The following is a 65,467-nucleotide window of genomic DNA, read 5'->3' on the forward strand; positions in this document are numbered from 1 at the left end:
CAAAATTCAATAGACTCACTCTGTTGAGAGAATGAATCTAGTAACTGTTTTTGTGCCTTTTCAGCCATTACATCTTTTTGAGAAGATGTATGGGGGCTAGCAGTTGTCTCGGTTTAAATACTACTCATCTATGTAGGAGACAGAGCTACTGGGTTGACTACAGAACCTTCCTTATGTGGTGCACTAGGCACTATCTCCCTCACGCTCATTCATACTACATTTAGTGGTAAGAGAGTGTTGGTTGGTTCTGTTTTTGTGTTTGTCTTTACAGTCTGGGATAGACGTTGTGGGTTTTCAACCTCATGACTGTCAATGAAAGAAAGTCATTGGAGACTGAACCTGTAACACAGAACATATGGTAATAGAGAGAAAATGATTTACAATAGTGATTTCAAAAGATTTTACATGAAATAAGAAATCACTAATGTAGAAAGAAGTTTGATTTTGTTTTTCAATATGATTGAGTTTTTGATAAAACATTGATCACTTAGGGTAAAGTCTAAGTAATTCTCATTCATGTCAAAAGCTTACAAATATCTGCAACATAAGGTTAACAAGATATCATTGACCGATACTTGTCAAGTACTTTATATACTAATTGTTATGTTGCATAATCAATATACCACTACACATATAAAACAATATGATTGTGCCTAGTGATAAAATAGTTATAAATATGACGACTCTACTAGTTCATATAAAATTACAACTTCTGTTAGAGTGCCATACCATGTCCTTGACGATTGCTTGAGCAGTATACTAGTTCATACCAACCTAAAGTGAGATTGTGAAGAAGAGATTGCATAGTCCAATAGATCTGCAGCTGCAAAGTCCATGAACTGTGGTGCACTGACTTCCTCTTTTGACTCACCAAACAGGAGTACACTTGTACACATCTTACTAGAGTACAATTCCAAGTGTAATGTGCAGCAGGTGTCTGATATGTCGTAATATTCTCAAGTCTCGTCACTGGTGCTATATGTTAGATACTGCTTCCTGATAATAACCTAGAACAATATACAAAATTACAATGATAACATTCCCAGCTTGCAAACAGCCATATCCCTCAGATAAACCTTTGCTGTTATCTCCAAAGGTAACCATGGGGCCAGCTTTCTCAATCCACATTTGATAGCAGGGCTCTATCTCCGGTCATATGTCTTGATGATCCACTGTCAAGAATCCACACTACCGGTTACACCTGTTTAATGCCCTGCACTACAAATGGATTAGACCTTCTTCGGAACCCAAACTTGGTTGGGCCCGGCATACTTGTAGAACTGTCCTTTGTCAGGCAAAACAACATTTTTAATTTTAATTGCCTCAACTTTCTCAATGACTGAACATTTGACCTTGTAAACAGCGTTAACAAATTTCTGTTTAAGCTTAGGCACAAATGTCTCCTTTCTAGCCTTAGAAGGACTAGCAGTCTTAGACCTATCATGCTTCTTGTTATTCACATGCTGACGAGGAGTAGTCTTATCATTAGACACATGCTTACCATTAAAATAAGCATACATCATATTAAAAGCACAAGACATACAATTAGCAACACCACATGCTTTATGAGAGTGATTAACAGCAGGCAATTTATGTATGGTAGACATGACATTATTGTTATCCAACTCATGTGTGTCTGAGTTAGTCTCAGTTGCTTTCACAACTTTGACTGGAACTTTCGACTCACTTGACTTGGAAACAATCTTCTCATTAGCATGATCCTCAGCACGTATTTCTTCTTGAATAACAGAAGAGGTCGCATCAAATGGTTCAGCAATTGATGCTTTATAGAGGGGTTCATCAACACCCTTAAGCACATGTGGTACTTCCCTCCCTTTAGCACATACATGAGGAGGGGAGTTTATGCCTAATTCTCCAATAGCAGCATTGTAATCATAACCTATTCCAGATGTTTGATTAACAGCTTGCTTACTGTAGAACTCTTTAGCCTTCGAACAAGAATTGAAGTAGGCTCTAACCTTAGTCTCAAGACCGGTGATCTTGTCTTTGAGAATAGTTTCGAGTTTTCTATAACAGTCAACTCTATTCTCTAGAAAAGATACCTGTTCTTTTAATTTGTCTTGATTAATGTGCACAAGTCTTAATTCATTGACCTCTTTCTCAAGGTCTGTGATCTGTAAACTTAACAGTTCATTATCACGACGTGCACAATCTAAGTTACCTCTTAGATGATAAACCATTTCAGCATCAGAAAGTTTTACCTCTATTCTTGACGATGAAGCTTTTCCATCAACAACCATAAGAGCAAGATTTCCTTCTTCTTCATCTTCACTGTCAGTATCATCCCAGCTTCTTCCCTTTGCCAGATAAGCCCTTTCAGAGTTCTTTCTTATTTGCTTTGGCTTCCTACATTCTGTGGCAAAGTGTCCCAACTCATTGCAGTTATAGCATCTAATGGTGCTCCGATCAACCATCCCTGTTTTGTATCCACCACTGCTGGTGTTAGAGGATGAAGATCCACCTTTCTGGAATTTGTTGTAGTTGGACTTGTACTTAAGCTTGGGATTCCTCTTGAATCTGACATGGGAGAATCTCTTGACAATTTGGGCCATTGACTCGTCTTCCAATTGCTCCAGCTCTTCCAAGGAATAAAAATCATCACTTGATTGATTTGTAGTAGGAGGATCATATTCTGCTACTAACTCATTTTCCTCACCCTTGGAAAACTGTACCATTCTTTCTAACTGTTGAGATTGTTGTTGTTGTTGACCTTCAGCTACAAGTGCATTAGATGTGCTGACCATTCTATCCTTCCCGTAGACTTCCTTCTGTTGAATCTGCTCCAACTCATAAGTTTTTAACACTCCATAGAGCCTGTCCAAAGAAATCTCACTCAGATCTCTAGCTTCTCTAATGGCAGTGATTCTATGTTCAAGATGAGCTGGCAGTGTTAAAAGGAACTTTTTGTTGACCTCCCTGATTGAATAATACTTTCCATTGATGTTCAGGTTGTTGATCAACGCATTGTACCTCTCAAACACTTCAGTAATTCCTTCTCCTGGATTTGATTTGAAATGTTCATATTCAGAGGTTAGGATTTCCAACTTGTTCTCCCTAACTTCCTCTGTGCCTTCATTAATTACCTCAATAGTTTCCCACATGTGTTTAGAATTTTTACAGTTCATCACATGTCTGTTCATCAAGGGATCAAGGGAATCAATTAATATTAATTGAAGGCTGGCATCCAAGGAGGCTTCTTCCTTCTCAGCAGGAGTAAAATCTTCGGGCTCTTTTGGATAGGTTCTAGCTTTAGTAGTCACCACACCATCTATTATTACCTCCGGTTCAATAACCATCGGAGTTTTTATACCCTTATTTAACAAGTTTGAATATTTGGGATTTGCAACTTGTAAAAATAATAGCATCTTCTTCTTCCACATGATATAATTCTCTTTATCAAATTGTGGAATTTTAACGGTTCCAACTTTATGTGAAGTCATTATGAATTTTTGAATAAATAAAAATTCAAGGAGTTGAAAAATCACAAAAGTCTAGGATCTTGATTTGTTCGTTAATCAGAAGGCTCTGATACCAATTGTTAGGTCCCAATGTGTTTGTAGAAGGGGGGGTTGAATACAAACAGTACCGAATAATCGAATTAAATGCGGAATAAAAAATGTGAAACAAAATTCAAGTTAAATAAAAATATTATTAAACTTGAAAGGTGTTACAACAACTGTATCGATTACAAGGTATTAATCTTAAATCAATTATCACAAATCTAGAATAAATTCGACATGAACTTTTTCTATTTTTGCAATAATTAGAATCAAATGCTAAACGCGATTTGAGATTAAGTTCTAGGGATTTTGATCCGCTAGATTGTTACACAAGAATAAGATAAAGGTTTCTAGTTGATTGGATTTAACTTTGCAATCTAGAAATTGATCTTTGAATTTCAGCAGAGAACAATGAAATATTTCTTAGGCGGCTGCTGTGTTCTTGTATTTTTCAGTTGGATGATTGAGTTGTAGTAAACTGCTGCTTGTCTGCTTCTTTTTAATCAACAGAATAGAATTGACCTGGCAAGACAATCCTGAGCTCAGCAAGACAATCGGTAGGACTATCCTTAGAACTAGCAAGACAATCAGAATGAACTAGCAAGACTTTCGGTATGACAATCAATTGTCATACCGATTGTCATAGTAGTTCAAGCAGATTGTTTTTGCTGAATTAATAAGTGATTTTAATCTAATAATAATTCTGGTAAGACAATCAACTGAATTAGCATGACTTTCGGTATGACTATTGATTGTCATACCGATTGTCATACTAATACAATCAGTTGTCTTTTTGGAATTAAAACAGATTTTAACCAATTAAAAATTCTGAAAAACCTTAATATTAATTCTGAATTAATTAATCAATTAATTTAATTAATCAAATAAATTAATCTTTGTAGATATAATTTATTTTCTTAATTAAATTATATGACTTAATTAATTAATAGAGAATTAATACTAACCCTGAGCAGCAACCAATCTTCTGAATATCTTCTAAAAATCACTGAGAATTATGAATCAATTCCACCACTTCAACGTTGACACTCGATGTACTGTCTGGTTCATGAGTGACTAACTTCCGTGACGTTTCTTCATGTGTTGACTTTGATACTCTGATTTTCTTCTGATTTTCTTCAGATTAAATCCTTGTAATTAATGATACTCTGACGAGATCTCTGTCACTTGATTAAATCCACGATCTTGATTTATATCACTGAGGCATGATCAACTTCTTGAACTTCTTCCAGTGAATTAACTCCTCAAGTCTGTAGATGAACCTTGTTTATGAATCCTTTGACAGATATTACTTTGCGAGATCTCTCTGACGGTCGATCCACTATTTACTTATTACATTCTTATTTGAGTTGAGTTGAATCCTCGAATATACAAATAGGCTATGACATATGACTTACAATAGATGTGTTGGAACTTGGACTAAAGGAGAAGGGTCTAAGAAGACTTAATTGTAATAATTATATAACATTTGTGTAAAATCCCAATGAGCCCATTTTGTAAAAGAAAAGCCCCTTTGGGTCTTACGATAAATATAGAGCCACTAGCTCATTTGTAAAGGTTGGACAATTGAATAAAGAACGAATTTCCTTAAATAATAGTCTCGTATATTCGATAAATATTTAGGCACATCATTTGGTGCTAGAAGGAGCTTTGTTCTTTAAATCCAATGAAACGATGATTGTAGAAGAGATCGATCCGACAGAAGCAGGACCAACTCAGGTAAAGAAGCGGGTGGCATAAATTTCCACCGTTCCTAAAGGCCACGACGACCAAGCGCCTTCCAAACAACCGGCGTTACAGCCAAAATGCCTGTTTCCTCCGCCTGAAGGAGCCTCTCATGATCAGCCACTAGATCCAACCAGCACAGAGCCGCAAGCCAAGAAGCGAAAATTCAAATCAGACCGGCGGTTATGAATTCAGACGTCAAAAGGTAAACAAGTGATTTTCAACTATATGCGATTTCAGCTCGAAAAGATTGAACGGTTAAAAACACAAAAAACACAAGAGCTGGAGGATTTATCTTACTTTGATGAAGAACTCGAACTTCTGGAGCGCGAGACTCGACTCCTTCAAGCTAATCTGGAGCGACAGCACAAAATTCACCGATTGCGTCGAGAACTCCAGCAAACAACGATAGAAAATCAGGCGCCAGGAGATCATTATTATGACGAGGATGATGACACCGAATATGAATATGAACCGTCTTCAGAGTCGACGTACTGCCAACCACGCGAATGCCGACAACACACAATGTCATCTACCGACGCCTCCCAAAGAATTGAGTCCACAGAATCCATCTCTCACCAGAAATTCACGAAAATGCAAGAGGAAATAGCACATATGCGTACTCTAATGCACAATCAATTAGGGTTCGAGACCGTCAGTGAAAGCCCCCTCTCACTAGTTCTTGAGAAAGCGCGTATCGACATAACATTGAAAACACCAGTCCTCGACCACTTTGACGGGTCGTCTGATCCTCTAGAATTCCCTCAACACCTTCGACGGTCACATGGCCTTCTTTGGTCACTCTGAAATCGCTCGATATCGATTCTTTTCCACTAGTCTGCAAGGAACTGCACTCCGATGGTACAATAACTCACCCCCATGTTCTATTGATTCCTGGACAACTTTAAAATCAAATTTCAAGCTCGTTTCTCAAGTAAATATAAGGGCATCAAAGTCACCGCCTCTCTTATGATTATGCAACAAAGGTCCAATAAAAGTCTCCGAAGCTTCTTCACTCACTTTCGAGAATAGATTACAGAAATTCCTGACCTTATAGAACAGATGGCGGTAAATTTCCTCACAGAAGGCATCGATGAATCGAGGCATGGCATCCTTTTGGAAGAAATATGCGATAAAAGACCAAAAACTCTCCAAGCCAGTTCCGAATCATCGAACATCGCATGATGCTACAGGAGGCAATTAGTTGTATTCAATCTCCGCGACGTTCGATGAGATATGAACGCCGCCGAAACTATAGCCCTCGATCGCCAAGAAATGATAGACATCGTGAATATCTCCGTCCCCCGAGGCAAAGCGAAAGTGACATTCGAAGAGATAATGACATTCCACCACGCAAAAGACGCGAAAGAGACTGGCAACCCCATTCCAAGAACGGAAGAGAATTCACTAAACTCAATGCTGATAAAACAACCATTCTAGCTGTATTGAAGACTGAGCCGAAATATCGACCACCGAGGCCAATGAAACCCGGCCGACCTCCAAGCTCACAGTATTGTGATTACTATGAGGACACATGCCGTACAACATAGCAATGTTTCCAGCTGAGCAACCTTATTGGAAACAAGATTCGTCGAGGACAACTTCTCCATTACGTCCAAAATGAAGACGCGCATCGACGAGATCATAGACGATCGGGTTATCGACGTCATCTTTGGCGGTGTAGCGGCAGGTGACACCTCCAATAACTCCCACAAAAGCTATGCAAAAGAAGTATTCAATATTAACCCATCGACTGAGAAATGACCTCGGGAAAATGCCTCTCCAGTTATATCCTTCTCAGACGATGAATACCATCCTGTCCTTCTCGAGGTTCACCAAGACGCCCTGGTAGTTACCACGCGGGTAGGCAATAACACCGTCAAGAAAATACCGGTTGACAACGGAAGTTCGGTCGACGTTCTCCATCACCACGCTTTTGCAAGAATGGACATCGGTGATTGAAGGATGGAAAATTCTCGTACACTGTTATATGGCTTCATCGGTAACGAGGTCCACGTGGCAGGGACAGTCGACATGCCGATACTTTTTGGCCACCTCCATGCCAAATTTGGAAAATGGTAAAATTCCACGTAATTAGTGCTTCATCCAGCTTCAACTCTATATTGGGTAGAACCACGATCTCCGCCCTACGGGAAATCACCTCAATTTCTCACCTCAAAGTGAAGTTCCCTACAGACTTAGGAATAGGAGAGATGACAGGCGATCAGGCAACAACAATACAATGCTATCTCACCACAGTTTCACGAAATAAAAAAGAGGACGAGCTGGAGGTAAACCAAGTCCTCGATGTCGACCCTAGAGAAATAACATACACTCCAAAAAAAATTCATGTTCTTCCAAAGGGGTATCGAAGTAGACCCAGCACAGACAAAAGCAATTCTGGAAATGGAAAGGCCAATATCTATCAAGGATTTACAAACACTAACATGTTGTATTGCCGCTTTCCGAAGATTTATTCCCCGGTCATCCAAACGATGCATCCCATTCTTTTCCGTGATGAAAAAAGCCTCAAAATCCTCGCGTTTTGAGTGGAACGATGACTGTGAGAAAAGTTTCTCTGAATTAAAACCCTTCTTAACAAATCCACCCATTCTCACTCGACCCATACCTGGCGAGCCATTGCGTGTATACCTATCAGCTATCGATGAGACAATCGCAGAAACCAGCTATCAGCTATGAAGGGAAAGAAATCCCGGTGTACTACATCAGCCACTTATTATGTGACGCAGAAACTAGATATCCGCAGGTCGAGAAGCTGGTGTATGCCTTGGTTGTCGCCAGCCGAAAGTTGCGGCACTACTTTCAAGAAAGGGAAATTCAAGTACTCACGAATCAACCCCTCAAGAGAATCCTGTATAAACCTGATATGACAGGCAGACTCGCCGCTTGGACCATCGAGCTAAGCCAGTTCTTCATTGATTATAAACCTCAAACGGCGATCAAAGCCCAAGTTCTCTCAGACTTTGTAGCAGAGTGTCAATTCAAAGCCAAAACCCTAGATCCGATGAAGGTCAGTCGAGACCATGGCTATTGTTCATTGTTGGATCTTCCACCACTGATTCAGGAGGAGCCGAAATAATCCTGATTAGCCCAGAAGGCTTCAAGATCCAACACGCTCTCAAATTTGAGTTCCCAGCCACGAATAACGTGGCTGAATATGAGGCGTTGATTGCAGGCTTGAAATTGGAAGCGGATCTCGAGGCAGAGATTATTGATATATTCGGAGATTCTTAGTTGTAGCCAAACAGACAAGCGGAGAGTTCAAAATACACAATGAAAAAAATGGCTTTGTACCTTGCACGGGAACAAGACTTGCTTAAAAGATTCCCTTCGTGGAAGCTCTCGAATGTCGACCGAGAGGAAAATCAGTGGGTAGATTCTTTAGCCAAACTGGCATCCTCCAACCTCCCAATCAACCTCGAACCTATATATATTGATATTCTGACATCTTCGGCCATCGATGAGTTATCTGTAAATCAGATACAAATCAACTATGATTGGTGAACACCATTACTCGAATACATATTAGAAAACAAACTCCCTGAGATAAAAAATGAAGCTTGTTCGCTCATGTTTAAGGCAAGGCAAGAAATTACCGTGTCATTGGCACATCATTGTATCAGCGAGCCTTATCTGAACCACTGCTGTGATGCTTGAGCCCGGATGAGGCTTATCAGGCGATGGTCGAGGTACCCACCGGAATCTTTGGGGAACACCTGGAGGAAAGAATCTATCTCTTAAAATCATCAGACAAGGACTATACTGGCACGGTCTGCAAAGACTGCGAGGATTATGTCAAAAAATGCCAATCGTGCCAGTTACATGGTAATGTCAGCCGTAGACCCACTACTGAACTCAACTCGATACTTGCTCCATGCCCCTTCTATTAATGGGGAATAAACATCATGGATCCCTTCCCAAAACCAGAAATGAGTGCCAATATGTAGTAGTCATGATGGATTATGCAACCAAATGGGTAGAAGCAAAGCCTCTTTCCAAAATTAGAGAGAAAGATATGATTGAATTCTTCATGGAACACGTCGTGTTTCGATTTGGAGTCCCAAGGATTCTTATTTCTGACAATAGCACATAATTTGTGGGGGCTCAATTTGAGAAAGCCTTAGAGGAATTAAAAATCCAGCACATCAAAGCCTCGTTCGCATACCCACAATCCAATGGGAAAGCAGAAGTGATAAATAGAACTATCCTGCAAGGCTTAAAGAAAAGGATTGAAGAAATCCCATGATGTTGGGTCGATAAACTCCCGAATGTGCTATGGTCCTACAGGATGACACCCTGACCCGCAACTGGCTAAACACCGTTCCGTTTGGCATACGGCGTCGATGCAGTCCTACCCATCGAAGTAAGCTTAATCTCCCCACGGGTTGAGATTTTCGATCCTTCACTAGCCCTCGAGGGCCTACATTTTCACAATGACTTGCTCGAGGAAATAAGAGAGGAATCACGGCTCCGAACTTTTGCACAACAGGAGAAGACGGCCAAATACTTCAACAGGAAAGTCAAGGCCAAGAAGCTTAAAGTCGATGACCTGGTACTTCGTGATTCCGCAGCATCACAGCCCATAAAATCGGGTAAGTTCAAACCGACTTGGGAAGGTCCATATCGGGTATCTAAAGTGGTCAGTGCAAGGACCTATAAACTAGCACACCTCAACGGTCAACCAATTAAAAATGTCCGGAATGGCATTCACCTTAAGAAATTCTATCAATAATTTGCTTTTATGTGTAACATTCGAAACTTATGAGACGTTATTTGCCAAAGTCAAAAATCAACCCACGATGCAATGAGTGTCGTTATATGACCCCCATCGAGGGGTCGTTAATTTATGGAAATGTAAGCTTTTAGAATGCCTTCTTCCCTTAACAACAGCAATAATCAGTAATTCGATAATACTCCTTATGTTATCGAACAATCTTACGTATTTAATATACATAGAGTCCCCTAAATTATTCAAGTAAAGGCTTAGCTATTATGAAAGGTTTCACCTCATGGTGATATTAAAATTAGCAGAGCTACTATAACACTCGCGTCACAATATGACACATTTCTCTACAAATTGCGAAAACATCAGTTACGGATACAATAAGTCAAACAAATTAAAACTATTACAAGGTCACAATGGAACATGCAACCTAACAGAGATAAACGAGCAATACCATATACTCATCAAAAATCATCAAGTGAAAATAAGTAAAGCAAAAATGAATAAACCACAAAACAATTCAACAAGAACATTATTTCCAAATTTTTGCAAATATTAGAACAAACCAACAAGTAAATAAAGCCAAAGCCAAGAAAAATCATATTACAGTTAGAGAAAATCAATGTCACAAAAATGAACACTTAAGTCAAATTGCAACGCACATTTCGAAACAAGCTGGAAATCAAGAATTCATAAGTAAATAATCCAACTAGAATAAAGACAAAGTAGCAACATGATAAGTTCAAACCATAAAAACATAAGAGATACATCAGCAACGGGGCATTCCCCGCCTTCAGGGACCATCTCCATCAGTAGGACCATCGCCACCCGAGGTTGCGAAGGTGGTCCTCAAAATTGTGGCCATCGACGTTGAACCCTGCCTCGGCCATCCGACGGACACATCGGCCAAAACCATTACTCAACGCCGCTGCGATATCCTCAACTCCTTTCTGCATTTCTAACTTTAGCTGTGTGTTCTCTTCGATAATCAGTTTATAAGAAGTAAGAACCATTAAGCCCATCACTATGACGGTCTAAACCGACAGACTTAATCCTCTCATCATCACGCTCTGTCTCCACCTCACGAAGCCGAGCCTCGAGATCCATCACCTTATTAGCCAGCGGCTGCTCAGAAACCTCCATCTCCCCAACGCGCTTCGACAAGGCTGAATTTGCACTAGCCATATCACTAACCAACTTCTGCACCTTGGCGTAGCTCGAACTTAGCCTCTTTTTTTCCTCCTTAAGGGTCGAGACTTCGGCCTCCAACTTGGATCGAGCCTCGATGTTGACATTAGATTTGAATTCCTCCAACATATGTGTAAAATCTGCAAGGAACTGCAAAAATAAAAAATGAAGTCTCAGACTACACACACTATAGCATACGTAATTATACAAACAATGAGTCCAAGTGCAAATAACCACCAAACCATCAAATCTTGGAAATATATACGACACACGATCCTCTAATTGGAACACAACTAACATGAAATGACTTACGATACATAGGTACACATATATTAAAAGCGAGATATAACCAAATAGATCAATTAAGACAATTAAACCTAAACATAAAAGATATAACTCGATGCAGATGTCCATGGATGCAGTAAAAAGTGGATGCAAAAATGACAAAGTCATACCCGACCAGCTCTCCCTTTGCATCGATCAACAAGCTCATCTCGACGCCTACCTTCATAGGACACATCATCTTGAGGAAGGTGGAAAAACTTAAAAGCTCTCAGTGGCATAGTGGAGCCGCTCGTCCAACGCTCTAAGGGCTAAATCTCGACCCTGACCACTTCTCTCCGTGCCCGCGGATCGACGGTATTAGTCATCAGCACTCAATTACCAACCAACATCAGAGTCTTGTTCACCTCTCTGACTGCCGCGTCAGATCCACCAATAGCATCAGCCCCACCAACATCTTCCCCGTCCACTTTGCATCGATGCTGTTTCTGAGGATTGGCACCAATATGATCGATATCCGACACAACCTTTCATTGGTCTTCCACAACTTCATTCCCTTGTTCATCTAGCAGCTCTATCGAGACAGAATGGTTAGCACCCGGCGGACCGGGTTTGGTTACATCAGCAGTCTTCCTCGATGCTTGCTGCACTAGAAGTATCATCGCTTTGTCTATATCTCCCCGAACACCACTATTCAAGACCCTCTTCAAAGAAGCTCCAGCCACTGAGACACCAAAAAGAAACAAAAGGAAAAGAAGAGGTCAGTCAAACTGTAAAAAAAACAAAAAGAGAAGAAATCCCGCAGCAAATCATCTTGTCCACAATAAGCAGTAAACATAAAATAAGTAAAATAAAACCATCAAAATCATCCCCCTTACAATCATGCATCTCCAAGTACCTAAAGTCTTTCAACTGTAAATGGGTATACACCAACCTCGACCCATGGAATTCATCCAAATAGTTCGTGTCATATTTCTCCAAATAATTTAACTAATCTATCGTGCCCTGGCTAATCTTCCTACTGAGCTTCACAAACTCCAAATCAGGCCCCCCTAACATACAACCACTTGGCGTGATACCCGGAATTCGAGGACCTCACACTGACAATCTTCATCCTCTTATGACGAGAATCAAAGTAAACCTGATCATCATGATATCGGACCCCGTATATCGATAAGAATAATTTCAACGAAAGGACTCGATTCCTATTACAACATAAAATGACAAACCCACTAAGTTGGGCGATGGAGTTAGGCGTCAATTGGCCAGCCCCACATCCAATCGCCTCGTACATCGCCAAGAAGAAAGGATGCATCGGCAACCGAAGCCCATAGTGGAATAAAATCATCGGTATTCCGTGCATCCCGAATTCAGGCGTCATCCAAAGACGCTCATCTTCTGTCGGCACACGATATCGATACCCATTGGCCAAATCAATATATGCCTTTAACTTACTCATCGGCGGATCTTTGGTGATATAATAACTTAGATAATTGAGACTCGACTAATTTGAAAACTCCTCCCTACCCAACTGGAGACTCTCCTCTACAACCAAATTCCTAAAATATAATGTACGAGGACTCAACGGGGGTGAGGGAAGAGGACCCTCGGGAACACCCCTCAAAAAATCATCTTCTTCCAAAAAGTCGAAAGAACCACATTGAGCCAAATCTGGGATCTCCAAATTATCTAAATTCAGTGTTGATTCTTGATCAATTTCCTCGAGAGGCCTCTTCCCAGGATCACGATGGGAAACAGTGTGTATGGATGAGGAAGAACTCATCCCAGCCATGGCGATTCAAAGAATAGAACAAGTACACAAGATTATACACAGAGCACACACCCAACATGAAGAAAGAAGAAGTAGAAAAGGAAATAAAAACTTACATGAGTGGTAGCAGACGGAGAATGAAGAGATTTGGGGGCGCCTTTTGTTAAGCCTGGTGGAAACCGAACGGTCAAGCGCGCCAATCTTCAAACAGGCTCCAAAATGAAAAAAAGCAGTTATATACGTCTCCTAAAAAATAAAATAAAAAAATATATACAGCCATATCCTCATTCTCAATTTTGGGCTTTATTTTTATCCTTATCTTATTTTTTACCTTTTTTATCTTCTTATCTTCTTATCTTCTTATCTTCTTATTTCTTTATATATAATCATCCCCATTTATACACTAACCTCGATCATGTTCTCGTATTATCTCTAATATCCAAGTTTTAGGATCCAAAATACCCAAAAAGCAAATCTAATGCTGTTACTCCAACTAGGGGAGGGACAAATGTTGGACCTTGGACTAATGGAGAAGGGTCCAACAAGACTTAATTGTAATAATTATATAACATTTGTGTAAAATCCCAATGAGCCCATTTTGTAAAGGAAAAGCCCATTTGAGACTTCCTATAAATATAGAGCCACTAGCTCATTTGTAAAGGTTGGACAATTGAATAAAGAACTAATTTCCATAAATAATAGTCTTGTATATTCGATAAATATTCGAGCACATCAAGATGAAACAAACTTCAGCCGAAACTCTTTCATTCCATCCACATTTCTTTAAACAAACCCAACTTTTTATCAATACATAATGCGTAGCATATATGATACGCAACTGAAAAGACTCATAATTCATAAAATTTACAAAAGAAACATATCTCATAACAAATGCTTGTTCATGTGGGATGATTGTGCATAAAAAATTTGGCTCATTCTAGATTACCTCTGCTACTGCTACTAGTGCCTCGTCATGAAAAACAAGTACTTCAAACCCCGCCTACTGCTCTTCTAGTGTCTCCGTAGATCTGTGCATTAGTTAACAAGGTTAGTGCAAAGTAACTTACTTTAGATAGAATCTCTATCATTTCTCTCATCTACTTAATCTCTTTCTCTAGATACTTAACAGACTAATCTCTTTTGCATCTTCTTCTCTAACTTTCTCAAATCTCATCCATCTGCTACATTATAATCATCAACCCCGCGTCTCTCTCTTCTCTACATCTCCTTCTCTATCTCTCTCTATACAATTGTGTTGAGACTTTTAGTTAAGTTCAGTGGAGATTATCATTGTAATATCCAAGGATTTTAGATAATAATAATTAATAATAATAATTAATAATAATAATAAAATAATAATTATAATAAAGTGGTTTTTTAAACAATACGCTCTATTAATTTTTTTACAAAATACGATTTTTTAATTTTTTTTTTGAAAAAATATGGTTTTACAAACCGCTGCAAGCTCAAATGCAACCCGATCCAACCTCAGTTGCAATCAATTTTTTTTCAGAACTTCCTCACACAAGTTGCACATGTGGTTGTTTTTGGTTGCAAACCGTTTTTTGCAACTTTTTTTCAAAAGATCGTAAAACTTTAAACAATTTTAAAAAAAATTAGTGTTAGATATATTTGATAATGTCATGTCTGATATGTTTCATATTTAGTTTCCAGATCTTAACAAACAGGAAATATCAGTACTTAACTGAAATCAACATTTACTGGAAGTCAGAACTTAAGGATGTCAGTACTTAAATTATCAGGAGATAATTATCAGAAGATGGATATCAGAACTTAAGTGCGGGAGGACGAACAGTTAAGGAAAGGCTGATTGAAAGGAAAGAAGATCAAGACAAACATATGAAGAGATATGCATGAAGAAGGAATTCTATGAAGAATAGAATACTTGGAAGAAAAGATATCTGATTGATATATTTTAGGAAGCAGAATTATATTCCATATCAATTAGAACTTATCTTGAAACTGTGTAATATATAAACACAGACATAGGGTTTACACTATATGTGTTATCATTATCGAGAATAATATTCTTTGTAACCCTAGCAGCTCTCGTGATAATTTATTCATCACTGAGAGAGGACAGTTCCATATTGTAACAGAGTTAATAAAGTTTATTTTCTGTTACTTGTGTTCTTTAATTCGATTTGATTGGGCTAAACACTGTATTCAACCCCCTTCTATAGTGTGTGTGACCTAACAAGTGATATCAGAGCTTTCTGTTAACACACAAATAGTTTAAGATCTAAAAACAATCATGTCTGAAGCAGAAACTCCAACCAAGCCCACCAAAACTGAAGAACCTCCAAAGACTCAAATCTATAGTCGATATGAGGCTATTAGAGTTCCTATACTGAAACTATATGAATATCCCATATGGAAGGTGAGGATGACTATGTTTCTGGAAGCTACAGATCCTGAATATCTTGACAGAATCAATGAAGGACCTCACAAGCCAACCAAACTCGCAGTTGCAGTTGCAGGTGAAGCATCAAAGTATGTACCAAAGGAGAAGAGTGATTACACTGCTGAAGATATCGCATCAATTGCTAAGGATGCTAAGGTACGACACTTGTTGCATAGTGCCATTGATAATGTAATGTCAAACAGGGTAATAAACTGTAAAACTGCAAAGGAGATATGAGATGCCTTGAAGACAAGATATCAGGGAACCGATTCGATTAAAAAGAACAGGAAGACTATACTCACTCAAGAGTATGAACACTTTGACTCTAAGACTAATGAGTATTTTGGGCTTGTAGTTGAAGTTTTTTATTGGTCGGGAATCCCAGGAAGAAGTGTTTACTGATTTATATGACAGATTTGTCAAACTCTTGAATGATTTGTCACTAGTTGATAAGGAGTATGATCTTGAAGATTCAAACCTTAAATTCCTGTTAGCTCTTCCTGAAAGTTGGGATTTGAAAGCCACAATCATAAGAGATAACTATAATCTTGAAGAAACAACTCTTGATGAAATTTATGGGATGCTCAAGACTCATGAACTTGAGATGGAACAAAGAAGCAAGAGGAAAGGAGGAAAGTCAAGGACAGTTGCTCTTAAGGTTGCGAAAGAATCTCCCAAAGCAGCTACCTCAAGGAAAGGCAAGGAAAAAGTGCTCATCACAAAGTCTGATACTGAGTCATCAAGTTCTGATAGTGATGATGACTCAGAAACTGAAAGCTTGCCTGAGATGGATGCTGATGAAGAGATGATGAAGCTGTGTGCTCTTATGGTGAAAGGAATCACAAGGATTGCATACAGGAAAATCAGGAAGGGAAAGAAGTTTTCCAGGAAAGGTGCAAGTTCTGATAAGAAGAGTTTCAGAAAATCTGAAGGTAAAGGAGGAAAGTCTGACAGAGGAGATTACTCAAATGTCAAATGCTGCAACTGTGGTGAGAAAGGCCACATATCTCCTGATTGCAAGAAAGTGAAGAGTGACACAGGCAAGGCACTGGTCACAGAGCAGAAAAACTGGATAGACACTTCAGATTCTGAAAGTGAGGAGAACTATGCCTTGATGGCAAATGCTGATAGCAGTTCTGATGCTGCTGAGTTAGAGGTACCTCAAACTACTTATGCCTTTCATACTGATGATATTAATGAGTTGAGAAGATATCTTAAAACCATGTTTATTAGTTATAGATATCAAACTTTAACATATGAAAGATTAACTTCTGAAAATCTTGCTTGTAAAAAGAGGAATGATTATTTAGAAAAAGAGTTAGTCATATTCCATCAAACTCAGAAAGATAGAGATGATGCTTTTTATGTTAGGGATGAAGTACTTAAAATGAATGAATCTCTAAAAACTGAGTTAGAAAAGGAAAGAGAGATTATCAGGACTTGGACTAACTCTGGCAGAACAACTCAGAATTTGTTAAGTAGTGGAAACTGGAAAGAGGGCTTAGGTTATGGAGATGATAAGAATGATGAGGGAACTGTAGAAATTGAGTCTATAGTTGTTAAACAAAAGCCAAAGATAAAACCTGTTAAGTTTGTAGCTGTAAAGTCTGAAGCTGAGAAATCAGAAGTTAAAGAGGAATTAACTTCTGACAAACTAAAACAGGAAAAGTCGACTGAAGTTAACATAGGCTTAATGACTAAGAAGCAGCTTAAGTACAAGCTGAAAGATGTTATGAATGTAAACAAGGTAAAGTCACCTAGGAAAAACAGGAATGGAAAGGAAGGTGTAAATAAAAGCAATGATTATAAGTCTGTTTCTAATGCTCCTAGAAAAACATGTCATAACTGATAACAGATTTTAAGCAAAGTTCTTAGTTATGCCTTATTTCTAAGATATACTGAAGTGAATCAGACTTTAATCTTTATATGATATTTAGCTGACTGCACAAACATACACTCCATATGAATGATGAAAATTACTGTGGTAATAAATGTTGTTTTAGATGAATAGTTTAAGTGTCAGTTGCATAAATTCTGAGGACAACTTATGATGGAAGTTCTGATGATTAAGTTCTGAAGAAACGAAATCAGAATTTGTGTGAAGCATTATAGGAATAAAACATTCACTTTTCGAGTTAAGATGTCATGTTCTGATGACTGTTAAGTTCTGATATAAGTCTAAGTTCTGATATTTAAATCCTGATTCTTTACTTGACTTATTTTTTTGTAGTTAAATCTGAAACAGTCATTTCTAAAATCAGAATATGTTTGGGTAAGATATAAACAGTCACATAATTTGGGTTAGTGGTACTCGTATATGCACAATAATCTTTACTTGTTTCGTGTGCTCATTAACTCCTGTTTTAAGCTTTCAATGGCTGTCATAATTACTCATCAGTCTAGGGAGATGAGGTATAATTACTTTTACCCATGACTTTTCAATATCCCTTGCGTCTCTTGGTCTTCCATTGGTTATTTAAACAAACACCTAATTCCAGTCACTACATCTTTCATTTTTCTCACAAACTCACTCTTTTTACATACTCATCAAAAACATGGTTCGTTTCAACATGTTCTTGAACTACGAAACTTTCACTATTGAGTTGAGTTGTGCTGAATGGCAGCAGGAGTGGCATGTCACCGCCATTCCTGAAGAACTCTGGAATTCAGTTCCGCAAGAGGTTCACGCAGACCTCTTGTTCCTTTCGATGGAGTATCACCTCCATCTTGATCGTTTGAAGGAGGAAAGGAGAGAAGCTCTCCGTCAGCAAGAACGGATCATCCGTCTTGCAGTGCTTTTCGTCAGTAGCAGAAGGAGTTAGTCGTTAGGCTTCGTAGCTTAGGACTAAGGCTGTTGATGTTAAGATTTGTAGCTTAGGACTGTCTTGCAACTTTTTAATGTAATAGCTAAATTTCATCGAATGTATGCGCTTGATATGTTAATGAAATTTTATCTGTTTTGCAAGATTTTGTCTCTGAGTCGTTTCGTATTCTGATGAACTTTTAAATCCTGATATTAACCATATTTTGATGACCTTTTAAATTCTGATAATAATCAAGTTCTGATGCTGACGTGACAGTTTTTTTTCTTGGTTTATTTTTGGTCATTACTTGAACGGTTATATTTTATCAGAATATTGGGTTAAGTGAGATAAAGACAGCTGTAATCATTTATTTAGTGGGAACAGTTTTTTTAACCTGAACGTGCATAGTAATCATTACTTATATACCGTGCCCATTAACTGCTGTCTTAACCACTGGATGGCTGACAGGTGTAAAGTCTGTTCCACTTCTCAAAAACTGCTGTCACGTGGGTTGTTTAAGTAAAAGAGATAAAAGATTTTTAAATCTTTTATTCACCTATCTATCTTATTCTCTCTCTCTTTTTCTTATTCTCTCATATCTACTGACGGTTTACCATACAGACATTTCATCAAATACTTTTCAGGCACTCTAAATTCTCTCTTATCTTTCAAATGGCACCAAAGGATATTATCTTTAATGGAGCAAAGTTTGTTCCAAACAACTACACAGCCATTCTAAGCAAGAGTGAAGCCCCATCAGATCTTCATTTCGTTCAAGACCTTCTCGCTAATTCTGAGATAGGTTATACACTGACTCAACCAGACACATTCTCAGGAGCTCAAGTGCTGGAGTTCTGGAGGTCAGGTGTGTATGATGATGGTGGTGCCAATGGGTCCCTAAGTATTGTCTTTACTACAGAGGAGGATGCCCATGTGGTGACTTTGGCCACAGTGCGACAAGCACTTCATTTGCCAGAAAATTGTTCATATTCAACATTTGAAGAGCCAGTTCTTCAACAGCTAATGGCTAATCTGGGCTATGAGCAAACTCTAGCGAAGCTGGGACAGTTGAAGAGACCCCACATAAGGAGGGAATGGAGTTTCTTTTTCGACTGTATCACCAGGGCATTTGCAAATAAGTGTTCCAATTTTGATGCAATCCCAATTTTAAGTCAACAAATCGGGTATGCAATCATAAATCAAACTCATTTTGATTATGCAAATGCTTATTTAGGATTTATTGGGGATAGGATGACAGAAGATAGAAATATTGTATATTTTGCTAGATTCTGTCAGCTTATTTATAGTTCTTGTTGTTCTAATAAAACCCAATTGGCAAGTGAGTTAATTGACCCATTTAAGCTTGCTAAGAGAGCATTCACTAACTTATTATTTGATGATAATAAGAAAACTATTTTGAGATCCCTCCAAATTCCACATTTAGTCAAACAGTTTTTGGTAAACTCTGATCCATCAACCTACACTGCTCTATATCCTGATGTCCAACCCACCAACTCATCACAACCATCTGAACCTCCATCAGCACATCCAACCACTTCACAACCTCAACCGACTCAACCCACTATCAGGACATCTCAAACAACACATACTGCTAAGCAGCCTTCTTCTTCAAGAGCAACAACATCAAGATCTAAGAAAGTTTCACAGCAGAAAAGAAGGAGGATCATCTTGCGAGATGAATCAGATGATGAGGAACAGGTTCCCCCTACAGAACCTGTTGTTACTGCAGCTGAGAAAGTATCTTCTCAGAAAGATACAGAGACTGGGAGTTCCAGGTCCCTAAAAAGGTCTAGAAGAATTAATTCTAATAATGCAGCTCCTATAGACTCCTCAAAAGCTAAAAGATTCAAAGCATTGGCAAAAAGGCCTAAAGCTTCTGGTAAAGGAATGGAAGCAGCAGCTAAGGAAGGGGGTCAGGAATCTCTGATCTCATAAGACCCTGTTGAAGCTCACAATTCTCCAAGTGCTGATCCAGATCTTCATGCAACTCATCACTCTCCACTTCATGAGCCTGAAACAACTCATATTCCCACACCTCCAGTATCTTCAGTACATGTTGATAACCAGGGGCCAAGTGATGAAATTGATATCCATAACTTGGAAGTGCCTCAGGTTTTGTATATGAAAGCTCCACCAACTACACAACCTTCTCAACATACTTCTCCAACCACTCCAGTGCTACATTTTGATACTGATCTTGGAGATGGATCTCCAATTGCTTCTCATACAGTCATTTTATCAGAAGATAATGTTAGTGAAGATTCTGCCACTTTTGTTGCACTGCCTGATGCAAACTCTGTTGAAGCTGATGTTAATGTAGATGCTGATGCAGCTGGTCCTTTTGGACATACTCCTCTACCACCAGCTTCTAAGGTTGCTTTTGTCAAGAAGTTTGTAGAAAGGGCTCCTCCAGTTCCTTGGAGTGAGACTCAAAGAGGGCAAGAGTGGATTAAAGACTGGAATAATGTTAAATTTGTCCCTAATGCTGCTGTTCTTTCTGAACATTTGACAAAGGCTGGTGAGATGTTTGACAATGATGATTTCAAGACACATCTTAGAGTTACAGCACTGAGTACAAGGCATCTTCAAGGTCTACACTCAGAAACTCACGATCAGCTGGACAAAATTCGAAATAAATTGCAAGAGGATTCAGAGAAGCTTAAAGTCGAAAAGCAGAAGTTTTTCAAGCCTAACTTTGAACGTTTAGCCAATATTGAAAAGTCTCAAGCCAGGCAGCAAGCTCAAATTTCTAATCTTTTACAAAATCAAGTTGCTCAACAAGTTCAGCTTAATGAACTTCAAAATTTTGTGGAATTGCTTGTCTCCTTGCTTCTTCCTGATGATGCCAAAAAGGGGGAGAAAGTAATTAAGTACAAATGCAAGTCTACTAAATCACAGAAAGAAAAAGATGATGAAAATGAAGATCAGGGAAACTCAGGAAATGGTGGAGGTCAAAGAACAAGCAAAGGCTCTTCATTACAGAAAGACAGAACTACAAGTCAAAGGCTAAATTCTGATGCTGGCAAGAAATCAAGCTCAGGTAAACAAGTTCTAGTCAATCCTGAAGATCTTGATAAAGAGATCTCAAAGAAGCTGTTTCTTAAAGAAAATCCCGGGATGGATCTTGAAATGTTGGAAGAAGAAGAAGCTAGACTGAAAGCTGCAATTGATAAGTCACAATCTAAGTCTAAAGCTTCTGCAACAGCAAAGAAACCTCCACAGGCTAAAGGCATTGTGATTAAAGAAAGAACAAGTGCTGAGGCATCTAAAGCCAAATCACAAGTGGAGTATGATCCAAAGTTTAAGGGCAAAGGTAAAGTTGATGAACCTGTAAGGGTTTACATGCCAACTATGGATGAACAAATAGATGTTGATGAAGATACTGATCTGATTTTGAGGAACAAGAAAGATTCTCAAACAACCTCTGACAGAGCTCAAGTTGTTCAAAATCAAGATATGGTAAGTTCTGATATGATAGTGAAGCAAGCAACCTCTGATATAGCTCAAGTTGGCTTGATATCAGATGATGAATTGAAAGGTAAATTAACCTCTGACATTTCTCATGTTAAACCTACTACAAGTCTCCTATCAGGATTCACTAAAGCCAAACAAACTCAACCTTTGAAAATTGCAACACGTGGTTTTGAAGCAAGGGTTGTTACAGGAAAGGAAGCTAAAGACAAATCTGGGTTGGGTAGTTCAAGAGAGAAAAGAGTAAGCAACACTACCAATGATCCAACTTCCTTGAGTGAACCAGGTGTTGGAGCAACTCCTGAAAGATTGAACCTATTGGAATCTGTACAAATAGTTTACCATACATTCTTGAAAGAATATATCATGTTATATTTTATGACATATGGAAGAGTATACCATATTAGGCAGATAGATATACCACTGAAGTATTATGAGGAACTAGAACATGTATTATTCTTACTTTAGGTGAAGGATAGATTTACAGATAGTGCTGCAGGTTATTTGAAGTCTCAAATTTAAAGGCAGAAGAACCTCTACTCTGTAAAGTCTGACAGCTTATATTGTCCTAAGTACAGAGATCACAAGGGTAATATTGTCGAGATGAAGCCTAATATTGCAGAAATTAAAACATATCTTGGTATTAAGGGGCTTGAGTTCAATCTAGAGTTTGACAAAGCATAAGTCATCAGACTAGATCAGGAGATAAGAAAAGCAAAAATTAATGATCTCAGATATGCTATCTTTCAAAGTGGTGAAGATACTGCAGAGCTTAAAGATGCCAAAAGGAGGATGATTGATGAACTCAGATATGCTGAGAGATGTTTGTTAAAGAACTATCTCAGAACAACTCCTGACATAATAGATCAGTAATTGAAGCCAAGTCAAGATCTACAACTGCTCAAATTCTGATGTGTATACAGACTAAAGTTATTATCAGAAGTTAAAGTTGGTAAAGCTTTAAGGACTGTAAGTTGTAGTTATCGAGTCAAATTCTCATGCATTTGTACTTAATGTTTTTGACATCATCAAATATCTAATTGAACTTGTATATTATGCTAATTTACAAGTTGGGGGAGATTGTTAGATATATTTGATAATGTCATTTCTGATATGTTTCATGTTTAGTTTTCAGATCTTAACAAACAGGAAATATCAGTACTTACCTGAAATCAGCATTTACTGGAAGTCAGAACTTAAGGATATCAGTAATTAAATTATCAGGAGATAATTATCAAAAGATGGATATCAGAACTTAAGTGCGGGAGGACGAACAGTTAAGGAAAGGCTGATTGAAAGGAAAGAAGATCAAGACAAATATATGAAGAGATATGCATGAAGAAGGAATTCTATGAAGAATAGAATACTTGGAAGAAAAGATATCTGATTGATATATTTTAGGAAGCAGAATTATATTCCATATCAATTAGAACTTATCTTGTAACTGTGTAATATATAAACACAGACATAGGGTTTACACTATATGTGTTATCATTATCGAGAATAATATTCTTTGTAACCCTAACAGCTCTCGTGATAATTTATTCATCACTGAGAGAGGACAGTTCCATATTGTAACAGAGTTAATAAAGTTTATTTTCTGTTACTTGTGTTCTTTAATTCGATTTGATTGTGCTAAACACTGTATTCAACCCCCTTCTACAGTGTGTGTGACCTAACATTTAGTATTTTTGATAATTTCTTATAATAATAATAATGATAATATAAAGTTTGCAGTGCATTAGCCTCCGTAATATTAGTTTTAATTCTAATAATTATTAGTTAGTTCTTTTATGTGAAATTTGATTAAAAAAAGAATTGTAGTTAAGAGTTAAGTTTTACGAGAACCACTTTTTTATTGCATAAAAATATTGTAAAATATATTATTTTTCAAATCACGTTCTACAAAGATCCTTATTTTATTCAAATCTTGAATATCATATATGTAACGACAGGGATTTTCAGGAAGTATTCATATGAATAAAATACAGTTGTGTGTTATAATGGCGGATTATGTGGATTTATGAGTATAAAATATTGAGTTATATAATTTTGTGATTTATGTAAAATTTCTGTGAAATAGTAATAAGGAACGAGCAAAGCCTCGTTCCAGTTTGATGAGTCAGCGAAAAAGGTTAAGTTATGATTGTCAAGCCGCCAGGTAGAACGGGACCCGTTATTCAGATGATGTATTAAATGAGAAGGATTAAGAATAGTAAAATTGAGGATTATAATGAATTATGATAAAAGTTGAGTCCTCTGTGTGTTTCTGTGATTTGGATTCGTAATTGAAAAGGTTACATCGTTATTTGAATTATCGAGTAAATGTTATACGCGTAACCAGTTATTAAAAAGGGGATTAATGTGTTTGAGTGTACCAATGTAAAATATATTTGATGTTATTGTATGAATAAAATGTTATGCTAAAGTTACGAGTATGGATCTGTGATTCATGAGTTTTTAAAATATTTTTCAGAGGATTTATTTGATTTAAATAAGGATTAATTGATCCTTATATATTTTTATAAAATTATTAAAATATGATCAAGGTGCAAAATTTGTTTTATTATCTATAGAATAATCCTAGTGACTTTTCAAAAATAATAGTTAAATGTTTGGATATTTTAAAATAATTTTCCAGAGTTTATTTTTATTATTGGGGATTTATTTGTAAAATCCTTAGAAATTAACTCGCTCGCTTAAAAATTATTATGAAGATACACGGAGAGAACTAATTTTATATTCTTTAATTTAAAAATAAATTGTGGCACTTTTCAGATTTTATAAATCTGTTTTTTTAATATATTGTTAAATCATGTTATAGTAGTTTTATATATAAAACGAAAAGAAAAAAGAATTGTAAAATTACCCTTTTGCCCCTCTACTCCACCTTATATTTCCACCCCTCATTTCTTTCTCTCCTCCCCGTGTTTCATTTCTCAGTCTCCCCCCCCTCTCTCTACTCGGTAATTCTCCCTAGATCTTTCATGTTTCTTGACTGAAATTCGATCCCCAGCTCATGTTATACATCATTCTTGCCTTGTATATATATATATGGTTGCATGTGTGTATATCAATATTTTGGGGGAGAAGCCCCCTTCAGTTTCTTTGTTGCTTCGAGTTTTGAACTCGATTTTTGAAGGACTACACTTGGTGATTGTTGCATGTTGAATTGGGATTTGATTTTTAGAAGAAATCGGCGAGGTTTCGAGTTGGGGGCCGACTTTGGAAACCCCGAACCCTTGCCGCCAGCGGCAGGGAACTCCGGTGAGCTGGTGGGGGCGGTGATGTGTAAATTGAGCCTTATTAATTAGAAAAACTTATATGTTTACATGTATGTCGAAATTGTGGATCAACTCGGGCCGAGTTATGTATTTTATGATATGTCGTAAGTCGAGTTGCATGTTATGTTTTATAATATGTGGAAATGAAAATCTTAAGTGATAATGAGTAATTGGTGAATCGATTTATAATGGTGTAAGTGAGTGTGTTGAAAGTTATGTACTAGGAACTGATTGTGATTGATTGTTGCTGATTGTTATTGAGAAAAAAGATGATTTTAGAAAAGAAATTATATAGATATGTATAAGAAGCATAGTCGATATGATTTAATAACATTTGGTGTCGGATTATGAGATTATGTGATTACTAGCTATGTATGAAGTATCAAGTCATTCGGTAATATAAAGCGTATAAAAGTGTAACCTATTATGTGTTGCGTGTTATATAAATATATAAGATAAGAGGATATTGCGATTGGGGTAGAAGTTAGACGTTCTGAGAAACGTCGAGAATCGATAAAGTTTGTAATTAGGGTTTTGTTTTGAATTGTAGATTTGGAAAGCGGAGGCATTCAGGCTAGAAAAGGGAAAGAGGTTTTAGGTGGCAGTTGCTCAGGTTCCGTAAAACAGGAAATCTTTTGAGGCAAGTAACTCTGTCTTTTATTATGAATTGATTATAGAGAGATTATTGATGCGATGCACTGATAGAATAAAGAATCTTCGTAAAATTGTTATTGATCCTTGTGATAACCCTGTTATTGATCCTTGTGATAAACCTGTTCTTGATCCTTGTGATAATCCTGTTATTGATCCTTGTTGTGGCGCCCCAAAACCCGGGGTCAGGAGTCTCGGAAGCCACACCATCTAAACTCACACAACTCACACTTCAATATGTAAATACTCACGCTTCACGACCCCTCACTTAACACACACACACTTACAGGTTATTGTCTTGGAAACGAACCATCATTACTAGAGAAATTTTATTACAACCCAAATATAATTAGTCTTACCGGGGAGTGACCTTTAGGTAAGGTTAGTCCGCCGGCCAAATATACATTTCTTATTTCTTATCTTACATAAACCATACTCATAAATAAGCCGAACTATAAACAACTGAAAACTAATCCAGCTTATTCTGACTACCTGAGGTACATCACCAAACAATCTACGGAACAGCTGGCCATTTCCTACCCGTTTCCTGGCTGTGGTTCTCATGGCAGGCATCTTGATTCACTGTTGTGTTGTGTCAATTTAAGAAAACAAGTGTGAGCTATAATGCTCAGCATAATAATGTACAGTAAGGAAATGACTGTATAAAATCATCATATATTATATATATGTTTTATTCGAAAATAGATTTCCTGGTGTCACACACCTTCTTATGAAAACAATTCTTTAAGGGGTTTTTATAACCTGCGAATACCTTAGTAGTAATCCCAGCACCTAGGCTTGGGTTACGGTATTGCATATCAATTCCAATTGGAAGAGTTTGGACATTCACTGGAGCCACCGCATACGATGATCAGTCGTACTACGGAAGTAACCTTTTCTACTAGTAAAAGGACGAAACCGTCATCTCTCGGGTATCACCTTGGCCGCATTCGGGCTACGTGTCCCATTTTCGGGTATGCACATACTTCACAAGTTCCTGAGTACACTGAGTACCTTCGCCTGCGGTACCTTTGGTAGCCCATCTAGCACACATAGTACCAGAGTCTACCCCTCCATTGTCCTTTAAAAGAATTCTATCAATCTCGAGAACTCGAACCACATCGAAGTTCCCCGAGCGTTTTGCTTGTTGATAGAAATAGTCTATCTCTTTAAGATATAAGTGTATATATATGTATATACGTATTTCCGAGAATTTTGGAGGAAGTACTAAGGATGTGAGTTGACCGTTGTCAACAGATAATTAATAAGGGGGAAAGTTTCTTCTCGTAACTATATTCAATATAATAATAAGTCGGGATAATATTCTCCGACGATCTGAAATTATTCGAATAATACTTCTAAATCAGAAAGTATGTTTTATATCAGGATCTATGATCTTTAAATCAATAACAATCCTTTAATAAATAATAATTAATTAAATAATAGTCTATAATTAATTAAATGATAATTGATAATAATCATACCTCGAATGAGTTTACTCTCTAAAATATTTATTTAAATAATATTCCTCAACTAGTTTGTGTTTACATAATTAATAATCTATAATGATTAATCGGGTTTGAATAAATAAACGTTGAAGTATACTACTCTTATAATAAAGGAATACGTATATAATATTTATTATCCGAATCAATAAAATATAGTTGAGGGAATATGCTCGGTGGGAAATCGTTTTAAAAGTTCGAGGTGTTTTAATGTTTCGTAAATGGACGATGAGTCCCTTTAAAACGTACTATTATGGACTTATACCCGTCCTATAACATCTCTAGAATGATTTTCGGGTTTTATCTTAAATCCCGACCGACCCTCGGTCTTATATAATATGTCACGCTTAAAGCGAAATAATATTTCACGATATATACTTATTGTACAACATCACTATATTATGTGAAAATTCAACAACTACGTATCATGGTAAACATGGTATTTAAGCGATGATAGTAAAACAATCCTTTCACAAAACAACAGTAAAAATGGAGTTGGGTTTGTAAACTTGCCTGGGTATCTCGAGGTGGAGGATGCTCTAGGTTCCGCTCGAAAATCTATAACCATAAACATATTTCATTTCGTTAGGTTCCGTCCTAATTTACGGTAACTCGCACTCATGTGCTACTCATTATACACCCTCTCAACTCATACTACCCTTAACATTTCTTTAAAGTCATAATCACGTTATGGTCACTTCATTTTCTAAGTATCTTGAGTTTATTCTCATTATCGTTGTCGGCTCCGCTTAAAGATTCTTACGGTTTCTACTCGCGCGGTCTCGGCTCCGATATTTTTATAAAATTGAGAAATAATTATTTTCACTTGAAATTTTTATGACAGTTAGAAAACTCAATATGTTACTCTCTATAAAAATTTCATGATTTATTAATACTTTAAGTCTATCCTTTATATTTTCAAAGTTCGTAATTCGTAGCAGTTTTTGTCGCGTAAATCACTTTTACTAAAACGACCATAACCTTTGATTCGTAAATCGGAATCAAGCGATTCAAGCGCCTAAACGATCCTTATAACATTGTATATTCTAAAAAACGGTAATTTTTCAAGAATATACAGTTTAGAACTTCGGGACTTTCTGCAGAAACTTAAAGTTACGGTTTGTTGGTTTTAACGAAGTTACATTTACGATCGGGGTTTCGTTTACGCCTTAACTATCAACACAACCACCAACAATCATCATATCATCATCAACACATAAACTCCTCTCAAGAACATCATGTTCTTGAGGCAACAACAACCAACCTTAAATATACTTAACTTAATCATCAAGAGTTCGTCAATAACACTTAGTAAGCTAGGTTTACTAACACCTACTAAATGGATCTTAAAAAAAGAACTTTAAATAAAGTTGGGCCAAAGATTTTTACCTTTCTTGATATATTGAGATGTGTTCTTGAGGATGGTGGAGGCTTGGAAGTGCTTGGTATGATTTTTAGAACCTAAAACCACCATTGAAATCAAGAAACCAAAGAGAGGTTACTATTCACACTATTCACTAGTGAGTTTCTTGAATTTATTCCACCCATCAAACCTTGATAAAAAGAGATGAAAGGTTTTTCTTACCTTAGTTTAGTTTCTAGGAGGCTTGGAAATTAATTGGGTGATTTTACAAGAACTGGAGCTCAGAGTTTTGAATTCCCATTTCCCTTTTTTTCTTCAAATTGCCGAATGGAAGCTTTGTGAGGGGGGGGGTATTTATACTACTTGGTTGCTTCTCTTGGATGATTTCTAGGTTGCTTCTTGGAAGGTGACTTGATATATTTGCAACTTGATTTTATTCTTCCTAGGATAACATTCTAGGTTTATTCTTGTCACCAAATCCATGGACATATCTTTGTAGCTTGCTAGCTTACAAGCTAAACTACAAGGTTAGCTTCTTAGCACACTATTTGCTAGCTAGCTTGGTCATCCTATGGTTAGCTCACTATTTAATGAAGTAACCATGGTTACTTCCTTACCATGGTTTAGTTAGTGCGTTACGTTTAATTAATCGCTTACGCGTTCGCTCGGTTACTTAAACGTTCTCCGTAATACTTACTCGTAAATGATTCGCAATGAAATTCCTTTTGTATTTATTCCTTATATTTTTATTTATCCTACTTGAATATAAATCCGTAGGATTTTAATCTCATAATTATATTGTGATTCCCGTAATCCTCGATAAGTCGTAATTACGGTCGTTTTTCAAAGTTCATTTTTTTCGAAAACTAATAGCGTTTACATACACTCATTTGGTGCGTATAGTCGTAATATCAATTCCGAAACTCATTTTCTCATGCACTATATAGTGTGGGCTCAAAAGTTTTTCCCATCTGTCAGGGTTACTATTCATTAAACATTTTACAAGGTCCCAAAAATTTGAGTTATTACACTTGTGATTAACCCTAATAGTAACCCCTTGTTCCAAGTACTTATACCATGTTTTCGTATCTTATGATCCTTTGACCCTAAGAGTCGTAGTCAACCTTTTATGTTTCATACCTTGTTAACCTAGATCCTTTTGATAATCACTTGTACCTTGTTTATGCGTCGTTCTATGGAAATATCCTTGTCATACCCTGTTTAATATTGGATCATTTCCTTAACTTACGATCCCTGTTTATTTTCATTTTGTTCACTTTCTTCGAATTCTTGAATTGAACTTAAGAATGACTTTCGACTTGAATGAGTCCAAACGATTTCACATATCGGTAAAGTTAAACTGAACTTAGCCAAACTTCCTTGTATTCCAACACAAAGGTTTTCCAAATAAATTCCTAGAGGATTGGATAGAGACGTAAGAGGCTAGTGGGACTAGTCCAGTCATATAAGAGACCAGCGAGGCTGGTCCACTATAAGGCTGAAATAATGCCATAGGTATCTTAATGACCGGATGGAGGTCAGTACGGGCTGATCACCCGTATTATACTTAGAAGATGGATATTCCAATCAAGTATTCTTTGTTGTTAAGTAATGAAATTAAGAGTCTTATAAATGTTGCAACAAGCGTTATGCTTTACTTTTGATTTGAAGTTGAATAGTTTGAATTGATTCTTCTTTAAAGTTCTGAGAATCTTGTTGAGAACCCTGTCACTTTGCTTTTATATTGATGCTCATAACTTATAGCGATTTATCTCTCAAAGTGTGAAACTCTCAGAGAACCCTATCGATTGAGCTTGAGAACCATGGATTATTCAAACTTAAATCTTAAAAGCTTTGAAACCTTCCTTTGGAACCCTTTCTTAGAAATTGATAGAATGCTGCCACCTAGTTTATTGAAATAGAAAGCCTCGGATATTGTTGATTATGTTGATATATAGAACTGTTTATATAGTTACTTGCTAAGCTTCTTTGCATATTTATTTGTGTGATCTAACAATGGTAGTTAAGCAAGAAGATGGCGAGACTTAGGCGCATCGCTCGCAAGAGCGTTCCTGGCGGTCCCTATCGTGTCGTGGGATTCCAAATGCCATATCAGGTAGATGCTGTGTGATCAAACGACTATAAGTTGGTGGGAAGTGTAATAGCTGAATCAGATACTTTTGGGTTATCTGTCGGTTCCAAGTCAGATCTAATAATTTGGTTTTATTTATAATAAGGGTTGTAATAATATTATTTTGGTTGGTAGTTATAATCTTGTCTCATACTTTATACTGTTTAGATCCTGTTAGCTTCGGGTATTATTATATTTATGCTGTTATTATATTAGTTTATTGGTGTTGTGAATCCTCATTCCTAACCCCGAGTTTGAGGGCGTCACAGTTTGGTATCAGAGCTACATGATTTAGTCCCTGAGACAAGTTAGGATAAAAAGGTATTTTGGGTAACTAAGTATTACGAGAGTGATCAACTCATATAGAGTTGAGTTAGACTATTAGGTATAGTCTAAGTAAAGTAAATAGGTTAAGGTGATAATTAGAGTTAGGGCATCGAGTCAGTTGGAGGTTTTATTTAACCCTAATGTTATTTCTTGGCTGTTATTTTGTGTTTTATCTCAAGACCCTGATAGTGGTAGTGATGCTGATTCTGAGGATAGTTTGTTACCAGGATCACCTGCGGAGCCCCTGTACATTAGTTCAGACCCTGAGGAGGATCCGTATGAGTACAGTATTTCCCATATGCTTGTTTCTCCCCTGATACCAGTACCTGATTCCCCAATGGTTAGGGCAGATTCCCCAGCTTTCATGCCTGAGTCCCCAACTCCTAACTGAGTGCCTGTTGTGCTTGTACCTGCCCATATTAGTGATGATTTGGCCCGAGACCGTGACTTTGTGTTTGCTCGCATACTTGAGTTGAGATATCTAGTAGACAGGTTGGCCCGAGAGTCTAGGTTGCAGATGTTGGTGCCAGAGCCCAAGTGGCGTGTTCGTATTGAGATGGTGGAACAGGTTACCCGTAGACGCTTGGAGGAGGGACCTTCTTGCAGTGATGATGAGGCTGAGGCCCGCAAAGTTCATAAGATATTATGTTGGATGCTTTCTGTGTTGAGGGAGGTTCTTGATCGCCATGTTTAGTCGGGTTGTGAGCTCAGACGGGATATCTGGTAGAGCCCGTAGTAGTTGTTGTTGTTGTTGTTGTTTCTGTTCAGTGCCGGTAGGCTTTGGGATACTTGGTCAGATGCCGGGATCCCTTTATATTGTATTGTGATTTAGACTTAGTGTTGGTTGTATCAGTAGTAGCTAGGTAGAAGTTAGGGGTAGATAGGGGGATATATTCCAGTTTTTCCTCTATTTAACCCTGCTATGTTGTTGTATTTTGTTTCCAGAACATTATTGTACTCGAACTATTTATCTATGTACCTTGTTTCCCTGTTGTAGATCCCTGAGTTTCATAAACTATTTTGCATAACATATTTTCCAAGAAATCGTATTCAAAACCTTTGTAATAACAAATCTTATGTCATGCGAGAACCCTAACCGGTGAGCGAATTATGTAGTAATAGGATTGCATACGCAAATGGGTAAAACTTAAAACCCGTAAAACTATTCCTAAAAGAATCATTATTGTTATATATGCCATGCTATCACATTGCTAAATAATTACTCATCAGGTTTATCAAATGGCCACTTCACCAAATTGCCAAGAAGAAGAAACTCAAACTCAAAACCAAGATCAAAACCAAGACACCCCTGTGATGAACCGACTTCTTCAACTTTTGCAACAACCCCCAGCCTCGAGAATCAGAAACTTTAAACACTTTCAATCCGTCCATCCCATAGAATTTGTAGGTTTGCTCGATCCGATTAAAGCTCATTCCTGGTTAAGAGAAACAGAGAAAGCCTTTGAGTTAGCAGAAGTTAAGGACGAGAAAAAGACGAAGTATGCAAGTTATTATCTTAAGGATGAGGCTAGTTATTGGTGGAAATCTACCAAAGCGTTACAAGAAGGAGAAGCTATTTCTTGGCAGAAGTTTACAGAGTTATTCTTAGAGAAGTACTTACCGAGTTATATGCAAGATCAGTTAGAGATGAGGTTTCTGGATTTAAAGCAAGAGAATATGACTGTAGCGGAATACGAAGTGCAGTTTTTGGAGTTGGCAAGGTTTGTGCTCGAGTACGTGAATACAGAAGCAAAGAAAGCTAAAAGATTTCAACAAGGACTTAAGCCATGGATTCGTAGTCAAGTGGCCCTTCTCGAGATAAGGACATATGTTGCTGTGATATAGAAGGAAATGATTGTGGAAGGAGAAAGAGAAGCAATTAAAAGGGAAAATGAAGGAAAGAAAAGGAAGTTGGAGGATTTAGACCAAGACCAGGGAAGTTCCAAGTTTAGAGGAAAGTTTGGAAGGAATGTAGGAAATCAAAATCAGAAGTTCCAGAAGTTTAAGCCCGGAAATGTGAATCAAAAGAATCGCTTTCAGAAAGTTGGACAATCAACAAAGGATAATAGACCCCAGATTCAGGATTATAAGACTTGTGGAAAGAGGCACCCTGGAAGATGTAATAAGCTCAATGTGACATGTTTCAAGTGCAACCAAAAAGGCCATTACTCGTTAGAATGCACAAGTGGTACGGGAAAGCCAGAGATGAGTTGTTTTAAGTGTGGGAAAGTTGGACATATGGCAAGAAATTGCAAGGAGCCTGTTCAGAAGGCAAATGTTCTTAGGATTGCTGGACCACCGCTCCCCCCAACACAAATAGTTCAGCCAAGGGCATAGATGTTTAACATGACTATGAAAGATGCAGTGCAAGATGCGGATGTGATAGCAGGTATGCTTGCTATAAATTCAGTAGAAGTCAAAGTGTTAATGGATTCTGGAGCCACTAGATCATTTATTTTTGAAAGTGTTGTTGATAGACTAAAATGTCTTTCATACCCTTTAGAATCTGAATTGATTATAGAAGTAGCAAATCAGGAACGAGTTGCTGCCAATAGAATTTGTCCTAGTCGCGATATTGTTATAGGAGGTCGACACTTTTCTGCTGACTTAATACCGTTTAAGTTAGGAGAATTTGATGTCATTCTCGGAATGGATTGGTTAGCGAACCACGATATGCAGATCGAGTGTAGAAGCAAGAAAGTGAAATTAAGAATCAAGGATGGAACTGAGGTAATATTTAAAGGAAAGAAGCAAGATAGGAAGTTTCTAATGGCAATTCAGACAAGAAGATTGTTACGATAAGGATGCAAAGCTTATTTGGCTCATGTAAAGGATGTGGAGAAGGAACCCCTAAAGATTGAGGACATTCCTGTGGTTAAAGAGTTTCCCGATGTATTTAATAATAAATTACCTGGACTACCTCCAGATTGAGAGATTGAATTCACGATTGATTTGGCTCCTGGAATGGACCAGTTTGGAAAGCCCCTTATCGAATGGCGCCCATTGAAATGAAGGAACTAGTGACGCAATTGCAAGAATTGTTGGATAAAGGAGTTATTCGACCGAGTGTATCCCCGTGGGGTGCACCAGTGCTGTTCGTAAAGAAGAAAGATGGAAGCATGAGATTATGTATCGATTATCGCGAACTCAATAAGTTGACTATTAATAATAAGTACCCTCTCCCGCTCAATAAGTTGACTATTAATAATAAGTACCCTCTCCCGCGAATCGATGATTTATTTGATCAGTTGAAAGGAGCTACTTGTTTCTCGAAGATTGATTTAAGATTGGGATATCATCAATTGAAAATTAAGGTGGAAGATATTCCCAAGACAACGTTTCGAACGAGATATGGACATTATAAATTTTTGGTAATGGCGTTTGGTTTGACAAATGTGCCAGCTGCTTTTATGGATTTTATGAATCGAGTATTTAAGAAATACTTGGACAAGTTCGTAATAGTATTCATTGACGATATCTTGATTTACTCAAGGTCAAAAGCGGAACATATGGAGCATTTGAAGATTGCTTTGGAAATTCTGAGAAAAGAGAAGTTGTACGTAAAGTTTTCAAAAAGCGAGTTTTGGTTAAAGGAAGTTCAGTTTTTTGGACACGTAGTCAATAGTGAAGGTACCAAAGTAGATCCTGCGAAGATTGAGGCTGTTATGAATTGGGAAAGACCAAAGACTCCAACGGAAGTGAGAAGGTTTTTGGGACTAGCGGGATATTATCGACGATTCGTTCAAGATTTTTCTAAAATTGTAGTTCCACTGAATAAGTTGACCAGGAAAATGAAAAATTTGTTTGGACAGATAAGTGTGAAGAAAGCTTCCAAGAGCTAAAGAAAAGGTTAGTTTCTGCACCAGTATTGGTTCTACCTGATGAGAAAGGTGAGTTTGTGATATATAGCGATGTTTCGTATACAGGATTAGGTTGCGTGTTAATGCAACACGGAAAGGTGATAGCGTATGCGTCACATCAATTGAAGCCACACGAGCAGAAATATCCTATGCATGATTTGGAATTGGCAACAATTGTGTTTGCTCTTAAGATTTAGAGATATTATCTGTATGGAGAAAAGTGTAAAATTTATACGGACCACAAGAACTTGAAATACATCTTTACGCAGAAAGAGTTGAATACGAGACAAAGGAGATGGTTGGAATTAATCAAGGATTACGACTGCATGATAGGTTATCATCCCGGAAAAGCGAATGTTATAGTGGATGCCGTAAGGAAAAAATGAATATGTTACCTTCGTTTATAGATTTAATCTATATGAAGTTCGTTCTCTTCCTCTGTGCATCTCTGTGAAGGAATTTGAGAAGTTGGAGATAGAGATGCAAATCCCGGAGATAGAAAATGAAGTGGTATACACAATGGCATTTAATCCAGAGATTTTGGAAAAGATTCGAGATTGTCAGGAACAAATGATGGACCACGAGAAGGATAAATTGTCAGGTGAAGAGATTAAAACACAAAAAGGATTGTAAAAGGGATATACAGAGTTTATTCATGTATTTGGATTCCTAATTTTACAGAGTTAAAGCACGAGATTATACATGAAGCGCATAATTCGAGATTTTCGATTCATCCTGGAAGTACGAAAATGTACAAGGATCTGATAGAGAACTATTGGTGGCCGAATATGAATGAGGAAATTAAGAGTGGATAAGTAAGTGCTATATGTGTCAAAGAGTAAAGGCGGAACATCAACGACCGAATGGATTGCTTTAGCCACTAGACATACCTGAATGGAAATGGGAACATATCGCGATGGATTTCGTGGTAGGATTTAAAGACCAAGGCTAATCATGATACAATTTGGGTAACTATATCGATCGACTGACAAAGTCAACACATTTCTTGCCAATCAATGAAAGATTCTCATTGGAGAGGTTAGTGAAGTTGTATCTGGTCGAAATAGTGATGCGTCATAGAGTACTAGTAATTATCGTGTCTGATAGAGATCCAAGGTTTAACTCAAGATTTTGGCGACAATTTCATGATCATTTGGGAACAAAATTGAAAATGAGTACCGTATATCATCCGCAGACAGACGGACAAAGCGAAAGGACTATTTAAACAATCGAAGACATGTTGAGAACCTGTGCATTGGATTTCAAAGGAAATTGGGATGATCATTTGTCGGCGATTGAATTTTCCTACAACAACAGTTATCACACGAGTATTGGCATGCCACCGTACGAAGCGTGGTATGGAAGGAAATGTAGATCTCCTACGTATTGGGATGAAGTTGGTGAACGCAAGTTGTTGGGCCCAGAATTAGTTCAATAAACGAAAGAGAAAGTGGAAGTGATTCGCAAAAGGATGATAGCTGCTCAAGATCGACAAAGGAAATATGTAGACCAGAATCGAAAAGATATGGTATTCGAACTCGGGGATAAAGTGTTGATAAATATATCTCCGTGGAAAGGCTTATCCAGATTTGGAAAGAAAGAGAAGCTGAGTCCCAGATATATTGGACCATTCGAAGTATTAAAGCAAGTTGGAAAAGTAGCATACGAGTTAGCGTTACCTCCACAGATGCAACATCTCCATTATGTGTTCCACGTATCTCTTTTAAATAAGTGTAATATAGATGCTAGCCATGTAATCGAGTTGGAACCAGTGGAAATTCAGCAAGTTCTATCTTATGTGGAAAAACCCGTTCAAATATTAGATCATATAGGAACAGTACTTCGAAATAAGGTTGTTCCATTAGTTAGAGTTTTGTGGATAATTCCTAAGGTAGAGGAATCAACTTGGGAATTAGAAATTGATAGAATGCTGCCACCTAGTTTATTGAAATAGAAAGCCTCGGATATTGTTGATTATGTTGATATATAGAACTGTTTATATAGTTACTTGCTAAGCTTCTTTGCTCATTTATTTGTGTGATCTAACAATGGCAGTTAAGCAAGAAGATGGCCAGACTTAGGCGCACCGCTCGCAAGAGCGTTCCGGCGGTCCCTATCGTGTCGTGGGATTCCAGATGGCAGATCAGGTAGATGATGTGTGAGCAAGCGACTATAAGTTGGTGGGAAGTGTAATAGTTGAATCAAATACTTTTGGGTTATCTGTCTGTTTCAAGTCAGAATCGAATAATTTGGTTTTATTTATAATAAGGGTTGTAATAATATTATTTTGGTTGGTAGTTGTAATCTTGTCTCATACTTTATCCTGTTTAGATCCTGTTAGCTTCGGGGTTTATTATATTTCTGCTATTATTATATTAGTTTATTGGTGTTGTGGGTCCTCATTCCTAACCCCGAGTTTGAGGCGTCACAGTTTGGTATCAGACCTACATGATTTAGTCTCTAAGACAAGTTAGGATAATTGGGTATTTTGGGTAACTAAGTATTACGAGAGTGATAGACTCATATAGAGTTGAGTTAGACTATTAGGTATAGTCTATGTAAAGTAAATAGGTTAAGGCATATAAAGTGATCGACTCATATTGAGGAAGTTCATTGTGGTTACAATAGACTACTTCACAAAGTGGATTGAGGCTAAGGCACTAGCCAAGATAACCACCAAGCAAATTACCCAATTCTTTTAGGAAAATGTGATATGTCGGTTTGGTATCCCACGCATCCTTGTCACGGATAATAGGCGATAATTTGATAATGCAGAGTTCAAGGAATATTATGACGATAACAGCATAGAGCTTCACTTCACCTCAATTGCATACTCACTGGAAAACGGGCAGACGGAAGTTTATAATCGAATCATCCTTGATGGACTTAAGAAAAAGGTCGAATGCTCGAGGAACACTTGGGTGGATGAGCTGCTGCCTGTACTATGTGCATATCGTACCACCTGTAAAGTGATGACTGACGCTACCCCATTCATGCTGGCTTACGGAGCCGAAGTTGTAGTACCTCTAGAAATTACCCATGGATCACCTAGGGTCGAAGCTTATAAACCAGAAACTAATGAAAAAGGCATGTGGATTGCTCTCGATCTCATTGACAAGGTCAGAGATGAGGCCAGCGCTCGTAATGCAGAGCATCAACCAAGAGCCTCCCTTTATTACAATAGGATGGTTAAGGAAAGGTTCTTTCAACAAGGAGACCTGGACTTAAAAAAGATTGAGGCATCAGGAGTCGGGGAGAGAGGAAAACTAGCCCCTAACTGGGCAGGGCCTTATAAGGTCAGGAAGACATTAGGACAATGATCCTACAAGTTAGAGACATTGAACGGTGATGAAGTTCCCCGCACTTGGCATGCTTTAAACCTGAAAGTTTATCATGTTTAGGATATTTATAACATGTTCCTAGTACTTAGTAGTAGATATATAAATAAGGTCGATGAAACCATCTTATGTAAGGGTATAACCTGTTTTCAAAGATATTATCTATTTATGCAAGTTTATTTCTATCATCTTGTCTACCAATTTATTTAAGTACGACCGTCTAAAGAATGCAAGTACCGAAGGACCAAATGCTGGAAATGAAAGACAAGTATGATATCAAACCAAATGATGCATAGATAAGATCCCGAAGGATCACGAGTCGGTCCCGAGGGACAGTTAGGTTACATACCATAAGAGTTCAAATAAATAAAGTTCTGAATAAAAAGCCACAAGTGGCGTTTAAAGCCATGCAAGGCTGTCACAATCAATCTTCAGAAGAATCCTCCTCCTCTTCATTCCTTGCTCCATGAGCAACCTCGTCCTCCTCTTCTTCACCATCTTCCTCTGAGCCAACCTCGGAGGAAGAGCTACTACTCCCTAGAACCAACTCCCGGATCTTCCCATAAAGAGCCGCCTTGGAGCTAGGGCTTCCTGAAGGAGCTTTGCCTTCAAAACCAGAACCCCCGTGACTCGAACTGGATAAAGACTGTTGGTGGGAAGTCTCAGGTGTAGGTCGAGTCGTGCCTAAGATTCAGAGTGCCCTGTGTGAAATCTGAAAAAAGGCCCTAAATATTACAAAATACATCAAATAATAAAAATCAACTAAAATTTGTAAATACAATATAACAGTTAAAGTGCCTAAAATTATTTTAGAATATAATGAAAATTAAATGAAAATTGTTCAATTCAATTTATATTTAAAATTGGATATAATATAAAAATAAATTAATTACCTAAAAATTACAAAATAATTATATAATAAGAATTAGTGTAAATAGATCAATTAACTAACTTCAATGAAGTCATTAAAACTAGTAATTAAATGATTTCAAAACTAGTAATTAAATTCAAGAGTTAAAGTTTATCCCACTAAAGAAGAGGAACTGGTTACAATTTTTAATACAAATATTTACCTATTAACATATTTAACATAACAATAAAAAATTATTTAAGTGAAAACATTTTTCACTCTTTATTTTCATCTACAATTTTTTCACAGCAAAATTAAAGGTTCTTTTTTTGCTTTTCACTTCTACTGTATATATACACCTACATAAAAAAATGCGCCCTACTGTGTTTGAGGGCCTGTTCTATCGAACATCTCGCACACCCTTTGGCACGGCTCTGGGTGCAGACCCGGAAGCCTGTCCAGATTGATCAACCACATGAGCTGTCCAAAGGAAAGTGAAAAGGCTCGGGTCAACCATGTTTGCATACAGGCTATGGACATCCTTAACGCCCCTTTGCCATCCAATTTCCAGTTTCACGGGGCGCATCTGATCGTTGAGGTCATCCATCATCTAGAGAAACTCTTTGGATTCATGATATACATTCACGAGTTTTCTCCACTCCATCTTCCTCCTTTTCATCTCCTTGAAGTACTTCTTCTCAAAGAGAACGTATTTGTCCTCCGCTTGATGTGCCTTAGACTCCCATTCCTCTAAAGAGATTTTCATCTTGTTCTTGGAGACTTGTTGTGCTGCATAGTCACTCCTCATCTTAATGCTTTGTGTAGAGGATGCAACAAAGTAGGCATTGGCCTGGCAAAGAAAACAAAAAGAGAGGTCATAAAAAAGGTTAACTCCACAGAAGATGGGGGTAAGATTCTAAGGCGACCAAGACTCAAGGAGGGCCGAGTCCCCAACATGGAAAGTCATGGTCGTCCAAGACCTTCATTAAGGTCTGAACTTGGCCGACCAATAGTAGGATGGGCCGAGTACTCCATATGGAGGTCTTTGGCCGACTAGAAGCTCTACGAAGATTGGTTTAGAGCCTCCTGGAGGACTTCCCGTGACCCTCCTGTGAAAATTTTGAAGAAAATTCACTAAAAAAAGTGCACTTGAATGAAAAATTTTACAAGTTAAGAGTACCTGATACAAGGCATGAGCCCCTAACATCTCGGCCTCGAGTAACTTCTCACCCAATAAGACGTGAACAAGGTTTGGGGGAGTAATGCAATTCTTGGACCATTGAAGAGCAAGGGCCGGACTCCCGAACACCGAGTCATTGGTGGATATGCCTCATGAAGGTTCGAAGGAGATCTTCACATTTCCATCTGAATCCTTGACCCTTTCCTTTCCGGAGCCAGGGGCCTCAAGGAAATCTGGGACTTTAGGAATATGGTTAGCCTGCTTGGAAGCTTCCCTAATCATCCTCCCCGTGGCCGTGTCACTCTTGTCGATCAGTGCATCTAGGGCCTCAGCAGCTGAAATAAAATAAGGAAAGATAGATACAAGAACAAATTTGACCAAGTTTGAGATAAAATAAAAATGAATACCCTCTTTAGAGAGGCTGCTAATGCTGGCCTCAACGAGCTTTGTCTCCATAAAAAATTCCTAATAAGGGGTTTGTCCATCATCCTTATTAAGACGGTCATGATCATAGAGCTCAGCATCTGTGAGGTGAAGAATGTAGTAGTATTGTCCAGGAGACAGCTGAAATCTCGTCTGAAATATACTCCCAGTCACCTTCCTTCCACTTCAAGACCATAAACTTTTTATTCCACCGATGGATCGAGTCATGAAGAGAGTGAGTGTTCATAATATGAGGAACACAGGGCCTGTGTTGTAGTAGAACCTATCTGAGCTTAAAGGAAGGGGATGCCTTTAACATGAATATGCTTCAAAACATCGAAACACTTAAAGGAATACCAAGGTCATTATACCTTATAATGAAAATAATGATGAAAGCCCACCCGTTGAGGTAAATCTGACATGATTGAACCTTCAGCTTGACAAGGAATCTGGGAATGAAAGGGTGTAGTAGGAACCTTAACCCGGATTTCAACGTTGCCTTGTACAGATACGGTATGGTGGTATTTAGGTTAGAAGTCCTCTCATTAGACTTGGCCTTGCAAACCTCTATACAGTCAGGCCAGGGATAACTTGACCGAATCTCATTAACATCCTCTTTATCGAGCATGCTTTTATGCTTGAACGCATCAAAGTGCACGATGCTCGGATACTCGTCGGCCCGCTCATCTAGCATGCTCTTTAGGCTATTGGAACAACGATTAAGAGAGTAGGGAGAAATGAAAGCTATACCTTTTAGTGACCAAATAATGGATTCTTTGTGCATAGCTTCCTTAGCCGAGATGGAGGGCTTGCTGTAAGGCCCTTGAGACATCCTAAAACACTTAAGAAGTTGAGAGCTTCTAAGCTTGAGAAAATTTGGAAGGAGTTAAGAAATGAAGGTGTGAATGAAAATGAGCACTTCTCATTTTCTTTTATAGGAAAAGAGATACCTGCTACAACAGGTCACAACTCTGCCTAGTTCACGCTAGCATGTATCGCTTGAAAAAAGACTGAAAAATGGTAGGAAAAATGATCAAGAACTGAGAATAAAGGACATAATAAATGAACAAAGTGATGCAGCACATCGCTTATCATATCAGTCCTCCAAGAAAAGCTTGATGAAGGCTAAACACAAGTCATTAGTCTTAATTCAGTGATTAATTATGCTAATCACAATGATTAGTTAAAACCTTGAAGATTAGACCAAGGTTAAGCTCTTAATCCAACATCAATGACCATTAATAGCCACAACTCAATTATGAGAACATTTTGAGAAAAAATTCGTGAAGTGTAGAACGTTCACGAGAACAAGAGCAGGACGTCCACTAGAATAAGAACATAACGTTCACTAGAATAAGAGTAGTACGTCCACCAAAAAAAGAGTAGAACGTTCCCATAACAAGAGTAGAAAGTTCTCCAAAATAAGCCTAGAACATTCACGGGGACAAAATACAAAAGAGTTCGAAGAATGTTCACTTCCCGGCTGACCCGGACCACCATGAAGGTGGCTCCATGGCCGACCAAGAATAGGAGGGGCCGAGTCCTCCAAATAAAGGCCTCTGGCCGACCAGAACCTCCATAAAGGTTGGTCCATAGCCTCCTGGAGGAATTCTAGTGACCCTCTGGGAAATTTTTGAAAGTTTCTTGAGAATTTGGCACCCACCGAGAATAAGAATCGTGAAGACTAGAACGTCCACGAGAATAAGTTTCGTGAAGACTAGAACGTCCATGAGAACAAGTTTCATGAAGACTAGAATGTCCACGAAAACACGTTTCGTGAAGAGTAGAACGTTCACTAGAACAAGTGCAGAACATTCATTAAAACAAGTGCAAAATATTCACTAGAACAGGTATAGAGCATTCACGAGAACAAGAACGGAAAAGTTTCGTGAAACTCCGCAACTCGGCCGACCAGGACCACCATGGAGATGGCTCCTTGGCTGACCAAGAGTAGGAGGAGCTGAGTCCTCCACATGGGGGCCAGAGGCCGAGTAGAACCTCCTGCAAAAAAATTAAAAAATCAGGACGTTCACCTCCTGGCCAATCAGGAGGTTCACTCCCAGCCGATCAGGAGGGGTCGAGTCCTCTACGTGGGGGGCTTTGGCTGACCAGATTCTCCACAGAGGTTGGTTCGGAGCCTCTTGGAGGATTTCCGGTGACCTTCCTGTTAATGTTTTTGAAAAGTTTTGGAAAAAATCATTTTTTTTGAAATCTTTAGAATTTTAAACTTAGCCCCGATCAGGGTTGATTAGTGTATATTACACATTATTAACCTAAATCAAGGGTAATTAGTGGCTCATATGACATAATTAGCCCCGTTTAAGGCCGTTTAACTTATTCACACACATGATTATCATGGATTGTGTTGCCCAGTAAAGTAATTATTTAAGGGGGGTTGGATACAATTACTTAACCAATCGATGTATAATGAAAGTACAGTAAGAACAGACGAATCAAATAATAGTTTATATTGATCTTTGATAAACTGTTACAAAACTCTCTTAAGAACAATATTCTTAAGAGTTGCTAGGTTACACGAATACTCAAGTTGTGCTCTATCACTTATATTGTGATAACCCATTCTGTGTCTATATACTACACAACTACAAATATGTGATCTATCAATTACAAGATATGTTATAATATAATTCTAATACTTTACATATCTAAATCAACTACGATCTTATAAATCAGCACCTTCTGATTTATCTTGCAATCATGACTGATCATAAAGTCATTATTCAACGGATAGCTTTGATCAACAGATTAGTGTTTTAGCTTCAACGGATAATCATTCATTTATATCAAAGGATGACTAATCAATTACCAATGAATGATATTGAAGCTTTCAATGGATAATCATATTACATCAGTTGATCATATCCTGATTGTGACATAAATCCTGATCTTCGACTTCGCCAATTCTCAACAATCTCCCCCAATTTATGCTTTGCAGAATAAGCATAAATTCCAATAGAATTGTCTAGTGCCAAAAACCAGATAGACAAAATAAGTAGTGTAAAGCTTAGTTTATTTCAGATGTAGATCTTCATATTTCTTGATAGACTCCGTAGTATCTCTGAACAAAAGCTTTAACTCTGTCATCAATCTTTTTCCACAGAATATCTTCTAACTTGATCTTCAAATTCTTTCCATATTCTGTTATGTCAGATAATTGATAGATAGCAGCCCTTATACTTATGATTTGTGCTCTTTCTGTCATCATGTCTTCCAATGAAACATAACAAGTTTTTATTCCATCAGGATTCATAGTTATATGTCGACGAGTAAGAACATTTTGAATGACAGCTTCACTTTTCTTCATGTTGACTGCTTTCCCTCTGAAATTTATGTATTTAGGAATATATGATCCGAAATAATATCGACCATCATCCAGTATCCTTCTTCTGATATTGGAAAGAATCATGTTTGACCATAACCTTGTATTTTCATCTTCAACTCTTAGCAAATAGTGAATGTACTTCAATTCTTTTGTAGACATGATTATCAGTTTATCAAGTGAAAGAACTTGAACTTGATCATTTGGCAATAAGAGTAAGATCTTCTGTTTAGATTCAAAACCATTATGTTTATCAAGAATAATCTTCATAGCTTCAAGTCTATCCAAATGATCAACAGTTATTTCCTGATCTGGACTATCAGCAAGTGTGAAGTTCAACAACTTTAAGTTGACGATTTCAGTTTCATGATGTCTTATTCCAGCTCTTGCGAATGGTTCAAACAACTTCAGCTTCTTAGCTTGTTCCAACCAAGATTTCTTATCTCCCATGGTATTAGAACTAAGTAAACCATCCAACCTTATTCCCCCTGGAGTAAAACTCAATTTATCATTACAGTTAAGATCAACAACCCTTCTCCATTTGCATTTGTTTTTTTATCTTTGGAAATACTTGAACTCTCATTTCTGCTTTTTCTTGCAACATTTTCTTATTTGTACTCCTCCATCTATTCATTTCAGATCTTTTAAGCATATTCTTGTATTCTTGATCTGCTTTATCAGCAGCTATTCTGATTTTTCCTTCCCGAGCTCTTTCTTCTCTGTCATAAATCATTTCTTCTTCCTTGAAGTTTTCAACATTTATAGCTTCAAAATAAGCAGAGAGAATATGTAAATCCATTCAAAACATAATTTCTTCTTCTTTAGACTTCACAGAATCAGGAATCAATACCACTCTTTCAGTGTCAGGAAAATCATCAGAATTTGTATCTTTGAAATCAGGAATTGCATCATCAGAATTGGTATTTCTCCTTAAAACTGATTCAGGTTGACATTTTGTCTTATGTGATACTATCTCCCCCTTTTTGGCATCTAGACTCTGTAGTAGAGAGAAAATAGCATACAACTTGAAATTTGTAGTAATCTGACTAGCTTCCAAAGCTATCAGTTTGTTAGACATTTGATCTTGTTTGGCTTCCAAGCTAAATATTCTCTTTAGCAAACCACTTTGTTTATTTGTACCTTTGATAGCCACAGAAAGATCATCAAGCTCTTCTCTGATTTTAACAGTATCTTCCTTGAATGTAGAGAAAGAAGAATGCAGTCATTTGACTAAAATTGTAGTGGATTTGATAGATGCTTTAATATCAGCATTTGAAACTAATTGAATATCATTATTAGCTAAAGTTTGAGCAAATTCCATTGATATCTTTTCACTTGGTAATCACCAGGAATGATTCCATTCATAAGCCCAATGAGGTTGTAGAATTACAGCATGACCAAATGATGAACCAAAAGTAGAAAATTTAGATGCTTCAATACTAGCTTTCAAAATAGCATCATCAGGATTATCATCATTAGAGTCATCGGAATCATTTTGATCACCAGAATATCTCTTTGAAATATCAGAATCAACATCAGAATAAGGAACTATGCCTTTGAGCTTTAAATCAAGATTTGACTTAGAAGGCTTAGTTACCTGTGTAGATCATGTAAGAAAAGAAACATGAGTACCTAAATCTCTCTTTTCTTTTAAAGTGATCTCATCACCTCTCACTTCACTCATCTTGTGACTTTTAAGAGTTAGAGCTTCCTCACAAGGATTAACTAAATCATGTCTCTCATCTACCTCTCCTTTTGCCAGGTAAGGATCCTGCCTCTCTGTAATTCTGTTTTTCACTAAATCTTTTCTCTCAGTCGCAAATAAAAGCTCATAAAAGTTTGTCCTACAGAAATAAGAGGTGGCTGAGAAGAGTTGTCTGTGATCATATGACTAGAGGTATTCTTTGTAAAGGGCTAATCATAGTCATATCAGTAGATAAAGTAGTGTTTAGAGAATTTGTACCTTGTGGAGTATCAACCATTTGTATAGCATTGAGTGGTTGTCACAAGATTGCTTTAATCTTGTCTTGAGAAGTGATCAGTACATTTATAGAATTAGGAACAGCTTCATCAGGAATTGTTCTTGTATCAGAAATGTGCTGCTTGTTAGAAATTGAACCCTTAGTAGAATATGATACTAAGGCTGCAACAGTACTTTGAACTTTTGGTTCTCGTGTGACTTGAGGTGTAGAAGCTTCTTTAACCCTTTGAACTGAAGGTTCTTGTGTGCTTCCCTCAAAGATAGGATCAAGGATAACAGCATCCAATTTAGCAATATACTTTTGATGAGCTTCCCTGTCTTGTACTGTCTTCATAATGTCATCAACCAAATGTGACTTCCTTGGGCAATGTCAGGAATAGTCAGATGTGAGAAAATGCTTGTGACGCCCTCAATCTCGGGGTTAGGAAATGAGGACCCACACACCTTTAATCTAATAATTAAATAAGCATAAACCCTGATTAACTACTAACAGGATCAAACAGGATAAAGTATAAGACAAGATTACAACTACCAGTCATAAAATATAACTTACAATCCCAAAATAATATTAAATAACCATAATCGATTCCGACTTGGAACCGAAAGATAAACCATTGTATCTTTACAACTCTCTGGCTAAGCGCTTGCTCACTCAAAAACACCACTACCTGCTCTGGCAATCGGAAGCCCTCAACACGATAGGGACCACCAGGTACACTCTTACGAGCAGTGCGCCTAAGCCTGGCCATCTTCTTGCTTAACTGCCATGGTTAGATTAAAACAACATATTAGTATAAAACTTAGCAAGTAACTATAAAGCAGTTCTACGATATAAAATCCACAATATACTTTACCAATCTCAGGGCATTCTACTATAACAGTTCTAGGTGGCATATTTCTATCTTTCGGGTTAAGAAAGGGTTATGAAGGAAAAATGTGGGGCTTTCAAGGAATAAGGCTCAAAGCAGGGTGAAAGCCGATATTCATCACAAATCATTAAAGGATCAGGACAGATCTTTCAGAAAGGAAAGCGACAATATTTTCATTATATGGAATCAATCATATGATCAACAGATTCGAATCAGGGTTCACGAGCTTTAAGCTTCACAATATCATAATCAACTCTTTTCATAACAATATAAACCATTTTTCATTTTCAAAGAATCAATTACTGAACAGGAAGTTTCAGTTCCATTTTAAATAATCAATATGGAACCCTTGATTGGATTACTTTATCTTTCATTTCATTATAATACGGGTGATCAGCCCGTACCGACCTCTATCTGGTCTTTAAGGTACCAGTCGGCATAATTTCAGCCTTACACTGGACTAGCCCCGCTAGCCTCTTAAAATAACAGTTTAACAAGATCAAAGACAGGGTATCTCAAATCATTAACAGGGATTCATTATTTAAACAGTTCCACACTCTACATGGTATGAACAATAACCTCTTTATAACCATTTTCACAAGTAATGAGAGTTACTTGCCTGAATTCGCTTTCCTGAAGGTTGAACTACTGCCACCTAGTATACCCTTCCCTTTCCTAGCCTGAATGCCCTCACGCTCCGAATCTTTAATCAGTTTCCCAACTCTCGTTCCCGGAACGATCACTCAATACGATAGCTCGATTATACTCTTGACTCAAATATACGAGTATAGCTTATACACATAAGCACATAGCACATAACACATTCCTTTCTCGAAGCCTTTATATCTTTATATTCTCATCGATCGACTCATACTAGTTTAACTTTAACTATTCTTCAATTCACACTAGTATAGCCCTTACGTGTAACACCCCCAGATCCGGGGTCGGGGATCCGGGTCGTCACGGTCTTTCTTTCCACAATATCACTTCACTTAATTAATAATAATAACCTTATGCTGTGACCCCACACTAACACACACCACAACCCGTTATAGTCTCAGAGATGAAATTTAAATAAGTACAAGTCTTTGAATCCACAATTTAAAAGTTATTACAACCCAAAATGATTACTTGATAAATTTACAGTTAATTGCCATTATCTGCCACAAGTTATAATTATACATAATTTGATTCTCAAAAATAGAATGCCTGATCTACCAATAGATCTACCTCTGCAGCTATAGCAGCCACAACATCATCGGGAAGACGCGGGATGCTTCCCACGCGCTTGCGCTGGGTCTGCTGGAGTCTGGCCATCTTTCCTAACTATTGTTGTGTGATGAAGAAATAAAGCAAGAGTGAGCCTTACAGCTCGCAAGATAATATGTAGTGATAACAATAATATAAGTATCTAAATGGATACTTACTAGAATCTTTTATCATGAGTAAGATAATTACTTACTAGATATAAGTAAAAACAAGGGATGAAGTTACCAAATACTTCACTATACTTATATCATTTATAAAGCTACTTGAACTACCACTGTTCAAAGTATAATGAGCTTTCAACAGTTCATCACATAGATGAGACTACAAGACAAGATTTGAATAGATTAAATCTTTAAAATATCATCAAAATAAAATGAAGTTACGAGATACTTCATTTGATGCAAACATCAATTTGAAAACTTGACCCTGCCAACACTCAACAATCGCCCAACCGTAGCCTTTCTATCGAAATGCTCTGGGTAGTGTTGCAGAAATATCCGATTGGATGATGAACTCATTACGGGAGTTTACCGCGCCAGGAAGACCACTTACGATGATCAGTCGTAGTAGTACAACCCCACCATTTTCTACATGTAGAGGAGAACCTGTCGGATTTACTTGTCAACCGAACACTGAACTCCTAAGGAATGGACCGCCTTAGCGGAACTTCCAGGCCATTTGGGCCAATATAATAAGGCTGGGCCGGCGCTACTCGACCACTTACGCCACTCCTAGTTCAGATGAAATCCATGACTCTGAAATGTAAAGCTCGTTCCCCCTTTCCCCAAGTAGAAACTTGTTGATACGGCTTCACCAAGAAGTCGTATCTAGTTGGAAAGGAAAACTCACCGATATTTCCCAGGCGATGCCTGTTAATGGATTAACTTGTTCCAAGAATTTTACTTCCCGAATATTGGGTAAGTAATCAAAAACTCTTTTACCAAGACAGCAACCTTGTTGCGAATATAAAATACACCACAGAGCCGGATTCCCCAGGTTTTGAGCGAGTATTTAAATCCCCTTAAAAAGGAAGATCTTAAATATAAAAATGAGTTTTGGGATCCGCTCTAACTTTTAAAAATCATTTTGAAGACTCGAAAACACTTTAAAGAGTGTTTGGAGTAAAACTGATTTAATGAAGTAAATCAGTCCCCAGTATATTTAGAAAAATGCCTGAATATTATTATTTAAATAATATTCTCATAAAGATAATCCTTATAAAAATAATCGAAGTAGAAGTATTAAAAATTATACTTGAAATGGATATTAAATAACCAAAGATATACTTATATAAAAGTACTATCTTTATTTGAATAATCGAAAATAAGTTTGATTATTTACACCTTATTCTTTAATAAAATAAAGAATATATCTCAGCAAATAATCGGAGTCATAGATCCTCAAATGAATATTCAAAAATATTCAATAAATAATATAAACTGAGTCATAAGCCCTCGAATGAATATTCAAATAATATTCAATAAATAATATAAAGAGTCATAAGCCCTCGAATGAATATTCAAATAATATTCAGATAAATAAATAAAAGGGTCATAAGCCCTCGAATGAATATTCAAATAATATTGAATAAATAAAATAAAGTTAAAGTTATCGAATAAACCTTATTCGATTAATAGTTTGGAAAACTATAACCATATATATATATATAAATATATATATATATCCATATCCATATATACAAAATCTACTCGGGATCCTCGACTCCCGGTTTTAGAAAATATTTTCACCTTTGGGTCCCTATACTAAGGGTATATGCAAGTTACCGCTATCCTCTAGCATAGGTATTATCAACTGAACCAACAGATATATAACTCAAGAATATGAGACAGGCATGCATATATATATACCATATCAGCATGCTTCAATATATCGCAACATTTGCTAATTAACCAATATGCATTTATCGCAAGATCATGCATATACAAATGTATACATCACAACAACAGTATAACGGATAGAATACTTGCCTGAGCGACTTGGGGTGATAAAAGGCTCGGGACGAGTCTGGTAACCTATAAACAACAAGTAAGTTGGAATTAAACCAAAATCACTTGTAAATCTATACTTTAACTAACTTAGACTCTAACGCTTGTTTTGCGCTCACTGATTCGCTTAAGTCACTCGGGTACCCTCGGCTCCACCATTTTTAATAATTTAACCTTTACGAGTTTTAAAGCGATTCCTTCGCGAGTGTCTTACCAACTGCCTAAAACACTTACCATAAATGTTTCATACATTAATTAACCCTTTTTGGTCTTTAACCTATGTTTCAAAGTAAGGCGAGGGGAAAAGTTTCGTTCGCGAAACGCCGTTACTTGAAACGGTCGTTTCTCCTAAACCGTGCATCGGAATCGAACGAACTACATATCAAAACGAAGCTCGTAACGTGAGCTATCTAAACATGGCAGTGGTCATAATCTATCAGGGGGTTCTAGGGTCCTAATGCTATGCACAAAAACAGTCCAAAGAAAATCGGACGTTACGACGACTATGTTTACGCGATTTCCCAATTTTAAGCCATTCAAAACGAACCACAAACCAACCTCAAATCCAACATACAACCAACATCCATCCTTATCACATCATAACAACCCCAACCAATTCAATTTAATCATTCATACTTATGCCTAAGCTTAACTTTAATCATACTTAAGTTCTTTTAATCAAAACCACAACATTTACCATTCCATTTCACTACCATTCCAAATCCCAAACTCTAAATCACAACAACAAGCTACAATATCATCCTACTAATTAAAATCATCTTATAATACATAGGGATCTAGGGTTTGGAGATGGTATACCTTCCTTGAAGTGGTGGGAGGAGCTAGGAAGCCTTAAGAAGCTTTGAGAAGTCTTAGGAAAGCTTGGATCTTCAAGAAAAACAAGAAAAACTTCAAGTTAAAAACTTGAAAACACTATTCATAGTCTTCTTCTTTGATTAAATGAAGAAGATTGAGAAGGAATTAATGGCTTAAACTCATGATATAGCCCTAACTAAGCATGAAGATGATTAGGGAATTTACTCACCAATTTAGGAAGCTTGGATCTTGAATTTTTGAAATTTTTGCCCATTTGCAATAGTAAAAGCCGAGAGCATGATGAACCATGCCTTGGTTTCTTTTTGATTTTGATGAAAATGATTTTGCTTGGCTTGGTTGGCTTGGTTTTTGTGTTTGATTTAGTAAATTACCTAGTTGCCCTTGATTTTGTGTGGTTAAAAAGTCACCACATCTCCTTCCTTTCTTGTCATGCCTATGTCACCTTGCACATGTCATAATGCTCCCACTTGTCCACACCTTGTGGTTTGATGACATCATCATCCCTAACCTCCTTGATTAACTCCTAATTTCTTGCCTAATGACCGCTGATCTGTTATACGGTTCGCTAATCTTTCATTTTCGTTTATCGTTTGAGGGATCATACCCGGGATCTTATTACTTAGGTTTCTTTAACCTTTCTCAATACATTATATTCCTTTCATGATCCTCTCTTATAATCCTTGAATTTAAATCCTTTTTATTCTGTTACCTTATACTCAATTCTTTCTGTATCTGGTAGATTTTCGGGAAAAATCAAAGTGTTCAGAATTGGATTCTGACGATCTTTACATACACTTATATACCACATAGAGTACTAATAATATCCCATAAGATCAATAACAGAACCCCTACATAGCGTGGCATGAACAGTTTTCTCATTCAGCAAAAACACTATTCATAAGGGTTTCAAAAATTTCCAAAAATTGGGGTTATTACAGTCTCCCCTCCTTAAAAGGATTCCGTCCCGGGATCAGATAGAAATAAATAGGGATACTTTCTTAGTATTGCACTTTCTAACTCTCAAGTCAATTTTCCCACATTGTGGTTCTACCACCAACTCTGCCTTGTTTGATAATCCTTCTCCTAAGCACTTGTTCCTTTTCACTCTATAACCCTTCCTGGTTGCTCCATATAGGTTACGTCGGGTTGCATATCTATGCGCTCATATGCCTCTATTTATCTGGCATCTGAATTACACTTCCTTAACATTGATACGTGAAACACGTTACGACCTGCTACATGTTCGGGGTTAGGGCTAGCTCATATGCTAACTTCCCAAACGTCTTAATATATCCAAGGGTCCAACAAATTGTAGACTTAGCTTTCCTTTCTTTCCGAACCTCATCAATCCTTTCCAAGGGATACCTATAACATTACTAGGTCCCCTATTTCATACTCTTTATCCTTTCGTGTCAAATCAACATACTTATCATGTCCATCTTGGGCTACTACCAGCCGTCCTCTGATTAGATCTATCATATCCTTGGTCCTTTGGACTACTGCGGGTCCGAACATCTTGCGCTCTACAACTTCATCCTAACATAAGGGAGATCGACATTGTCTTCCCTCAAGGATCTCATAAGGCGACACCTCGATACTGACATATGATCTATTGTTGTAAGAAAACTCAACCCGTGTTAAGTGATCATTCCAATTTCTTTCAAGTCTATTGCACAGACTCTCATTATAGCTTTTAGCATTAGAGCTTTTGCTTCTCACTACCCATCCTTTTTCCCAGTTCGTAGTCGCTACTATCTTCCGTTCCTAATATTATACTGGTTATACTTTTGCTCGTTAGCGTTCTATAACCTTTTAATAACCACGTCAACCTTAGTATTACGAATGTGTTCCCATTCTGAATACCACCATAACTTTATTACTCCTTTTTTCAGTTGTTTCCATTTTCCAAAATTTGATCAATCAAATAGAAGTAAAGGAATTTGTTGAGAGATCACTATGATCATGAACACTTGTTATATCGCATAGTTAGTACAGAGGGTGGCCAGCCTTTAGTACTTGACAAGCAATTAAACAATAGCTGGTATCCTACTCGGCTTCTATCACACAGATAGATAGTCATTCGGCAATACCTCCCCTTCTGGAAGGGTTGTTCTTCTCAGCTTACATGAAATGAAAAGAAGAGAAAAGAACGAATTGAAGAGAATTGTATATTCATAAAAAAAAAAAAATTTATTGCCATAAAATATCTGGCTTGGAATCTACCTCTGAACTATAGAGGTTTGTCATAGAAGAACAAAACGTATATGTATTTATATCAACATCAAGTATTATAGCATCGCATTTCACGTGCCTAAATATTTTCGCTATCCCGTCCATCATTCTATGGACCCATGCTCTTCCTCGAGCTTATACACAATTACCTTTGAAACTCCCTCGACATCGAAAATCGAATCTGGGATCTCATTCTAGACATCATCGTTACTTGAATTCTATGCTTGCACCGCAACCTTCCTCGTATAATAATACGACTCTCTATTGATAAGAAAGAATAATAATTCACTAGGTAGATACTCTACTTAATTAGTCTATCAATGATAACTTATACACTACCACTACCCGATTAGTGGTACTCAATCTCAACACCCATTCCAATACAACTCTCACGGTTGTAATCAGCTCATTACTCGCAGAATCATTGCTGCCTTACTATGGTCCATCACTGACCTACTGTAGTCATTCATTTTCCATGAAGTCTTAATAACTAACCATACGGAGTCCATACATCTCGTATCTAATTCTCCTAAGGAGTTAACATAACCACCAATCACAAATTCATGAAGAACACTCCAAACTCTGACGTACTTTCATGACATGAAGCAGATAAAAGTGCAGAAGAGTTTCAATCAAAGCAACGATAGCAGGTTAATACCATTCTTAATCATACGCCCTAAATAGAAGAATTAACTCAAGGGTTCATCTAGTCCTTTTTGAAACATGGTCCTGGATTATTCTCAAGATAGGACCTTCTAAGATAGATAGCCCGTTCATGGCGATTACACGAATTAAACCTTTACCAACTACTATTACGGTTGGGTATTTCACAGTCATCAGAAGGAATGTCAATCTTCCAAACCATAATACAACCTTCACAGTTTTAACCATCATCACTGTATTCTTTTGGCACACGCGCCTATAATTATCCACTTACCTTTAAAGTGTCGGCCACCTCTTTGGCCTTTCCTGATAGTAAAATTTCCTTACAGTCAATGTCATTTTAACCACCTCCAAATAAATTTTCTACCTTATTTCCGATCACTACTTGAGTGAAGATGTTTTCCTTAAAATCAGATGGGAAAAAATATCACCATTTTTCCATAAGTTATTGCCTCATTCTTTAGAGGCTAATCACTTTCAAGACTGACTCTCAATCATACTTAGAACATTTTTTTTTTCTTAAGTCCTAATTGCCCTGAACAATTTCGACCATTACTGGTTCGATCCATACTTTCTCGTGGTTTACACGTGCCCCACTTGGCATCATTATAATTACATCATATTTCCTTTATCCACATTTCTATTCTTGAGAATTTTGAATATTACCTTTTTCCTTATAAAACCTCTAAGGTTATCCTTCAATCGTTCCTCCTGTATTCCCTATATACAGGGCATATCAAAATACCATTTACTAATACTAGAACCATTGTCTATTTACTTCTGAAAAATTTCTCCACTGATCCTTAAAGGTTATTATTACCTTAATCCTTTCCAATTCATACTGTCAAAACTCATACTATCCCTATTAAGGGTGAAATGCCAACCTTTATGCATTCCCCTAGGATTCGTTTTAAGTTACCGCTGTTCTATCCTTAATTCCACCTTTAAAAAGGTACAAGCATCCTTCCATGGATAAATAAAGTCATATATCCCTGATAAGGGTATCTTATTCAATCAGTTCCACCTCGATAGTCTATACCGAATTTCACAATAGCATCCTTATTCAAGTTAAGGTCAATCCACATGGCCTCCAAAAGATAAAAATGGTTATCCGCTTTTCTTTCCTGATTTGGTAATGATCACATGGATGATCTGGAAGATATTGGTCGTGTTCAACGTGAACTTCTTCTTAATAAATCCTTATTTACTTTTGTTGTTTATCTCAACAGTCATCTCAATGTTGGGATATCTTTCATACCTGGCGTCTCCCTTCCTGGGTATCAAGCCACCGGTCTTACACTTCACATTCTTGAAGGTCACTTCCTTCATCCAATTTTCTTAATTTCTTACTTTCTTGTCTCCTCAGTCTATCCGCGTCTCATTATTTATCCTTCGAACTATCTCAATGTTTCCTCGAATCCTCCCAACTTAAAGGGGATAAAATATATGCACCTCTTATGCCTTCAACCGTCAACTTTAACTCATGGTGAATCACCCTCATCCTGACGATCATATACTTTTCTATTTCTATTAATATGAGTCTTTAGGGTTTCCTCATACCCAACTCCCTTATCATTCCTCAAACTCTGTTGCCTTTATATTCCTTTCCACCTCAATTCCTTTTTATTTTCCTTTCTCTTATCATTATTTCATGAACCAACACAACATAAGCATTGATTTCAAATATCCCGTCATTCTGGATTCGCGTCTTCAGAACGAATCTTAACAACTTTTACAGCTTAGACTCATAATTCATCATACTCGTTTGTCTTTGTTCTGGCTCTAAAGCTTTTACACTATCTCCTTATCTTTGGGAATTACTTTCCCGAAAACAATTGACTGAACTTAAATCAGTTTATTCTAACATCTGGCTCCGTGCCTTTCTTGGTCTTTCACCAATGGGTGGTCTCTCTCTTAGGAGGGTAAGTGACAAAAACGGTCTTTTGTGGTTCATCAATCATTTTGAATCTCAAATGATTCCTATATTTCCTTTAGCCAGGTTCTTGCCTCGGCTGGGTCAGCCTGTTCCTTGGAACTCTGAGAGCTTAGCGATTTAAAGGTCATGAAAGAATTTCACACCACATTGTTTCCTCAAGGTGGTGGTTGGGAATAAAATATAAGTTCTGTTTAGACAGGTTCATGAATTTCCGTATAGGAGTACCGTCTCGGGTCTCCTTATCTCGCTCGACTTTTGCTTTCTTAGTCTAAATATTTCTTCCTACTCCCCATAATTGGAGTCATCTTTTAATTTAAAATCTTCATTTTCCACTTTATTATATTCCGGGTTCTTTATATCTTAATTGCAACCTCCCTGATTATCACGTTCAGGGTTTGCTGTAAATCTTATTCCTCAAACTATGGCTCTCATCTAAGTTCTCATCCTTACGCTCTTGAACTTTCGGAACCCAAATTCTATAAGAATACCTCATTATTCCCTTATCATCTTTCTCGATATTAATCTTTTATCTAATTGTTGGCTCTCTGCCTTCATTCGTAACTTTTTCTGGCACAATATGATCTTTTCCAATAATTCGGGCTGTATTGCAATCTCAAACAGCTTTTCGGTACCGGCTCCGGTTACCTTCACTTCTATTTTCATTTTCTCAAAATCTCTTATAAACTCTCCAAAAGACATTATCATCTTGAGTCTCTCCTTTTTACTAAGGGCATCAGCCACCATATTGGCTTTCCCCGAATGATAAAGAATCTCCCAATCATTATTCTTGATTAGCTCTAACTGCCTCCTCTGGCATACGTTGAGCTCTTTCTACGTGAAAATGTACTAGAGCACTTATGGCTTAGGTAATTCTCGCACTTCTCTCCATACAAGTAGTGCCTCCAATCCTTAGGGTAAAACTATTGCCACGAGCCTAAGCTCATGAGCGGGGATATCGAATTTCATATTACCTTAATTGTCTTGACATGTACGCGATTACCTTACCGTGCTGCATAAGCACGCACCCTAAGCCCTTGTGCGAAGCGTCACTACACTTCACAAAATCTCCTTTTCCATCCGGCAACGCCAGCATAGGGGCCATCACCAACCTCTGCTCCAGTTCTTGAAAGCTGTTCTCACATTTCTCTGTCCATTCGAACTTCTCAGTCTTACGAGTAAGCCGCGTTAAAGGGGCTACTATCTTTACAACTTGAACGAACCTCCGGTAGTGACCGGCCAATCCTACCTCTGGTAGTCGACCTAACCATGGTCATCAATTCATCAGTGGTCCTTTATCCAATCTTGTCAGGATCCTCCATGGGATCCTCCTCAACAACTATCCCTTCTAGGACAACATCCTCAACCGCTACATCCTCAATATCAACATCATCCGGTCCTGCATTAGGACACTCTATCGGATCCACAATCCGATCTCCAATTAGTAATAAAATATCATCGCGCTGTTGCTCCTCAACCTCAGGGTTCGGAGTCCCGCTACCATATACGATAACGAACTACGCTCCTATCACGATATTTATAAGGGTTCCCATAAGGGTTTTAACTGTCAGTACTACGTTAGGTAGCCCGACTATGAACTTGGCAAGAGTTCTTATTATCTTAGTGAACTTATTATCTTAACATCCCATCATCTCTGAGGTTTATAACGCTTAGCTCTGATACCACTTCTGTAACACCCCCAGATCCGGGGTCGGGGATCCGGGTCGTCACGGTCTTTCTTTCCACAATATCACTTCACTTAATTAATAATAATAACCTTATGCTGTGACCCCACACTAACACACACCACAACCCGTTATAGTCTCAGAGATGAAATTTAAATAAGTACAAGTCTTTGAATCCACAATTTAAAAGTTATTACAACCCAAAATGATTACTTGATAAATTTACAGTTAATTGCCATTATCTGCCACAAGTTATAATTATACATAATTTGATTCTCAAAAATAGAATGCCTGATCTACCAATAGATCTACCTCTGCAGCTATAGCAGCCACAACATCATCGGGAAGACGCGGGATGCTTCCCACGCGCTTGCGCTGGGTCTGCTGGAGTCTGGCCATCTTTCCTAACTGTTGTTGTGTGATGAAGAAATAAAGCAAGAGTGAGCCTTACAGCTCGCAAGATAATATGTAGTGATAACAATAATATAAGTATCTAAATGGATACTTACTAGAATCTTTTATCATGAGTAAGATAATTACTTACTAGATATAAGTAAAAACAAGGGATGAAGTTACCAAATACTTCACTATACTTATATCATTTATAAAGCTACTTGAACTACCACTGTTCAAAGTATAATGAGCTTTCAACAGTTCATCACATAGATGAGACTACAAGACAAGATTTGAATAGATTAAATCTTTAAAATATCATCAAAATAAAATGAAGTTACGAGATACTTCATTTGATGCAAACATCATTTTGAAAACTTGACCCTGCCAACACTCAACAATCGCCCAACCGTAGCCTTTCTATCGAAATGCTCTGGGTAGTGTTGCAGAAATATCCGATTGGATGATGAACTCATTACGGGAGTTTACCGCGCCAGGAAGACCACTTACGATGATCAGTCGTAGTAGTACAACCCCACCATTTTCTACATGTAGAGGAGAACCTGTCGGATTTACTTGTCAACCGAACACTGAACTCCTAAGGAATGGACCGCCTTAGCGGAACTTCCAGGCCATTTGGGCCAATATAATAAGGCTGGGCCGGCGCTACTCGACCACTTACGCCACTCCTAGTTCAGATGAAATCCATGACTCTGAAATGTAAAGCTCGTTCCTCCTTTCCCCAAGTAGAAACTTGTTGATACGGCTTCACCAAGAAGTCGTATCTAGTTGGAAAGGAAAACTCACCGATATTTCCCAGGCGATGCCTGTTAATGGATTAACTTGTTCCAAGAATTTTACTTCCCGAATATTGGGTAAGTAATCAAAAACTCTTTTACCAAGACAGCAACCTTGTTGCGAATATAAAATACACCACAGAGCCGGATTTCCCAGGTTTTGAGCGAGTATTTAAATCCCCTTAAAAAGGAAGATCTTAAATATAAAAATGAGTTTTGGGATCCGCTCTAACTTTTAAAAATCATTTTGAAGACTCGAAAACACTTTAAAGAGTGTTTGGAGTAAAACTGATTTAATGAAGTAAATCAGTCACCAGTATATTTAGAAAAATGCCTAAATATTATTATTTAAATAATATTCTCATAAAGATAATCCTTATAAAAATAATCGAAGTAGAAGTATTAAAAATTATACTTGAAATGGATATTAAATAACCAAAGATATACTTATATAAAAGTACTATCTTTATTTGAATAATCGAAAATAAGTTTGATTATTTACACCTTATTCTTTAATAAAATAAAGAATATATCTCAGCAAATAATCGAAGTCATAGATCCTCAAATGAATATTCAAAAATATTCAATAAATAATATAAACTGAGTCATAAGCCCTCGAATGAATATTCAAATAATATTCAATAAATAATATAAAGAGTCATAAGCCCTCGAATGAATATTCAAATAATATTCAGATAAATAAATAAAAGGGTCATAAGCCCTCGAATGAATATTCAAATAATATTCAATAAATAAAATAAAGTTAAAGTTATCGAATAAACCTTATTCGATTAATAGTTTGGAAAACTATAACCATATATATATATATAAATATATATATATATATCCATATCCATATATACAAAATCTACTCGGGATCCTCGACTCCCGGTTTTAGAAAATATTTTCACCTTTGGGTCCCTATACTAAGGGTATATGCAAGTTACCGCTATCCTCTAGCATAGGTATTATCAACTGAACCAACAGATATATAACTCAAGAATATGAGACAGGCATGCATATATATATACCATATCAGCATGCTTCAATATATCGCAATATTTGCTAATTAACCAATATGCATTTATCGCAAGATCATGCATATACAAATGTATACATCACAACAACAGTATAACGGATAGAATACTTGCCTGAGCGACTTGGGGTGATAAAAGGCTCGGGACGAGTCTGGTAACCTATAAACAACAAGTAAGTTGGAATTAAACCAAAATCACTTGTAAATCTATACTTTAACTAACTTAGACTCTAACGCTTGTTTTGCGCTCACTGATTCGCTTAAGTCACTCGGGTACCCTCGGCTCCACCATTTTTAATAATTTAACCTTTACGAGTTTTAAAGCGATTCCTTCGCGAGTGTCTTACCAACTGCCTAAAACACTTACCATAAATGTTTCATACATTAATTAACCCTTTTTGGTCTTTAACCTATGTTTCAAAGTAAGGCGAGGGGAAAAGTTTCGTTCGCGAAACGCCGTTACTTGAAACGGTCGTTTCTCCTAAACCGTGCATCGGAATCGAACGAACTACATATCAAAACGAAGCTCGTAACATGAGCTATCTAAACATGGCAGTGGTCATAATCTATCAGGGGGTTCTCGGGTCCTAATGCTATGCACAAAAACAGTCCAAAGAAAATCGGACGTTACGACGGCTATGTTTACGCGATTTCCCAATTTTAAGCCATTCAAAACCAACCACAAACCAACCTCAAATCCAACATACAACCAACATCCATCCTTATCACATCATAACAACCCCAACCAATTCAATTTAATCATTCATACTTATGCCTAAGCTTAAATTTAATCATACTTAAGTTCTTTTAATCAAAACCACAACATTTACCATTCCATTTCACTACCATTCCAAATCCCAAACTCTAAATCACAACAACAAGCTACAATATCATCCTACTAATTAAAATCATCTTATAATACATAGGGATCTAGGGTTTGGAGATGGTATACCTTCCTTGAAGTGGTGGGAGGAGCTAGGAAGCCTTAAGAAGCTTTGAGAAGTCTTAGGAAAGCTTGGATCTTCAAGAAAAACAAGAAAAACTTCAAGTTAAAAACTTGAAAACACTATTCATAGTCTTCTTCTTTGATTAAATGAAGAAGATTGAGAAGGAATTAATGGCTTAAACTCATGATATAGCCCTAACTAAGCATGAAGATGATTAGGGAATTTACTCACCAATTTAGGAAGCTTGGATCTTGAATTTTTGAAATTTTTGCCCATTTGCAATAGTAAAAGCCGAGAGCATGATGAACCATGCCTTGGTTTCTTTTTGATTTTGATGAAAATGATTTTGCTTGGCTTGGTTGGCTTGGTTTTTGTGTTTGATTTAGTAAATTACCTAGTTGCCCTTGATTTTGTGTGGTTAAAAAGTCACCACATCTCCTTCCTTTCTTGTCATGCCTATGTCACCTTGCACATGTCATAATGCTCCCACTTGTCCATACCTTGTGGTTTGATGACATCATCATCCCTAACCTCCTTGATTAACTCCTAATTTCTTGCCTAATGACCGCTGATCTGTTATACGGTTCGCTAATCTTTCATTTTCGTTTATCGTTTGAGGGATCATACCCGGGATCTTATTACTTAGGTTTCTTTAACCTTTCTCAATACATTATATTCCTTTCATGATCCTCTCTTATAATCCTTGAATTTAAATCCTTTTTATTCTATTACCTTATACTCAATTCTTTCTGTATCTGGTAGATTTTCGGGAAAAATCAAAGTGTTCAGAATTGGATTCTGACGATCTTTACATACACTTATATACCACATAGAGTACTAATAATATCCCATAAGATCAATAACAGAACCCCTACATAGCGTGGCATGAACAGTTTTCTCATTCAGCAAAAACACTATTCATAAGGGTTTCAAAAATTTCCAAAAATTGGGGTTATTACATTACGGGTACATGATTTATTCACAACTAAATCTTTTGCGACCATAACTGTCACTTAAAGTTCTTTAATAACAAACCACTCAATTTCCTTTTCTTTTATTCCTTAATTCGAACCACAACAACCATAAATAAATCACATATCTCCTAGAATTTCACATGCAATTACTTAGCAAGGTATTGGAACCAAATCATTCGCTTTTCTACTAATATGCCATTCGGCCATACACATAAAACACAACCACGTATACTCAATTTCAATCTCATATAATCAAACACAATAAACCTCTTTGGTATGCATATTACAAGGGTCTTTTACGCAATTACGCTTCATTCTTTTAGTCCAAAAATCGAATCATATTCATTTTAAGAATCGAAATTCAAAATCCTCTTTAATTATCAAATTCGAACATAAGCATAATCTAATCAATGTCATGCAACCAAGTTCTTATTAGTAACTATGATAATTAGTATATAATCCCACAAAAATCCACTTAATTCTCTTTTTAACCATAAGGCCCATTCAGGTTTTTCAAGAAATCACACATGCAAGGATCAATTTTGACATGCAAAGTTTTATATCACATTTTCAACTTGTTTTAAATCTTAACTTAGTAATTCAACTCAATTTCATCACAATTTTTGAATCAAAAAACAAAACATCACCCAATAACTCAAGCTTTAATCAAGTTATCCAATCAACATGCATGCATTCACTTAATCATCAAGTAAATCTCTTCTAAACCCATTTTTCATTCGGCTAAAACCATGATTCACAACTTCAAGGACCAATAAATGACATGCACTACTAGTTCTTCTTTTAAACTAACATGCAATCACATTTTACACTAATTAAGCTTAGTTTACACTAAGATCAAGCCACCAAATCTAATTCCCCTTTTTATTAGTACAATGCCGAACCAAAAACCCAACATGCAACCTCCAAATTTGATTTCCTAAGCATCAAATGACTTACACACACATCAAACAATCAAAACAATCCATGTTCAATCACATACTTAAAATACAAAAACCTTGAACTTTCAAGAACCAAAATATGCAAGGCTCAAAATCACATTAACACATCATTAAAATTCCACCGGCTCTCCTTGGATCATGGCCGGTGGCGGTCGAACTTAAGAGTGCCCCTAACGGGTCTCCTCTTGAGTTTTTAACCAAAAAATCTTCTTGAATCTACTCTTATGATCACATATCAAGAAATTGTATTTCCTTGAACACAACCATAAAGATGGACCATAAACACTTATACAAACACTTACATGCAAGTGATGTTTGAGTAGTATACCGAAAATAGAAGCTATAGGTGGTAATATCTTTGAGTTTGGGTGAATATTTGATGTTGCATGCAAGAGAGAGAAGAGAGATGGGAGAGAGCCGAGGGAGAGAGAGAGAGAGAGAGAGAGAGAGAGAGTGTTCGAGAGAGAGAGGAAAAAAAGTGAGGGAGAGGGGGAGGATGTTCACGGGAAAGAAAGAAAGAAGGGGGAAGTGTTTATATTGTATTAGGGCCAAGGGTATTTTAGTAATCTACTAAATCCCTTTTTGGTTTAATTAATCCTTTCTTTTTACTCAAATAAGATAAAAATCAAATATAAAATATCTCTCTCTCGGAAAGTCGAAAATTATTGCAAATGACAATTTTAATACGTAGATCTCGAAATTAGCTTTCCAACCATTACTCATAATAAACTTTTGAGCGAACGGTTGATTTTATATGATTTTCACAAGTTTGCTTTAATAATAGCATTTTAGCACACAAAAAATCAATTTAAGTCTCTAGGACTAATACGAAGATAACTGAACAAATCTCATGCCTTTATCTTACTCAGATAATTTTATAAAAATGTGCGAAGGTTAAATAAACTTTATTTAAATCAAATAATTCCCGTAAATCCATAAAAATGTCAACATATCACGTAATCATGCACATGGGCAAGCAAACACACATACGAACACATCACAACTTATGTCTGATCATAAAATTTGTCCTTCTTTAATTTTATTCCTTTCTACGCGTACTGGGTCACGTTCAGCCTGACGGCCCGACGCTCAGCGTTTGAATTACGCTTCTCATTATCAATCGACACGTCACTAGGACGCAATAATTTACTTAAACATTTCATTTCACATAATAACACATAGTTCACATTTTAAATATCTTAACCCCTTTTTAGGACGAGTTCCGTTCTACCTGATGGCCCGACAACACAGCTTAACTCATAAGCTGACTCTTTAAATTGGAACGCTTCTATTTACGCTCCTAGATTCTAATATACAGTAAATATAATTAATCAACACTTAATCACATAATTATAATCACTTCACATAAATCTCACTTTGTTCACTTAATTACGTCGCAAAATTCTCAGTCGTCACAATGCTTGCACCTACACTTTGAGCAGGTGGTTCTTGTGTAGCTGGGGCTTTAACAGGTGCATCTTCACTTTGAGAATATGGTTCTTGTGTACTGTACCCCTTCTGTGGTGATTGAAGTGTGATCTTCTTGGATTGAGAAATAGATGAAGTCCTTGCTTTCCTCTTGATAGACTTCTGTAGATCAACTTCCTTAGCAATTTCAACTTCCTTGGCTATTTTTGTTGTAGAAATTGTCTGATCAGGAATTGTCATAAACTTGTCAGGAATTGCTTGGGACCTGTCAGGATTTGACAAAGATTTGTCAGGATTTGTAGATCCTAATCCAGAGCAATATCAGCCAATACTTGAAGACCATCTGGTTTCTTGTGAATCTTGTCTACTAACTTCATTAATCTTCTTTTCTTAGGTTTAGCAGCTACAACCAATTTTGATCATCTCATGTACTAACACCAGTAACCTCTACTGGTCTAGCAGGCTTCTTAAAAATAATTGGAGCATCATTGTCACTTTCAGAGTGTGATGATTCGTCAACTAGGTCAGTACTAGTTCTAACTTTCCTTTTCTTGCTCTCTGCAAGTTTCTTCTTATGTGTTACTAATGAAACAATTTTCTTCCTTACTCCACTTTGTTGCTCCAAAGATATAGGTGAGAGTGAAACAACCTTTAGACCTGATTTTCATGGATATAAATCAGACTTAGCTACTGTCTTTGATTTTGCAACTAATTCCTTTTGAGAAGAATTAGAGGTGATTTTGTATATCGATTTAAGTGAAGAAAAATGAACACTTGGGTCAGGAACAGGATTGGATGTGTCCTGTCCCATAGTGTCAGGATTTGAAAAACTTTATTTGTCAGACATTTTGTTAGACAAAAATACCCATAATTCTCGAGGTAAAATCGTTTCTCTCCTGAAAGTATTTTTCCTTTTTGCTAAATCAATCAAAGATTTAAAATTAATTTGAAAGATCATCAGTAATTCATCATTTTCAAAACTTTCAATGATACTGCCGAAAACAAGAAATTGTCATTCAATTTGATTCCGAAGTAATATAAAGAATTATCAATTTTTTTGGCGAATCCAATGACAATAATATGAAAAAATTCAAGCGCTTTATTTATAACTAGGTATGGAGATTTTTTTGCACTATATGGACATCTTGGTATTCCAGAAATTTGAAGGTCTTTAAAAATGGGAACCTAAATATTGAAATCATAGCTGCTAATTTTGCTCGATTAGTAGGTGACTAT

The 65,467-nt window shown here is 37.1% G+C and overlaps 2 protein-coding genes across 2 annotated transcripts; both read left to right on the forward strand.

The window, feature by feature from the left end:
* The first annotated feature begins 32,470 nt into the window (after window positions 1–32,470).
* LOC141674865 (uncharacterized) lies at window positions 32,471–33,076 on the forward strand. The gene has a single exon (XM_074481568.1). The coding sequence runs from the start codon at window positions 32,471–32,473 to the stop codon at window positions 33,074–33,076; it is 606 nt and encodes a 201-aa protein (XP_074337669.1).
* Window positions 33,077–35,610: 2,534 nt separating this feature from the next.
* LOC141674867 (uncharacterized) lies at window positions 35,611–38,411 on the forward strand. Its single transcript, XM_074481569.1, has 2 exons — window positions 35,611–35,692; window positions 37,867–38,411. The coding sequence occupies exons 1-2, from the start codon at window positions 35,611–35,613 to the stop codon at window positions 38,409–38,411; spliced, it is 627 nt and encodes a 208-aa protein (XP_074337670.1).
* Window positions 38,412–65,467: the final 27,056 nt, after the last annotated feature.

The sequence above is a fragment of the Apium graveolens genome, chromosome 7 (assembly GCF_009905375.1).
Source record: "Apium graveolens cultivar Ventura chromosome 7, ASM990537v1, whole genome shotgun sequence".
NCBI classification, from domain to species: Eukaryota; Viridiplantae; Streptophyta; class Magnoliopsida; order Apiales; family Apiaceae; genus Apium; species Apium graveolens.

Coding starts and splice junctions, on each gene's coding strand:
- LOC141674865 (XM_074481568.1), top strand. CDS start 32,471: ATGGCCACTTCACCAAATTGCCAAGAAGAAGAAACTCAAACTCAAAAC.
- LOC141674867 (XM_074481569.1), top strand. CDS start 35,611: ATGGCATTTAATCCAGAGATTTTGGAAAAGATTCGAGATTGTCAGGAA. Junction 35,693..37,866: donor CGAGAAGGATAAATTGTCAG/GTGAAGAGATTA, acceptor TTGATAATGCAG/AGTTCAAGGAATATTATGAC.